At 40.7% G+C, this 72,089-nt stretch overlaps 1 long non-coding RNA gene and 1 pseudogene across 4 annotated transcripts; both read right to left on the reverse strand.

Annotated features, from left to right (window-relative positions):
• Positions 1-13,359: 13,359 nt before the first annotated feature.
• Positions 13,360-39,135, reverse strand: LOC134479497 (uncharacterized). Of its 4 annotated transcripts, none has more exons than XR_010052878.1 (3): positions 38,217-39,135; positions 15,996-16,226; positions 13,360-13,698 (listed from the first exon to the last, which is right to left on the reverse strand). It is a non-coding gene; the product is annotated as an uncharacterized LOC134479497 (long non-coding RNA). The 4 variants fall into 4 exon arrangements; XR_010052876.1 differs by having other exon boundaries at positions 38,480-39,133; XR_010052877.1 differs by lacking the exons at positions 13,360-13,698; positions 15,996-16,226 and adding an exon at positions 18,507-18,765 and having other exon boundaries at positions 38,480-39,135.
• Mapk3-ps1 (mitogen activated protein kinase 3, pseudogene 1) lies at positions 20,634-28,357 on the reverse strand (annotated as a pseudogene).
• Positions 39,136-72,089: the final 32,954 nt, after the last annotated feature.

Genomic DNA, 72,089 nt, shown 5'->3' on the forward strand with positions numbered 1-72,089 from the left:
AAATCCAAAGTCTCCCCATGAGAACTTGGAGAGCTTTTGACTCTTCCTTTTCATAGGCACAGACAGAACCACATCCTGACCTTTCTGTACAGTCCACCTCAAAAGTACCGGTGTGAACAGGGGGGTTTCTCTTTTCCTCCACACATTCCCCCAGCCCCAGTAACTTTCACTTGTCCTTCTCCAATCTGAAGGATAGCACTGAGAGTCAGGATTTATTCATATTTATGTCACTATTATTATTTATTAGTACTCATACTCTTACTCATAATAGAAGAGTGAACAGATGATTCTTCCAAATTGAAAGCCACAGAACATTGAGAGGATTCGTCATGGTCTGAAGCCACATGATCCGTTATGGTAGCCACTAGCCACATAATTTAAATAAAAGTTTAAGCTGCTTTTCAAGCCAAACTAATAATTTTTCAGGCACCCAGTAGTTATATGAGATAAGCATGCCTACCCTCACAGAAGTCTATGGAACCAAAGGTATCTAAACAAAACAGAAATGACCTGGGCACTCTACCCTGAACACCTCTGTTCATTTATCTGCTCTACCTGTATCTTACACTGAGCAGGCAAACATATACTGAGACCTCCTTTTTCTCTCTCCTTCTCTAGCAGGAACTACTGTCGTGAAAATGGTTCAGTTTTCAGACGTAGCATGTTTTCCCTAAGTCAGAATGCATGTACTCAGGAATAGTAGTAGCATTTAACATTTTTTTTTGTTCTGATGACAAACTCAATGCGTTTCTTTACTGATGGTTCGGTTTAGATGCAGAAGCCCACAGCCACTGTTAGGTAGGTCTCAGACAGTTCTGTATTGCATTGCACACTATGCAGACACATTTGGTTTTATATCTATTTCCTTAAAAGATTTCCATTCTCCAAAGATTCTGAGTCAGACTTTTTTTTTTTTGCATTTTTTTGCTTGAATTAAGATCCTTCTGTGAGATTCTTCAGAGCCAAAGCCTCCATCCAAATAATACTTCTAGAAGTCAAAGGATGTTAAAAGCGCAAAGGTTTCTGTGCCATGTGTTTACTTAGAAGACAGTGAACAATTGCACAGATTAAAGGTGAAGGTTTTAATCTTTCCCTGACAAGGACCAGTGCTCTTAGCATGCCATAGGGATATTTTTAGTATTTTTAAAGATGTATGGATGTATGTCTATCTAAGTATATGGCACATGTATGCAGATACCTTCAGAGGCCAGAAAAGGGTATGAGATACCTTGGAGCAGGAGTTACTGGCAGTTGTGAGACAACCAGTATGAGTGCTGGGAACTGCGGCCCTCTGAAATACCACCCAGTGTTTTTAACCACCGAGCATTCCCTGTATGGTCTGTTTTTAAGTAATGGCCTTGAACAGTGATCCTCCTTCCCCCACCTCATGTGAGCGGGAATTGCACGTGCGGACACAGATCTGTGGACCAGTTTTATCGAGACTTTCATATGAGAAAGAAATGAAATACAGTCTTTTCTCTCCTAAGCTTCTCAACAATTAGGTATACCTCTGAGTGTGTTAAATAAGCCTGATCTGAACTTGAGCTCCCCCAGAACTGCAAGTAAGACATCTATTTACAAGCTGCTTGGTCCATGGCACTCTGTTACAGCATCAAAAAGTGGACTAAGGCAATTTTCTTGTGGCTGTGACCTTCAACTTGAACTTCTCCTCCCCTGCCTCAGAGTGCCCTTCAACACTGGAAATACAGGAAACCTGAAGAACTAAGCAAGAGGGCATAAAGGGAAACTTGGAAGTGCATGTGGGACACTCAGTATTTCCTTGGGAACTGCCATGTACCTATGACTGATACCTTTCCAGGAGGTGACAGCCTGGTCTATTACATTACATTTTGTGGGCACAGAGTTGGGGAGAATATTCTAGAAAAGTACTTCACTTAGAAGCTTTGAGGTGGAAGAGAAGTTATGCTAAAAGAATAGGGGTGGTCTGTCCTCATGCCCCTGATTCTACGGAGTCCCCAGACAACCGTTCTGTCTAGTTCACAGGACAAAATACTTCAAAGGGAATTTGGCTTTTCCTGGGAATAAGGGTGAAAGGCACCCAGAAGGACCTGGAAGGACTGTAGGCTTGACAGCACCAGAGCACTCATCTTCATTTTAGGTCAGGACCCTGAGATGGATATGTGCTCCAGTTCATTCTGACAGGAGATGGGTTAGCAATTAGATTATGAGACCACCATTGAGCCAGGGAATGATAAACTAATCTGCTGTTAATTGCAAAATTGTTTTCAGATCTTGCCTCTTGGACAATGTATATACAGACAGTTTTCCCACAGAAAAATTTCACATTTACTCTCCTCAAATAAAACTTTAGCAGTTGTTGGTTTTTCTTATGTAAAGATCTTTCCAGAGACCATTAAACACCTCCTTCCTCCCTCTGTTCTTCTCCTGGCTGTGAATCATTGAGATTTTAATCTGAAAATGCAGCTCAGCAGGCAATCACTAAATCCCAGAAACTTCCACCTCTTTGCATATTTCTAAATCCTCTGATTAGCTAGAATCTAATACTAAACAAGTTGTCAAAGCAGACAATCCCATTGTGACATTATTTTCTTGGCGTTGAAGAAAAAAAAAAAAAACCATGACCTACTTTATTAGCAGTATCCTTAGTCAAGCTTATAATGATTTCTGGCCTCTGCCCTTTGGTGATTTCCAAGGGATCTAGAAGCCTATATCACCTTGGCTGATATGTGATATAACTATTTAGTACAGCTAGGAAATTAACTGTTCACCCTTTAGCCTGGGGCTTAATGGAATCCAGTCTTCATATCACTGGCACTACTTAATAACTCACACACAACCTCTTTCCCAGGCTTCAACAAACGCTGACCACTTGTTGCCTGTGCTGAGATTCCTCATTTCAGTCTTGCCAGCAATGCACATCCTTCCTGCTCACTCATGAATTCACTCAACAAATAGTCAATTAGCACCTACAACATACCAGCTGTCAGATGCTCAACTATCATGGAGAAGCTACTGCATTCATTCTTTTCAGAAAATTAGGTAGTATTAATGTTTTGTTTTGTTTTGTTTTGTTTACCTTATCTATACAGACTTGCTTCCTGCGGTTAGCCAATTCTTACCTTAAACTTCAGGCTGTTTTTTTTGGTCACCACGAGTCCCTACGTTTATAACACAGAATTGTATGAATGCAGGAGAAGAGTAGAAACCCAGACAATTTAATGTGCTTTGAGGATATTATTTGGTATATGAAACTAGAGTTCTAGACCCTGCTTAGCCCAAACAACTTGAACATACGAGGCAGCACTGAATTCAGTGTTAATAGCATGGTGTTCAGGAATCATTGTCTGCTTCTGTGATTTAGCTTCCTTGTTCCTCATGAATTGGAGGTGGAGGGGGGCGGGAGAAAATTAAGAAAGTTGGTAACTTTGCCTGGAGGCATCACAAGCATCGTTTGCTCTGTATTCCTGTAATACTCAACACATACATCTATATGTTACATATTATTTTCTATAACCTGCCTTTTCCATTACGGTTTCCAATTCCTACCCTGTAATTTCTAAGTACACATAATTACTACTTCAGGTGTTAAATTCTACATTTGCAAGTATCTACACCCCAGCCCTCCAAAACAAAAGACAGCTAGCTAAATACAATTACCACATTATGAAATGTGCAAATTTTAGCAATAATAATGGTCTAGGAATATTCAGACTGAGACAATTTTCCTCAGGTTCCTGAATTAAATGACCAAATGATAAAAAAAAAATCTACATTTCTTTCCTTTGATAATTTTGACTTTGTGTTGCGTATTTAATAAGTGACCAAATTCCACATGTTAGGAAACAGAAAGTAGAAATTAACAAGAAAATTGAGTGTTAGTATATGAATATTCACAGCCTGTCTCTGGAGAGAACATTTTATATCCTCCTGGTTCTCAGCTCAGTGTTCACTGAAACAATCCTTTCCCCAGCTGTCGGAACGTTTCTAGGCATTGAACATGTTATTTATTACAGGAGAAGCAGAAGAGGTCTGTTTTCTGGTCACTTTTCTACCAACACAGGTAGACTCCTACGTGACCTTATTGTTGATGACCTATGGCTTAATTAGGCTTAATACAATGCTTATTGTATGTGACCTAAATATAGTGCTTTTATTACCACACCCCCAGCAGTTCCTGGTAATGTTGCATTGGTTATGAGTCACTCAAAAATCATCCAGATTGAGTGAATCGCTTAAACATTAATTACATGGAAAAAACTAAGATTTTGCCTCACAAAACCATAGAGATGAGTCAGTTCAACCTTTGGAAGATGATTTGACGATGTTCTTGTCTGGTTCCCAGCCTCTATCCCTTCTCTACAGCTTGATTCTGTTGCAAGAGATCTGATCATACTATGAACCCCGAGATTGTGTGCTGGAAAACTCTCTCTCTAATTGTGGTGTTGGCGCAACCCTGGCACACACCTTTAATCCAAGAGCTTTCTGTTTATTGTAAACAAGATTAAATAAAGTCAACCGTAAGTCAGAGATAGAGCAAGCAACCAGTTGACAGGGAGTGGACATAGGAAAAAGCCATAGGGAGGAAGTCAAGAGGACAGAGAGAAAGACACACAGGAAGTAGAAAGGAGGGACTTTCAATTGGAAGGGTTTTTAAGACAGTGTGAAAAAGGAGAAGTGGCCTTTCATTTGAGACGTTGGCTGAGGAGGAAGATCAGCTAGGTGCTTTCTCTACCTCTCTGAGCTATCAGGCTTTCACCCTAGCATCTGGCTTCCAAGTCTTCTTTGATAAAATCAAGCAATTGAGATTTTGTTAAAAACAAGTTTTTACTCTTTATTAATAGGATCTTGTGCCTTCACCATTGTTAAATCTTCAATTCTTGTCAAAATTCAATTCAATATGCCCCTTGGCCTGGAAGTTCTATTTATTAGGGTAACACACTGATATATTTGTATGTGTAAGATATAATCTATGTAGAAGGGGAGTTATAAAAACATTATTCAATATAGAAAGGATTGAAAACAGCCTAAATGTCCAGGAGGGAAGGGCTGATTTAAACCCTGTGGTGTACTCATAGAACAGACAGTTGTTCAGCATTTAAGTTGAGGTAATTATACACAGAGCTACTAAAGCAGTTAAAAAACACTGTTAAATGAGAAAAAGGTAAGCATATTATGAAAAATTCCATCACACACATATGTGTGTATGTGTGTGCATGCACACACACATCTATAATGTATAAATAGCAATGTACACATATACACATGCTATGTACTATATGTAAATTTATCAATGTATTAAGAACATGCCTAGAAGTATGCATAGGAAATAGGTAACCACTTGCTCACAAGGAGAATATTAGTATCCTAATGTATTGCATTTAAAGAAGGAATCCCTTCGTTGCCTTCTGAAGTTGCTATGACCGTGCCTCTCGTGCATACAAGTATACATATTACTTACACATATTAGCCTTTCAGCATTTTATTTATTTATTTAATTTGAGTGCTCTATTGGCATGTACATCTGCATGCCAGAGAGGGCATCAAATCCCATTATAGATGGTTGTGAGCCACCATACGGTTGCTGGGACTTGAACTCAGGACCTCTGGGAGAGCAGCCAGTACTTTTAACTGCTGAGCCATCCCTTCAGCTGGCACATATTAGGATTTTTTAATAAAATAAAATGTGGTGTCCCTTATTCTCATTATATCCGTGAAGAAACTGAACTTCGTGGTGGCTATTAGAATGGATTACATAAAAAATCACACATAATCAAGTACTTCTAGTGTGTGTGAGCCGTGCAGTGTTTTCCTTTGTCTTCTCATTCTGACAACACGGCATCAGTCTGTGTGTTCTACAGTTTCTTCATGAACGATAAGTCAGAATATTGACAAATAGACTATATTTAGCTTAGAACCAAGTCTAGGGCATTTTCCTTTGTGCTTCTTAAAGTATGGTGTTGCCTAAAAGCAGCCATTCTGAGTATGCACAGATGATTTTTAAAGACTCTGACTCAGGGTATACTCTTTGCTTAGCCCAATGCTTGCCCATTTCTACTCACAAAGAGAGAAGCTGGAATATTTTGAACTTGACCTTTAGTTATTACAGCATTCAGAAATCTTTTAGACAGTACCTAGGTAGCCACTTGCAATGACTTGCTTGAAAAAAGAGAAACAATTCAATTATTTTAAAGGCAATGACTTTGATTTTTCACTTTTCTTATTGTCAACTACTGATACCTATTGACTTAAGAGCAAATAAATAGATAATGTTCAAAGACTGAACAGGAGGGTTTTTAATCTGTAATAAACAAAGAAGTTAGAATCCCTCAAAAAATAGTGAAACTTCATGTCAAGACGAATTTAGCACATTAAATCTGCTGTAGGTTTAAATCAATGCAGATGGCGCCAAACACAACACAACAAAACAAGATAATACGAGGGAAGATTCAGAAACATTGATCATAGCCAAAATACGCCCCAGCACTGTGAAGAGGTTTACTTCAGTAATATCTGTGGTCATTGACTAAATCGATAAAACTCATTCTTTCAAGAGCATCCAATTATCAGCTTACTGTTGAGCAGACATTCTAATAAATCAGCATACTTTACATAGAATTAGACAAGGGCAACATGCAAATTAATAATAGTGCAAAAAAATCTGGGGTGAACTCCCAGCAGGCCCAGAAAATCATCTTGTGATTAATTGTTTCATTTAAATTTGGTTCATAGAAGCAAACATTTCACAGCCATACCCATCTGATGGGTAGTTTATGGCTAGCCGTATTAATAGAGTTTGATTAAGCACTTAAGAGAAAAGATCAATACACCTTTGTCATATTTACACAACAAAAGGCAGCGTGTCAGTGAGTGGAAACCAGCAGGAATGGAGGTACTATATTATTCACAAAGTTAGCAGTAATATATTTTACAAGCACTTTAGTCATTTAGAAAATGGGCCTTATTAATAGAGCTCAGCAGCTTAGATGCAATGAACTGAAAAATGAGTAAAGCAAAAGAATTTCCAGAAACAAAATAAATCAAGTCAGTTAATATCGATAATTTTTTTTGCAAGAAGCATACACAAATTACAAGTAAAAAAGATTTGGTTTACACCTTAGCAAAGTATTATTAATTATGGCTCAGGGCATGTGAAGGAAACTTAGATAACTGCTCTAAAATTGTCCCGGCGTGTGTGAGCCCTCTTGCAAGATCCACTGAAAATTACCACCCCTTAGCAGAAATGTCCCACTAAATCAGCATCTCATTTTCATCTAGTGAGCCTGCTCAATGGGGTCACCAATCATTTACAATACCTGGAGAACTTGGACATGAGCTGGGTTCCTGATGATCCCAAGCAAATGCTTCAAGAAGAGAAACCAACTTCTCAACATGGAGGAATTTACAGAAATCATCACTGTTCCTTTAGGATTAGAGCCCCTGGATGGGTCTACACTGTCTTGGTCCCACAAAGTAGAATAAATAAGGCTGGCTCCTGAGTAGATTGAGTTTAAAATTTAGGAGCTGAAACTTAGAGAGGAACCAGAAATATGTTACAGTCTACCTTGTATGTAAGCAGGAAAACTGCTAATGGGAAATGGGTAGAGTGGAAACATTATCAACTCTGTAACCCAAGAAACCTGGGTTTGGGGCCAACGAGATGACTCAGTGGGTAAAGACACTTGCCAACATCCACGATGACTTGAATTCACTATCAGAACCATCTACAGGGTAAAAAGAAAGAACTGAAAACTGGAAAGTGTCTTCAGATCTCACTCCACTGTGTTATGCACGTGCCGCACACCTCCCTTCCCCTAACACACAAAACAAATCTGGGGTTGACTCTTCTAACTACATTCCTAATGTCTTAGTCTTTTTGGGTGTGGTAGTGGTTTGTGTGCATGTGGTGTCTGTGTGTCCTCGAGTGTTTATGTGCAAATGTGCATGTGTGTACACATACTTTGGGGATGTGTTATCATTGTTGTCACAGTAGAATGCTACTCTCTGAGTAGCTTACAAAGAGCAGAGAATTCTTTCTTATAACTCTAGAGTTGGAGGAGCCCCCGGTGAGTACCGGGTACAGGCCCTCACTTAGATTAATTCACTGGATTAGAATTCGAGAGACTGGATACTCAAATTTTTGTCTTCTTTAAAGGCCACTAATCTCATCACAGGGGGCTCCATCTACTCTCATGACCAAATACATCCCTACTTATCTTCAAAAGTTCTCAATATTAAGTACAACTAGGGCATATGCACTACCATGCTTGGTTTAATGTGGTGCTGGAATCAAACCTAGGCCTGACATATGCTAGACAAGCACTGTTGACTGAGCTATACTCTTGGTTCCTGTCCTTATAAAAAGGAGACTGAATGTAGTGAAAAAACTTGCTTAATATGTGATGGGTTTATAAACTTAAAACAATTAATCTTTTCTTATTACTGTTGAGCTTTTTAAATACCAAACTCCTATCTCACCCTAGACCAACCATATCAAGATTTGTGGAAAGGAAAACCAAATTTTAAGATTTTTAAGTTCTTTGAACAGATGCACTGAATGAAAAAGAGAGAGATGGAGAGAAAGGAAAGAGAGAGAGAGAAAGAGAGAGAGGTCATGACTGCTTCTTGTATGGTGGAAGAGAAGGTTCATTGTAAATAAAAGGGAGAAAACATGTAGAGGCAGAGGCATCTGGATCATTCTGAGAGTACAGAGTGAACATGGCCTTGAACTAGACCGTATGAGCAAAAGCACAGGGAGGAGTAGAAAGGGGAGAACTAGGCAGGCTAGTAGGCCAAGAGGCCAAAAGATAAAAAGAGTAAAAGGGACCTGTATTATATAGGAAAGAGCAGCTGGGGGAAGGGCAGCCCAGTACCTGAACTGGAGAATTTGAGTAGAGGGTGGGGTGTGTCAGACAGGAGGACTCTGTAACAGGTAGGGACTAAGGGATTCTGGGAGAACATGGTGGCCAGAGTTTTGATGTGTTAATAGGCATCTTGGTTAGTCTTCTATCCTGGTTCTGAGACCTAACTTGCACTATAGGAAGACAGAGAAGTGCTGACTTGTAGAGCTTCTCTGGAACACCCCAGTCATTTTGCATTACCGTGACTCAAGAGGTGATGTTCACAGAAGCAGCAAAGCCCGGATTTTGCCAGTAAGTTCAGAAGCAGGACTCATTATCCGGTGAACGACCGTCATCTCCACATTTGCTAACCACATTTGCCAGGTTTCTAATTCTTTCTTATGTTTGATTCCAATCTCTAGGATTATTTCAAATGCTGTTCTTTCCTTTTATTTGTAACATAGCAGAGGAGGAAATTAAAAGGTGCCAATTAAATGCTTTCAAAATTGTCTTTTTATATATATACATTTTAATACCAACAATGGCCATTGTGGCCTGAATCACAGCAATTAGAGCTCGTGTGTGTGTGTGTGTGTGTGTGTGTGTGTGTGTGTGTGTGTGTGCGATTTTTCACTCTTCCCCTTTATTCTGTTCCACTCTCCTCTCTCACATGACACAGGAGCCTTGCACGGTAACTTAGAGTTAGAATTGCTGCAAGGTAAAATGTGTTATGAACGAGAGTTAAAATTACAGGTCATCAAACTCCACTGGTTATTCTGTCAAGCATTAGGGAAGAATGCAAATTATTAAAACGCCCGGACAATCAATTAAAATTGATCCTGGTTTGCTCCTCATTGATTCTGTGGCTGAAACTTGGACAAGAGGGAGTGTCTCTTGGTGACAATAGCTATGAAGTAGTTCCACATGTCCATATTCTTAGGTGCTGTGGTATATTGAACACCCTTTGTAAGTGGCAGGTATTCAAGATAGAGATCATTTAAATGCAGGGGAAAAATATTATCTGGGGAAAAAATACAAGAAAAGGAGATGTTTCCTGTAAGCCAATATTCAACAATGACCTAGTCTATTAGAAATCTATCGCTATACATGTTTCAAGGGGAAGAAAACCACCTACAGATGGGTTTCTGGAAGAGAAAGGTGCAAACTGATAGGATCTGAGTGGTGTAATGTCTGACTGGCAGACGGGGTTCTGTAAAGAGCTGACTGCTGCTGCAGTTCAACTTCTCCTCCTGGTGATTTCCTTTGTGAATAGCTACTTCACCTCTTAGGGTCCAGACTCCAGAAGGACACCTCCTTATTACTCTGTTTTGTATACCGTGTCACTACATTGACACTCCCTGAATTCGTCTCTGTAGAATATCTAATCTGCTTCCTGCCTATAACCATCAACCTTCATCATGTTGCTAGATGGGATTTCAATTCCAATGGTGGGCCTAAATGGGATTACCGTAGAGATTGTCCCTGATCCAGCAAGCCACTGACTTCTCAGTGTGATCTCTAGGCCGGTATCATTAGCTTCACTCTAAGACCTTGATAGAAATACAATTTCTTATGACCAGATTTTGTACTACTGAATCAGAAACTCTACTTATGGGGCCCAATTGTCTTTGTCTTAGCAAATGTTTCTGATCCATGCTAAAATCTAAAACACAGCAGAGCAAACATTGCTCTGAGACTTCACCGTGACAGTCCTTGTGTCCAAGAATGAGTGTGCGTAGCCTTATAACTTTAGTTCCTGGCATGGGATGTACTAGTTGGCAGTTCTACAATGTCATTAGCCACAGGAAAGGTTGCCTGTCTTGTTCTGTAACTTTACTTTAGGCTAAGATCAATGGCAAGTTAGTATTATGTTGTTCTACCTTGAACTCCAAGGGACATTTTGTACTTGTAGATGAAGATTTCCCTTGGGTCCTGGGTATTATTTATCAGAGGACGGATGACAAATGTTTGATGTAAGAGTGTGAGTGGGCAGTTGTTACTTGCACAGGTGATGGTGTACTTATGAGCTCAAGTTTCCAAGTAATCATCTCTGAAACCGTTTCTTCAACCATATATTGAACTGGAAGCTGGAAGTGAGATGTAGAACAACTAGGAATAAAAACAGAAAGCACGACTTGAAGAAATGTGTGCAACAGGACTCTGACCAGGCATATGTGAAACAACGTCCTCTGCACTGTGTGCCCTCCTTAAGCTTTCAAAAATAAAACCATAGGATTTGGAGACAAGAGAGAGTCTAGGAAACAGAATAAGATGTCTCTATCTCATAGAAAGGAAATCATGGCCATCTAGACTAAGGTGCAGCAATGTTAATGCACAGTGATGACATACGAACTGAGCCAAGAGCAAGAACTCTGTCTTCTGTCCGGTTGTCCTTGCACTGCTTTACGCTGAGGCATCTGTGACCTGCCAGGACTCAAATCTCCTCATGCTGAGGGAGACTCAACTAACTGATGTCAACCGGTCCTGACAGACACACTGTAGGTCACAATAGGAAAAAAAAAAAAAGGTGAAAGTCTTGTCTCCTGCAATTCCCAGCAGACCTGAGAATCTTTCTAAGTACTAACAGCTAAATGTCGAGGCAACTGGTCCTTGCTGGTTTTTCTGTTTTGGAGTGAATCCTGAAATAATTATCCCTAATGTAAATAACAATTTAGACTTTGAAGCATTGTGAAGAGGGTGACTTTCGGGCACTAACAGAGGGCTTCCCTGCCTCTCGCAGCTTAGCTTCAGCAAGACAGAATACTGCCAAAGTATTTAAGGTGTTGAAGGGTTTTTAGTGGCCTGGCTTTAAAATTAAGCACAATCACAAGTGAAGAAAAGTCAGATGTAGAAATCCTTTACTTAATGTAATTTTAACCTTATTTGGAACTGTGAAGATTTTAGTATGCATTTAGGCAAGTCCTGGAAAGGAGTACATTGAAGTATCAGTGATCATCATTATAGTTATTTAGAAAGAGAATGACATTGCTCTCTTCCTCCCGCTTCAGGTCTGGTATGTGTTTTTTTAAAGTGAGTGTTTATTACATTTAAATCCACAATAAAAATCTTAGGAGGGAAGAAAATGCAAGCAATTATTCTTTCACTAGTGTTTCCTCAAATTCTGTTACAGGCAAACGGATTTCAATCTATATGTTTATTGGCCACCCACAAAAGCAGCTTCTTTTGAAAAAAAATAAATTAAATCATTATCAAGAAATCCTTTATAAGCCCTCTGAAGATTTTAGTTGAAGTTCAGTTTTTTTGAGTTGGTTCAAATTCCAAACACACATGGGCTATGACCTGAGGAAGAAAGCTTAGGCAAGTTTCTGATTAACCTTGGGAATTATATTAAGTTCTGAGGTCATAGAAATTTTTAGAAGTCACATCCTATGACTATCAAAACTATTGAAGATGGCCTTTTAATTTGGAAATAACACATTGAGGACTTCAGCAATTACTTTTTTCTTTTTTTATTGGATATTTTATGTATTTACATTTTAAATGTTATCTCCTTTCCCAGTTTCCCCTCTGGAACCTCCTTCTCCCACCCCCCTCCCCCTGCTTCTATGTGGATGCTCCCCTCCCACCCACCCACTCCCACCTCCCTGCCCTGGCATCCCCTATACTGGGGAATCGAGCCTTCACGGGACCAAGGGCTTCTCCTTCAATTGATGCCAAACAATGCCATCCTCTGCTACATATGCAGCTGGAGCCATGGGTCCCTCCATGCATATTCTTTGTTTGGTGTTTTTGTCTCTGGGAGTTCTGTGGGGTCTGGCTGGTTGATGTTGTTCTTCCTATGGGGTTGCAAACCCCTTCCAGCTCCTTCAGTCCTTTCTCTAACTCCTCCATTGGAGTCCCCATGCTCAGTCCAATGGTTAGCTGCATTCTTGTATCTCATCTTGTATCTCATACCCTCTGTATCTCATCCCTGACTCCTGTCATATTTGATCCTGCCCCTCACCCTACTTTTCCCTCCCCCTCCTCTCTTCCTCCCAAGTTTCTCCAACCCTTTAACTCCAGTGAGTATTTTGTTCCCCCTTCTAAGAAGGAGTGAAGCATCCACATTTTGGTCTTACTTCTTGAGTTTCATATGGTCTTTGGATTGCATCTTGGGTATTCTGAGCTTTTGGGTTAATATCTACTTATCAATGAGTGCATAGCATATGTGTTCTTTTGTGAATGGGTTACCTCACTCAGGATGATATTTTCTAGTTCCATCCATTTGCCTAAGAATTTCATGAAGTCATTGCTTTTAATAGCTGAGTAGTATTCCATTGTATAAATGTACATTTTCTGTATCCATTCCTCTGTTGAAGGATATCTGAGTTCTTACCAGCTTCTGGCTATTAAAATAAGGCTGCTATGAACATAGTAGAGCATATGTTTTTGTTTTTAAATTTTTTTGACAGGTTCACCTGGCATATTCACATGAGTTTGTAACTAAATTTTAAGTCCTCCTCTAATATTGTGGCCAGCCACTAAGTAACTATAATTAAATACGTTGAAAACTTAAAATATTTTCTGAAATGAGATAATGTATGAATAAATAATAAATTTTTATTCTATTCATTTATTTAGAGGTAGTTTCAATATATTTTAGACTGGCCTTGAAATCGTGATCTTCTTACCTGAGTTTCCCAATTGCTGAAATATATGTATGTGTTTTTAGACAGTTCCAGGCCATAACTAAAAAAAGACGAATTCTTTAGAGCTAAGATTCTGAAGAAACAAAGGGAATTTCAGAATAGAAATCTCTTTAACAATCTTGTTACAATAAATAAAAGTAATGTATCCTGGTGTCCAATTACTAACAACAACTATGAAGAATTATGATCCAAAAGGTTATCCTGGGGAAGTGGCCAGAGAAAAGGGTGACCTGGAAGGGAAAAATGCAGAGCAGTGAAATATGAGTTTAAATTATCAAGACTAAAGAGATAATTCAAAGAAGAAAAAAAGCAAATCTTCACTTTAAAATATTTCTGTAAGCAAAATGCAGGAAAGGCCATCATTCCAGAAAAATCTAGTCACTTGTAAATTCATTAGCTGTCTATCTATCTATATAATTATATAGACAGATAGATATAGATTTTATATATATATATAAAATCTCTCATCTCCCATCTCTCTCCCTACATTCTCAGCCTTCTTTTACTTTTTACTTTAAGGAAAGGTCTCACGAAGTTTCCTAAGCTAGTTTTCTGTTTACTATTGTCTTAGTTAGGGTTTTACTGATGTGAACAGACACTATTATCTTTTAAGGTACTCTTATAAGGAGACATTTTTTTTAAATTAATTTATTATATATAAGTACACTGTAGCTGTCTTCAGATACACCAGAAGAGGGCATCGGATCTCTTCACAGATGGTTGTGAGCCACCATGTGGTTGCTGGGAATTGAACTCATGACCTCTGGAAGAATAGTCGGGTGCTCTTAACCGCTGAGCCATCTCTCCAGCCCCCATAAGGAGACATTTAATTGGGGCTGGCTTACAGGTTTAGAGGGTCAGTCCATTATTATCAAGAGGGAGGATGGCTGTGTCCAGGCAAACATGGGGTTGGAGGAGTTCCACCTCTTGTTCCCAAGGCAGCTAGGAGAAGACTGGCTTTCAGGAAGTTAGGATGAACGTTTTAAAGCCCATGCCCACAGGGACACAACTATTCCAACAAGGCCACACCTACTCTAACAAGGCTACACCTTCTAATAGTGCCACTCCCTGGGCCAAGCATATGTAAACCATCACAGCTATGTCTTTAAAATCTTTGTCTGCCTGAGAAGCTGGGATTATCAGACTAAATTATGTGTGGAGTTGCTTCTGAGATTAAAAATAATGAACACATGATTATATATCAATGTTGAAAAGAGCTAGAGCCAAGACTGGCAGCTAGCTGTGGTCATTCGCAGTACTGGGTGCTGTGCAGCTGTGACAAGGGGCAATGGAACCTCTAAACACTACAGCAGAGTGAGTCCCGTGGATGGTACATCAATAGGGAAAATAAGCAAGACACAGAGAGAATGTATGTTATCTAGGAAGGGTAGAATGATGCTTGTGTTTACATTTATGTGTATTTGTTTTTTTTTTCAAAAATGGTTCTGCATGATTGTGTGTGTGTGTGTGTGTGTGTGTGTGTGTGTGTGTGAGAGAGAGAGAGAGAGAGAGAGAGAGAGAGAGAGAGAGAGAGAGAGAGAGAGAGAGAGATCTGTGTGGAGATAAGAGGACAACTTTGAGAGTTGCTTTGCCATACAGGTCTTGAGGGCTGAACTCAAATTATCAGACTTAGTAACAAGTGCCTTTAGCTGCAGATCCATTTTTCTCAGGTCCATATGTGTATTTGTGTTTGTCAAAGAACACAGAGAAGGGTAACCTGAGAAGCTAATAAAAGTGGTTAGCTGCAGAAGAAGAGAAAGCAAAAGAGAAGAAAATGAAGATGGAAATTAGTAAGTGATAAAACCTTCAGTTATTTGTGCCTTTGACTTGGAAACTATGCAAATGTTTTACATAATTTAAAATAATTTTTTACGAAAGGAATCCTTTTAAATTAGAATTCACTAAACTAAATTAATCTTGCAAAATACATTAAGGGACAGTAGTGCCATATCATTTCAGATTACTTTAAAATAAAATCATTGAATAGTTTTAGTAGAATTTAGTAGAATTAATTAAAAGACAAAAACAACCACAATGAAATATTAACCTCCTGCATCTTAAAAGCTGTTAGTGAAAGTACTTACACATATACATATGTGTTTTGGTTAGATTTTTGTTATCTCGACACAAGATAAGAGTCTTTAGTCTCAGAAAAGGAAATCAATTGAGAAAATGGCCCCATCAGATGGCTTGCATGTAGGTCTTTAGGGCATTTTCTTGGTTACTGATTGATTTGAGAAGGTCCAGCCTATTGTGGGTGTGGCCACTCCTGAACAGTTGGTCCTTGATGATATAGAAAAAAACTGAGCAAGCCAGAGGGAGCAAGCCAATAAACAATGTCCCTCAGTGGCTTATGTTTTGGTTCCTGCCTTTAGCTTCTGCCTTTACTTCTGTGATGGACGACACAGAGAGCATGGCCCATGGGCTCTTGAGGCACTGAGCCTTTAGGAAGTCCACACATGATATGGTCAGTTTATTCACACAAACACTCTTTATAATACAATGCTAACATAAAAGTTATACTCACCCTAGTTGGGCAGGCAGAACGTGCTATTGCAGGGTTTCACTGGGGAATTTTCTCCCATGGAGATGCTTTGGAGGCTTGTAGACTTGACACATGTCCACTGTGAAGTTCTTCAGCTGTGACAGACTGGGAGGATGGCACTGATGGAGGCTCAGGAGGTCCTTGGGAGTATAGGCCAGTGCTGACAGGCAGGCCTGTGTGAGTCCAGCAGTGGTACCAGAAGTTCGATGGTCACTGTAATCAGGGCCACACACAGAGGCTGGTCTCAAGTCCTCTTGCCAGTGGGTATCAACACAGAGGCTAGAGAAGCCACCTCACGGAGCACGACAGTGTTAGAGACCATTTCCAAAGTTCCATTTTCATAACATTTTTAGCGTTGTGCTATCAGGGCTCACAGCTTGGGGTTGGTTCACTAGCATATCAACACATCCATGGACTTAGTTCATTAGCACTGAATGCAACAGAGCTGAACTCAGGGCTGGAGCAGAAATTACTCAGAGCATACCTAGGATATGTGTGCCTACAGCAAAGTTAGCAAAGACTAGTAGAGTTATGTCAAAGGAATAAAGCAAGTCTTGAAGTGGCTGCCCCACTGGAAAATCAGATGTCAGTAAACAAAAGGATGGCTACCAAAAATGCACTGAAAGCTGCATCTTTTACCTTAAAAGGCACCAGGCTAAACCCTTAGATAAGGATCTTTTCAACCCTCATTGGACACTCCTTATAGTAGAAGACAACATAGAAGTTCCCAGTGCACAGAATAAGAGACTGTGGCATGCTCAGCACTAAGTGGCATATACATATCACACCCCTGACTCAGACGCTCGGGGAACTCCTTGGAGGAGAGGGCAGAAAGACCATTAGAGACAGAGGTGTTGGATAACTTCAATGAAACAATGTTATCTGGAGACAGTTGCACATATAAACTCATAGCAATTATGTCAGCAGGCACAGGATCTGCATAAACTCAAACCAAACAGAATCCTGAGACAGAGAAGGCACAAAATCTCACCACTAGTTGAGGAGCTATTTGATAGCTTCTGGGTGGTGGATAGGCAGTTTTCTTTAAGGGTGTGACCCTACATAGGTCAACTATACTGCAGGGCCTAACCCACTTGCAAGAATAGTTGGCTAGTAGAAATTGGTCTTGATGAGTTTGGGAAACATAAGAAGAATCATAGTTGGGTAGGAAAGAGGGTTATAACAGATAGGGTGGATGTGGAAAGAGTTGGGGGAGGGCAAGAAATTACATTGTACAAATTTTTCAAAGAATTAATAAAAATACAATTTTTAAAGTTACTAGGATTTTAATTGTTTAAAAAATTATTATTTATTTGTGTGCTTTTTATATGTGTCTCTGTATATGCCCCAGGAGGTCAGAGAGGGGCCCGCTCTCTGATGTCATGGTTGTGAACTGCCTGATATGCATGCTGGGAATCTACCTTGAGTCCTCTGCAAAAACAGTTCTGTGCTTTTAACCCCTGAGAAGCTTCTCCAGCCCTAGAAGTTCCTAGGATTTTAAAGTCATTCCATTGAGGGCCAGCATGATGAACCAAGTGGGTAGGGTGTTTGATGACAAGACTGACTAGATGAGCTCCGCTCCTGGATCACATGTTGTGCAGGCAGAAAACTGATTCTTGTAACTTTTCCTCTGACTGCTACACACCTGCATGTGCCACTCCCCATCTCTACACATACATACATGTGTGCACACACATCCTTAAACAAGATGGACCAATAAATGCAGAAAATACTTTATTGAAAACTAATGGACGAGAAGAATCAAATAGGTCACTGTGATTTCAATGTAAGCCAAGTAGAAATCTAGCAATTATGATAAAAGCTGTCCAACATATAACATTCAAATCCAGCTCAGAAATACACAAATAATAATTGGAATAAGAGGTCACCGTGCAGCCTTTAATGGCAGAGAAAGTAAATGAAGTGAGAAGACAGACTGATCTTGAAGGGTGGCAAGTAGGGACAAGCTAGAGTGCTGACACAGGTTTCAGGGACATGGCTTCACAGTGCTATACATGGGACAGAGGTTCCAACTTTTCTAATTTCTTAGGCAGAAGTTACTTAAATCCTGTATCTTGCATACAACATATGATAGCAGCTTGAGTACCATGGAAGATGAGGAACATGGTTAATCAAAGCACACATAAGTAGATTAATCCCCATCTTTGTTTATCTCAACGGTGAGTGTTGTCTTAGAATCATGATATTCAGAGGAGGGAGCAATCCATAAATAGACTTACTTGCATCGGATACAGCTCAACGCATGCCTTTAATTAACTGGCACATGAAGTTTGTGTGCACACATCAGCAGCACATAGCCCTGGATGAAGGTTGCTAACCTGTACTTGTTCAACAGTTTCGACAGTTTCAACAGTGAGTTCCAATGGAGTTTTGTTTTGTTTTAAGTTAGGCAGCCTCATAGACTTACTGTTTTTAATTTATATCCCCACCCTTATTCTAGCACACACATAAAAATAATGTAGATCCTGTAAGTTCATGGCATGTACATTTTTAATAAATTAAATCCTAGTCAAACCTAGAAGTAATAACGATCAATACAAGTTATTGCCTAGTATGTATTTTCATCATGGATCATTTGTTGATTCCTCATGTGTTTTGTATATAGTCTATCTATGTAACATGTTAGGAAGTAACAATTATCAATATCAAATCCATTGCTAGCCGAATTGAATGGAGGCATCAAGGACCCAAAGGCTTCCTGGGTAAAGCAGCAGGAACTGTAGAAGAATAACTAGGAAAAAGAAAATCAGATTAAATAATTAGTGTCAATTAGCCCCAGCAAAATCATTCCATAAACAATTGGTCTCCGGTGCCCTGCTTAATTATGTGAGGCTTCTATGATCCTCACCAAGCCTGCTTTGATTCATGTTGACTCTTGAGTTTCCCAGAGGTATAATTAATTATTGTCTTGTACATAAACCCCTGGCAATTAATGGCAGGAGAAAACAATAAAGTGCTGTCTTTAAAAAAAAAAAAAAAAAAAGAGAGAAGTATTCAAGAAGACCTTGACTGTGTGAATGACCTCTGCAGTGTTTTCCAGGGGAGACCCATCACATAGTTAGAACAAGCGGTTTGGGGTTGTGGCTAAAAACTGACAAATGAAACACAGGCGCTCCCTACTTTGTGCGCCACAAAAGAAAGCCCTGTATGCTGCATCGCTCTTTAAAACACTTGGTATTCACTCCGCACCATCCTAATTCGGTCTTGGACCTAATTAAAATACATTTTCAAACACCCAATTTAAATAATCAGTTTACTTTGAGAGTATTGTAGATAGTGCAACCTACAGCCTATTTTAAAAAAAAAAAAGATCAAAATTAAAATAGCATCCAATTATTCAGGTGTTCTTTGAAAGCTAGCACCTGGTCTTACCAGCTCCTAAGTGGCAACTCAATCTTCCCCAGAGAATGGCAGATGCTAGCAAGGTTATCACACCAGCAAACAAAGCTTGATATGTGGTCTATAACTGATGGTAGTTTCCCTCATAGGAATATTTAGGTCCTTTAAAATATTTCCCTGGAGTCAGGTGTGATGATTCGCCTCTGTAACTTTGACACTCAGAAACCGAGGCAGGAAAATTGCCACCAGTTTGAAACGAGCCATAGTTACAGTGAATACAGCAGGCCAGTCTGGGACACAGAGTGACGCACTGATTCAAAATGAAGCAAAGCAGAATTTCCCTGGCATTGGTTTTGGAAGGTCCTAAAAGCATTACTACACATATAAACAAACCCTTAGAATTTCCAATTTAGGCTGAGCATGGTGGCTGAAGACTTTAATTCTAGTACTCAGGAGGCAGAGGCAGGTGGATCTCTGTGAGTTTGAGGCCAGCCTGGTCTACAAAGTGAGTTCCAGGACAGTCAGGGTTGTTACACAGGGAAATCCTGTTTCAAAAACCAAAAGAAAAAAATGAAGGACTTCCAATTTAATAGGCTATTAGGTATATAAATCTAAACAATGGTCCATCCGAAATTGTGACCCGTTATACAGTCGCCGTACTGAGGCTGTAAGTAGTTTTAAGATTCAATCCAAATGTTGATTTACATGTGTACCCACAAAATTCAAAATGAAGCACCATCTATGGAGACAGCTTGTTGTTTTTCTGCATTGTTATTTGCATTTCTACATTGTTTCTACATTGTTATTTTAAGGTTGCAGGCAAGCGGATCTCATCTCCCCTCTCTGTCATGTCCTCTCTGGTAACAAGCACTAAGCTGAGCTTGTAGCCTCTCATTCACAGATTCCCATAAATCTTCGGTGATTGTGAGAGGAGGTTAGTCCTAAGTGAGAGAGATAGAGTGTGACGCTATTGAATCCCACGTACTAGATAACAAATAAATAAGACAGAAGATAAATCACAGCCCTTCAGTCTTTACCATGGAAATATTTTATTTTCTTAGTAAGTTGTCAAACTCTATTTAATAATAATAATATTAGCAAATATAACTTTGTAAAGCAAACTGCTGAAAACACAAAACAACAAAACACACAAGGTAAAACCAGAAGCTCCTCTCCTTCTACAAAGAGGCTTGATTGTGTCTAGAGAAATTAAGATGATTGGAAGACTAATCTCTAAAACACATAAATGCAAAGCCAGTGACACCATGATTCATGTCTAGTCTATTTTCCTAAATAACATGGAAATGTTTTCAATAAAAATTACTTTTAAATATTATTCCCGCACATAACAAAATTAGTAATAATACACCTAAATCATGGTTTTGCAGTTAGGTTTTCCCCAGTGTTGATCGACTTTAAAATGTATCCCACATAAGCAGAGAGTAATGAGGAAAACAAGCAAACCAAAAAGGCACAAAAGCATTATTTGAAATATGTTTCATGAGAGTTAAGTTTTAACTGTAAAACATACACTAATAAGAGTACTAAAAATTAACCTGGGCAGAGTTAGTTATAACCCATGACACACTGGGTTTTAAGGCATATATGTGATTATGGGAAATTCAACAAAGAAATCAGTAGTTTCTAATAAATTTTACCACATACATTATGGGGAAAGTTTAATAAAAAGTCATGACACGCTTCACCCAAAAGCATTAAATAATTTACATGAAATGCTTAATATATATGGGGGTGTCTGGAAGGTAACAAAAACTGCACAGCAAAAGAAATAGGGGTTCCTTCTGAACAGAACTCCCAGGCACTAGAGACACAACTTTAAAACTTGGGCCTGTGCACATTCACAGCAGACAGCAGGCACAATGACATGTTAAATCACCTACATGATGTATGGCTTAATGAACCCCCTTGTGTTGATCACGCTTGGCATTAATCAAGAGCCACGAACAGGTTCCCTTATTTTCTCAATGCTGCTCTGATAAACTACAATTTCATTTAACCTTGGACAGCGACTTTAATAGCTTCCATGGGACAACTGTCGATACCTTTCTGGGTGTACAGTGATTAAACCACAACTCAAGATGCATGCCATGAATTTTCTTCATTTGAAATTAGAATTTTTATTCTTAACATCCATTTTGCATAAAATATGCTGAAGACACTGGAGCCCGTAAGGATTTGCATTTATCCAAAGTCTAAATCTGCCACGCTGTATTGTGAAACAGTAATTGATATCATATTCGTAAGCATTTCTACTAGTGTGTGTTTGTTTTACCTCTTGCAAATAATATAAATAATCTATCTGCCTTGGAAAGAAACTATGGAAGAAAGAAATTAAGAGTCAAAGTTTACTCGAGGCAGCTCTGCTTTGATGTTCTACTGTGCTCAAGACACCCAAGAAGCAGATATTCCCTCTACACCCACTCATTTTAAAAGCACTGGCAAAGATCACAGAACATGAACAGAGCTCACTAAACACAGACTGCTCCGAAGACAGTGCCATCCTGATTCAATTCCCCCTCCTTAACCTCAGATTTACTTATTTACTGACCTTAACTGGCATGAGGTTGATCTCCTAAACTTTAAAGGTGACAGCTAGGTGAAACATACGGTTGGCTCAGTGTCATGGAAGTAAGTCCATCAGTTAAAACACTTCAACCTCTTAAATTAGAGGTGGAATCTAACCTCTTAAATTAGACAAAGGGTTTACACATGGCTTCATTTGGAAAGTCCATGGCATCTCTGACTTCTATTAAGGGAAGAATTCGAGTAATCCACTAGAGGATGCAATCTTCTCCAAAAGAAGAGTAATTAATATGCCAGAAGACACATTACATGAAGGGGCTGGAACTGCCAAATGAGGAGAATAAAAGGTATGAATCTGGTCACAGAACACCCTCTATTAAAAGCCAAACCAAATCAAAACAGAACAAAACTCATGACAGCCTGTGTATGACGGCTACATTGTAGGAGTTGGAAGTCGGGAGCACAATGCGTGTAGAAGGTTTCAGGCATTCATACTGAGAAGGTGCTTTGCTTTGTTTCGCTGTTTTGTATGTGGTACTTAAGGCTGAACACAGGGGTCTCATGCACATGCACTCAACCCTTGATCTATCTTCCCAAACCTTACACTGAGAGGCTATAATGAAATTTCCAGATAGGATATAATCTTGTGAACTGTTTTTGGTTGTTTGTTTGATTGTTTGTTTTTAATAACATCTCCCATTTTTAAGTTGATTTTATAATTTAGCTATTTGGAACCCTCCTGGAGGGAGTAGAAAGGTATATCTGGACCAGAGCATTAAGTGCAGCCCACCCGTGACTATTCCTGCAAGCCATTCATCAAGGTTTCCTAGAGATGGGTTGGTGTCTTAATCAGTGTTCTATTTCTGTGAAGAGACAATAAAGAGACACCATGACCATTAAACTCTATATAAAGAAAAGCATTTAATTAGGGCTGGCTTACAGTTTCAGAGGTTTAGTCCATTATTAACACAGTAGGAAGCATGGCAGCACATGATGTTGGAGAAGCTGAGAATTCTTTATCAGACAGCAGGAAAAAGAGAGTGCCATTGGCCCTGGCTTGGACTTTTGAAACCTTGAAGGACCACCCACACACACATACTTTCTCCAACAAGGCCACATATACTCCAGCAAACACCTCCTAATAGTGCCACTCCCTCTAGACCTAAGGGAGTTATTTTCATTCAAACCATCACAGAGGGGGGATTCTGCTTTGTTGTCTTTGAGTTTTTCCTGGGATTCATAGTCTCAGGAGTATGACTAACTTCAGTGAGTTCCTTGGGTTTCGGTTCGGAGTTGTATTTCTTCTTTGTGAGGGAGTTCCCACTTTGCACTGGAGGGGAGCATGTACCCTACTCAGTAATGGATTTCTTGAATATGCTCAGATCTAGATCATTTGCACCTATGATCCTGACAGAAGCCGGCTGCTTGGCAATACTTTAGAAAGAGGCAAAGAGCAGAGTTTAATTACCAACCACATCTAATGCTCAACTGCTGCCCTGAAGATACTGTTTTCTCTTCTTTATGCAAAAGGAAGGAAGCCTAGAGCGATTAATCGACGTTCTATAGCACATCCATGCCCCTTCTGCTTTGTGCCTCCAGGAGGATATGTAGCACTGGTGGGGTTTAATGAGGAAGACCTGTGATGCTTCTGCCTGGGAGATTCTAATAGGAATTCCTGAGTCCAGTGCTGTGAAAGAACATCTTCGTAGACAGGCCGCTCTCAGAAGTCAATCAGAATGCATGCAAGTCATCTACCAAGAACCAACCAGGTTCGTGAGTCAGCTTGGTCAAGCACTCCAACACTCCTGGCCTTACTTCATGTCCTTAAACATGTCTAGCTGTTTCCACCTCAAGGACATTGTCCACCAGTCTCTTCTGCCAGAATTGCTCTTTTCTTCTTTCTCGGCTTATTAAATCCTTCTTAGTTTTCAGATCCCAGAGTCAGTCAAGTCCCCCAAAAGAACATGTGCACTGGAAATGATCGCTACCCAGCCCCTAGAGTCACACTTCAGTTATAGCATAAAGCAAATAATTTGTATTTTAAAGTACCAAACAGGTGAAGTGTCTTCATGGAGGACAAAGTATGATTTGAACAGGGAGCTAAAGACCAGTATCCTCAGGCAGACCTGTAAGAGCAGGAACAGAAACTTGGGCAGGGAGTAACAAGTTCAAGGCCTGCCTGGGCAACATAGTGAGCCTTTAGTGCAACATTTAAAAGTAACAAGAAGCTTGAAGATATGGGACTGGTTGAGTGCTTGTCTAGTACCAGTGAGGCTCCAGGTCAGAACCTTGTCACTGGGAAAAAGTATCCATACAATAAGGACATTTGTTTACAAAGGTATACTAAACCAATCCAACAATCCATAAAGAGTTTGTACCCAATGGTAGTCAACGAAATGCACTGCATGAATTAGCCCTGCTTTTTGTTGAGATGCTACAATTAAAACTAATATTTATTTGAAGTATGAAGTTATATATTTCATTCTTTTTATTTTGCATGTATGGTATTTATAAAAGTATGTTTGTGTGTGTGCATGCATGTGAAGGCCAGAGCTTACCACTAAGAGTCTTCCACTTTCACTTTATCTGAAACAAGGTCTCTCTCTCTCTCTCTCTCTCTCTCTCTCTCTCTCTCTCTCTCTCTCTCTCTCTCCCTTTCATTAACCAGCATTTACTGATTGGCTGACCTAACTGGGCAGGTGGCTTTAAGTCTCTACACCCCCAATCCCTCTGTGAGTACATGTAATAAATTCAGCCATGCTGAATTACATGGGTTCTAGGGATCCAAACTCAGGTCTTCGTGGTTGCTTGTCAGCCACTTTATCAACTGAGCTGTCTCCCCAACCTCAACTGGCTTAATTATAAACACAAAAATCTAGTTTTAGATTTTGAACCCTCCCATCCTTTGTGGAAGATCGGTTTTAATCATGTAGATTAGGACTTTCTTTTAGATTTCAATATTCAAAAGACATTTAATGAAGTCGTAGGCTGTTTTACTTTGAGTTATAAGGTTGTATACATAAGGCAATGAAACCTGGCTTCTTTCCCAGGGGCTGAACAGTCAAAATTTAATTGTGCCAGGGTAGAAAACAATGCCCAAGTTTAGATTCCTTAAATATAACAAGAGGAGCATAAAGCACACAAAGTTACACACACACACACACACACACACACACACACACACACACACACAAAATGAAAACCTAGGAATTGGAAGTAAGATCAGAGAGAGCTGAAGAAGTGCTGCTTATTAAAGTCCGAAACCAGTAATAAAACAGATATTTAAGTAATTTAAACCAAATATTCAATCTTACCCTCAGAAGGGCTCATGCTCTGTAAAACAGCAAAGATAACTAACTGTACATATGGATCTATCTTAACCTTCCTAGGTCTTAATGCTCTGCACCATAGGGATACTGTAGTCAATATTTAGTTTCGTCTCTGTGATGTGGTGTATGAAAGACCCCAGCTTAGCAGCAGTAACGCCATTTTGCAAGGCTGTACTTAAGATGACTGGTTCAGGGAAAGGTTAGAACACTGAGTACACAGCGGCTGCCAAGCAGGATGTGTATGGTTGAAGGCCTGGCAACAGGACCACTGCGGTTGAGCACCTGACAATGAGAAAAGCCCCGGGAGAGGTCCCACACCCTGGTGGGGGGCCGAGTCAGCCGTTATGTTCCAGGAAGGTGGCTAGGAAACTTGCCCCCGGGCTGAACCCTTGCCACATTAGAATCCACCAATTATATCCCTGTAACCATGCATCTGCTTCTGTATGCTTGCTTCTGCTCCCCAGAATCCTATAAAAAGCCCATCCTTGGTTCCGTGGGGCGCGCCAGTCCCCCGAGTGACTGAAGCGCCCACAGGTGCCTGTGTATCCCGACAATAAACCAAATCCTCTTGCTGATTGCATCCTGTGGTCTCGGTCTGGTCACTGAGTTGGAGGGTCTCCATCCCGAGGGAAAGTTCTCCCTGAGAACTTTTCAGTGTATATCTTTTTTTTTCTTACAAATTAGATAGTAAGAACCTTAAGCCTGAACTTTTAATAAATTTTAGGGTCAAATCCTCTGTGTTTTAAATACAGGGCTCAATCATAACTAGTACCTCTCACCTTTGCTGTTGGGAGGAGTAAAGAAGGAAGGAAACCAGGCAAAACTTAGAAGTACTTAGTTAATCAGCTGCAGAGGCCGTCTACTGCCACATAATTAAAGTCAAGGAGGCAAAATTCAGGGAGCCGAATAGCAGGCCTGGGGAGCACAAGCAGACTCTCTATTCTGTGTCTCACTAGTTCTTACCCTGGCTTCTCCTGCTAGGAGCTTGGAAGGGCTACAGGGAAAGTAATTCATATCTTTATTCTGTCTTCAGAGGAAGATCTAAAATGCCTTTTATTTCTCCAAAGAAAGCGGGAATAAATTTTTTATACCAAGCAACTACAGTGATTAGCAAGGGAAATTCATTTTAAAAGATTAGAACTGTCACTGTTTTATAGCACAATAAATAAAAACTGAAATTCCTATTTATTCATAACCCAGAAGCCAGGTGTGGTGGTACACACCTTTAATCCCAACTCAGCAGAAGAAGGCAGGTCTCTCTGAGTTCAAGGGCAGCCTGGTCTACATAGCACATAGCAGGATTACATAGGGAGACCCTGTCTCAAAAAAAATTTTTAAAAACTCATAATCATCAGTAAGAATGGTTTTTTCCATATACACATTTCTATATTTATGTACTAGATGCAGGCACAGGGAGGTGGGGAGGGATACCGGCTCTCATCGGGCTCCACATCCACATCGAATAATCCACACACAGAAGCAGCAAGGGTGTTACATGTGACAGCTTTGAGAGGGAGAGGGTTAGGCCTGGGCCTGGCTCATCAGGGAAACTAGCTCTTGAGACTTAGGAACGTTCTGTCAGGGAAAATGAGGTGGGGTTCCAACCAGGCGAGTAGAGCAGAGCTTAGCCTCCGTGCCCTCTACCCCTCAGTAGCACAGGACCTAGGGCGGTCATAGCCCTTCCATTCCAGAACGCTCTACCAGAGCTGAAGCTAGCAAGGTTAGATAAAGACAGAGCAGCGGAGACCAGCTCTGGAGCCACCTCACCACTCAGGCCCCGGGGAGATGGAGCACGGAACTGGAGTGGGAGAAGCCTGCCTGAAGCAAGAGACCCTAGCAAAATGAAAGAAGGTGGCCAGGCCTACCCTTGGTCCAGCCTGGGCTGCCAGGGTCTGGGTTGAGTTAAGCTAGTTTTCTAACAATCTGGAGAGAAGGAGCAGGTAGGAGCAGGACCAGGTCCAAGGGGACAAGGATGTCTGTTGTTCGGGAGCCTCTAGTGCCCCTGGCTCTAAGCAGGCTGGCTCTCGGAAGATCATCTCCCTGGGGAGATCATCCAGCTCTGTATCAAAGGTGAATGGCTCCTCAGATACTGGTTCATCTGTCAGACCATAGTACTGTTCCAGGTAGGGGTGAGCCAGTGCTTCCTCTACTGTGATGCGCTTGTTCAGATTGAAGGTCAACCTCGGATCCAGCACGTCAAGAGCTTTGGAGTCAGATTTGGGAAAAAGCTTGGCCCAAGCCACCTTGGTTTTAGAGGGCAGAGACTGTATGTAGTTTCAGGACTTCATATTAATGATACAATTAAAATCTCCTGGGTTGGGGAATACCTAGGATATCTAGAATATGATTGAGTTGGTCCAGGTAGTGCTTGCCCGAGAAGATGGGCTGGTTGGAAAGCATCTCAGCCAGAACACAGCCTACAGACCAGATGTCGATGGATTTGGTGTAGCACTTGGAGTTGGTCATGATCTCTGGGGCTCGATACCAGCGTGTGGCCACGTAAGTGGTCTGAAAGCCAGTTTGATCATACTCAGGGTCAGCAATCTGGGCCAGGCCAAAATCACAGATCTTAACGTGGTGTTCATGAGCAGATCGGAGAGCTTCTGGTCCCGATGCAGCACATTGGCTGAGTGTATGTACTTGAGGACACCGGAGGATCTAGTAGAGGAGGCAGCCGATGTGGTCATTGGTCATCGGCTGACACTTAAAGCAGCTAGTACAGATACGACTCCATGAGGTCTTGAACAACGTAAACATTCCAGGGCTTCCAGGGTGGGTGCCCTGAGGATGTCTTGGATGCCTATGACATTCTCATGGTGGAATCGCAGCAAGATCTGGGTTTCCTTCAGCATGTGCTGACATTAGGTTTGATTTTTCGAAGTAGCTGATCTCGATGGCCACTCTGGTCTTGCTCATGTGGACATAAGCAGAGCTAACCATACCGCATGCGCCCTTGCTGATATACTGCTGCTGCGTGTAACATGGACCCACGCCAAAAGGTTGCCCCTTCACCACCTACACCTCCCCGCCCCCTCCCCCAGCCCCTGACCACAGGGCAGACCACAGCAGCTCCTCTGGGCTCCCAACCCCCTCAGCCGCCGCCTCATCCATTTCCCCAGTAAGAATGTTTTAATGGTGAGTTAGCAAAGCTTAAATATCAACCACACCTATGAGAATCTGAAAGATTTACTTGACAGCTAAATCTTGAAAGTACAGATTTTTTTGTTTGTTTGTTCTGATCGTTACTCTGACCTATATTTGCATCTTTAGATCTCTAAAAATCTCTAAACATTATTACCATATGTTGACATTTTAGCATTATCAGCTTTTTAGCATAAAAGTTTTGTAAAACAACTATTATACTTCTACTTACATGTTTAATTATCCTTTTTAATGAAAATAGTTTCTTTCACATAATATATCCTAATTATGGTTTCTCCTCCCTTTACTCCTCCTAGTTCCTCCCCATCTCCCCTCCCATCCTGATCCACCCCCTTTCTGTCTCTCATTAGAAAACAGATTTCTAAGGGATAATAATAAAATGAAATCAAGAGTAATGAGATAAAACAAAAGCTAACATCATAATCGAACAAAACAAACACAAGGAAAAGAACCCAAGACAAGGCACAGTAAACAGAGACACTCATTCGCACACGCAGGAATCCCATAAAACCCCTGAACTTGGAGACTTAGTATAGACACAAAAGACCTCCAGGAAAAAAAGAGAGGTGGTTCCCTACAGAGTTGAGGATATAGATTTGAAGGAGAGGTGGGAAAGTGAAGAGCCTATATTAGCTTTCCTGCTTCCCCAGCCAGAGTAGCCTGTGCATTTCCAGGGAATGCCTGCTGGACTTGGAAAATGAGATACAGTGATCTGTGCTGGGAGAGAAGCTTAGAGGGGAGGATCTGTGGGACCCGATGGAGATGGGGCAAGAGAGGAAGGAAGACTACAACAGGGTACCTGCTGAAGAGCTGGAAATGAGACTTGGGTATGGGATCGTGGGGAATAAAGGCAGAGATGGAGATCTGTAGTTAATCCGTCTACTTCCTTGGATGGAGTTCACTTCATTTTTAAAATAAGAAAGCTGATGATTTTTGTTTATTTCTAAACATCTGACTTTAATCTTCTCATTTAATATATCTATGAAGGAATGGGGCTATCACTCATTGGCAGACTACTTGTATAGCATGTTTAAGGCTCTAGGTTCACCCCTCAGCAAACACACACACACACACACACACACACACACACACACACACACACACACACACTCATGCATACATTCATGCACACATCTACAAAAACACACATACAGGTACACACACAAATGAGCACACACATGTACAGATACACACATATACATACACAAATTCACATATGTGCACACACAGGTACACAAACATGCATATAAACAAAGTATGCACACATGCATACATATGTACAGGCACACATATGCACACATATACACATATACAGGTATACATACATGTGTGTATACACATATCTTTAAAGTTTTGAGTTTCAAGCAATCTTTAGGTTCTTCATCTAAAAGACAGCATGGATTTTCCATTATTTTATTAAAGTCAATCATGAATGATCTGAAACTAAGCCACTTTCAGCAGAGATGGAAAAAAGACTGGATTTCCCCAGTTCTTTATTCAATATCTGTAGTTTATGATTACTACCGAAAACCTGCTATGTGTTGATTTGCACAAATCACCCACCTTTGAAGGTGCAATGATTTGGCCTGGTCACTGGGGATCTTGGAAGAACCAATTAGATAAATGGGCCCTTGTGGCCCGAAGAAGCTAATGGAGCCGCCTCTTCAATAATAAAACATGCCATTTCCTTCTGACAAGATAGCAGTTAATTTCTAATCTGAAAAATAGGAGCTGCCAGCATTGGCTGTGTATTTCCTTTCAAATACGTGGCTGATGACTCAGAATTACAGTTTTTTAGCCAACTTACCTATATTCAATTTTAAACTTTTCACTGAGTTGAGATGAAATGGGAAATGTGAAGGCGCAGGTGTGTTTTGCAGCATCTCCAATTCCCATCCCTTGATGTCTCTACCCTTCCGCCATGTTTTTAAACGACTATTTTAAAGAATAGAAGTGATCCCTGCTTCCGATCTTACTGCCAAGAACCCTGCCAACTAATGTAGGCTTTGGAGTCTTTGGGAGACCTAAATAAATAATTTGTTTTCTTTCAAAACTAAAGTTAGGGTTAGGCATTGTGGCACACACCGTTAACCTAATGCTAATGCCTCTGGAGGCAGAGGCAGGAAGATCTCTATGAATTCAAGACCAGCCCCTAGCCTAGCTAAAGTAAATTGTAAAATAAAATAAAATGATCTTATCAATTACATCAAATCTGAAGATTATACTTGAACAGCATTACACGTTTTACACAATTGGTTTTTTACATCCCTCGTGTCTGTATCACAGTCTTTGGGAGATGTCATCTCTGACTCTCCCATCTATGACATCATATATCCAATATCATCCCCTTCTGTCATCCACAGTCAAAGATACCTGTGCAAACACACACACACACACACACACACACACACACACACACACCACCACCACCACCACACAACACACAGAGGGGACCCAATCACTCTGACAATTTTTTTCTTTATGATACTAATAAAAATATATAGTCATCTTGTTTACCTGTTTTCTATCTATTACAAAACAAATGCAGGTTTCACAAGGGCAATAATCCTGTCTTATAAAGAGATGTTGCCAGAGCTCGCATAGTGCGAGGCTCACAGGAGGCGCAGGTATTTATTGAGTTAATGAGACAAATTGTCTTAGGGTTTCTGTTCCTGCACAAAACATCATGACCAAGAAGCAAGTTGGGGAGGAAAGGGTTTATTCAGCTTACACTTCCACACTGCTGTTCATCACCAAAGGAAGTCAGGACTGGAACTCAAGGAAGCAAGAGCTGATGCAGAAGCCACGGAGGGATGTTACTTACTGGCTTGCTTCCCCAGGCTTGCTCAGCTTGCTTTCTTACAGAACCCAAGACTACCAGCATCAGGGATGGTACCACCCACAATGGGCTCTCCCACCCTTGATCACTAGTTGAGAAAATGCCTTACAGCTGGGTCTCATGGAGGCATTTCCTCAACTGAAGGCTCCTTTCTCCGTGATGACTCCATCTTGTTGACACATAAAACCAGCCAGCACACTAACTCAAAACAAAACTTTATCTATTATAAACTGAACATGCTAGGCAAACAGTTTAAACCTTCCAGACTATGAGGAACCCATGTTAGCATTCCTGTGTAGATAGGTATGTGTGACTATGACATTGTAACGAGCATTTATTGAAGATTTTCTGCCTGTCAGACACTCAGTGTTATGAATGAGTGAATTAATGAATCAAGTCTGGAATTCCAGTGTTCCTCCATGGTTAGAGAAACCCAACAGAGAATTTGAAGGATTAGACTGAAATCAAATAATACTGCCTTAGTTTGGGCTTAAGGTTGCTTAAGATGACATAATTAGGTAACACCCTTATTTCTTTTCATGTGCACTATGATTTAAATATGATCAGAAGCTGACAAGACACGTGATTAGATATTTTGCATTGTAATGGTGTAAATGGGCCATTGTCATTTATCATTCATTTTAATGTTAAAATCTATAGTCATTTCAAGTTCTTCTTAAAATTTTTTTAAAAATTACACTTCTTTATTTGTGGGTGTGCATATCTGTGTGTGTGTATGCATGTATGCATGCATATATATGTGTTTACCTATATATGTATGTGAATGTGTAGGAGGATGTGTGTGTGCATGTGTGTGGGTATATGTGTGAATGCATGGATATAAATATGTCTACATGTGTGTTCATGTGTCTATGTGTGTTTGAGGTGTGTGCATGTGTGCAAGTGTGTACATGGTTATGGTGTGTATTGTGCAAGTATGTGTTTATATGTGTGTGCATGGATGTGTATACATGTGTGTAAGTTTATGTATGTGTATGTGAGTATGTATGAGTGTGTACATGTGTATATGTGTGTGTGCTTTTGTGTAGATGTATGTGTGTGTTGGCCAGAGAATATCTTGTGGGAGTCAGTTGTTCTGTCTTTCCACCTTGTGGTTTCTAAAGATCAAATTCAGGTCATTGGGCTTGGTGGCAAAAGCTGTTACCAGCTGAACTATACTACTGCTATGTCTTCAAATTCTCAACAAAATATCATTTACTTGCAGTGAAAATTCAAAACTGTCAGGATGCCTTGGAAGATTTAAAAACGTATGTAAACAATTACTGTAGAAGACACTGAAATCACGCCACTTTCAGTTTTAAGATGTCCTCAAGTGCAAGAGATGTGACTTCATGGAATCGTGCACAAGCAGAGGGTGCTGGTTAATTTACCAACTCGCCGCTTAACTGATCAACGGCAGAACACACAGGTCCTCTGGCGAGTTTGTATAGACTTTATTAAAAAATAACAACTGAAAAATATTCCCAATGCCTTCCACATCTGCACCATTCTTTAAAGAGCAAGCACCCAGTTCTCACACTCACATAATTCTTCACAGAGACACATCTCTTCCAACCTATTTTTGTTTCCAATGAGAGCACAGCTGTCTTTCATTAGACATGTTTAACTTGCCAGCTCTCTATATGCAGAGTTTTACATGCTTAACGGAAGATTTTAATACAGTTTTAGCTCTTGCTTGAGATAAATCAAACTCAAAGTGACAAATAAGGAAGTGTCTGCAAGAAGTGGGGGGTTGTCTGATTTAAAACTCCGAGAGCCTTCAATCTCAGATTGCACAAATACACATTTTATTCACCAAGACATGATGGATACTTTATTGCGGGGCTGTTCTTTTTTAAATTCACTAGATGCAACTGAGAACAATCTGAAGCTATAATATATTAATAAGATTAGCCAGGGATAGAGAAAGAAAAACTGGTAATCTAAGTAGTGTAATTTGTCAAATGCTTCAGAGATGCTACATAAACATTTCCTAATCTTAAATGCCTTTCCTGGCTCCCTTGTTTTCATTTTTCTCTATTATACTCGCTACCAGCTCTTTTTGTGTGTGTATGTACAGTCCAAACATTTTCCTGATTATTAGGAAGCATGATTGTATATAAATGCAAAGCAGCTTGACATTATGCAGGGGAAATGACTGGCATGCACATTTTACTACATGGACCTAACTTATGACCTTCCTGCTGCTTGATGAAAATTCAGACTTTTAAAACAGCTCGTTTGTCCAATGAGTATAGTCTCTCTGCCTCTCCAAATTAATTACCTATAATAACATTTTGCCCTTTTGTCTAAAGATGGATCCATTCCCACAGTAGCCTGTTTCACACTTTAAAAAATAATCTCTAATAATTACTTATGCTTGATCCAAATTTTGAAAATTCTGTGTTTGGCAGCTATGCTGGCCAGCCTCCCTTCTCTCTGACAGAAATACATGGAAAAAATAACTTAATTTATTCTGTAGGAAATAAATTACTGAAGAGAACAATGTCTTTAGAAACAATAGCAGGCACCCCCTTAAAAAGAGTGGTGAGGTTAATTTTACCAAGAGCATGCTAAAATACCAGGTGATAGGACACACTGAAAAGGATACACCTCCATGAAGATACAATGAAACAAATGTGTCCACTTTGTCTCTCTCTCACTATGGGAAAGTAATCACAGACTGAGAGACTTGTACAGAAAATTTTGCATGCCCTCTACAAAACTGTGATTACTATAGAGATTGGTGAATTGGTAAAACTTAAGATAGACAAGAGGGGCTAGGAAGATGACCCAGTGTGTAAAATACTATCGTGTGAGGACCTGTATTCACATCAATATCACCCACACAAATGCTGAGCATGGTAGTATGCCTCTGTACTGGGGAAGGTGGAGACAGATGGAGACAGCTCAATCCCAAGGACTTGTTGACCAGCCAGCCTAGCCCCTTGGTGAGGCCCAGGTTCAGCCAGAGATCTTGTCTCTGAAAATTAAATGGAGATCAATAGAAACAGATGCGCAGTGTCTGACCTACACACACACACACACACACACACACACACACACACACACACCCCCTCTCATCCCCACAGAAGAAACTAAAAAAACAACAGTTAAGTACAAGATGTAATTCGGTTTAATGCTGGAGAGGGAGAAAAGGAGCTTTGGTTTTCCTTGTCTGTGTTTATTTTTCTCTAAAGAGCATTATTGGGACAAAGGTAAAATTGAATATAAACTTATTTTAGGTGATTACTGTTGGATTGAGCTTGAATTTTCTGAAATTGAGAGTCTTGGGTCTTCTTAATCTGTTAGTACACAGGACAATGTAAAGATGTATGCAATAAGAATTTAGAGATGGGGGTTGGGGATTTAGCTCAGTGGTAGAGCGCTTGCCTAGGAAGCACAAGGCCCTGGGTTCGGTCCCCAGCTCCGAAAAAAAGAACAAAAAAAAAAAAGAATTTAGAGATGAAGAGTCAGGGTACCTGGAGACAGACTGAAGACAGCTAAACAGATGGATGGACAGACATAAAAATAGATTGATAGATGGATAAATGACAGATGGATCATATGCACAAAAAGCTAAAGCAAACACCAGAAAATGCTTTTCCATTTGGGGACCCTACGTGTAGTGTGTACAGGTGTTCTTTGTTCTATACATTTCTTAGTTTTATGCTTGACACTTTCAAAGCAGAAAGTAAAATGGAGGACCGTTTGGTGTCTGCCTGGGACAAGGAATTGCGGTGCATATTTTACATATCAAGACAGACCTGGCTTCCAAGTTCTCCCAGCATCCCTCAGTTCCTACCTGGCATACCCCGCCCCCAACCTTGAACTTTCCAGCCCAGGGGTTGGGTTGCCCTTGCCCCAGAGGCTCTTCCCTATACAATCCGGACACTTTGCTCTATCCTCCCTCCCTCCCTCCCTCCCTCCCTCCCTCCCTTCCTTCCTTCCTTCCTTCCTTCCTTCCTTCTTTCCTTCTTCCTCTTCCTCCTCCTCTTCCTCCTCCTCCTCTTTTCTTTTTGAGCAAGCTCTTTCTCTCCACCCCCAACCCCCATTGGTGACTTCCCTGGCCTCAGTCCTTGGGGCCAGGGAACTCATCCACCAGAGAGCTGCTTCCCAATAAGCCTGCCTTGAATACATTCTAATCTTGCTTGTATTGGCTCATTTCACCAGCAGAGAAGTAACCTATCAAAGACTATTGCAAACCATGTCTCAGAGACAATCATGAAGGAAAAAAGAAAATAGAAGCTAAGAAGAAATTATGCTTCTTAAATTTAGCAAATCTTTTAGCTTTTTTTCTTAACATTTTTTTCTTAACAGTGTCAATATTGATTTTTTTTCCTTTCTTTTTTGAGGCAGGATCTCCCTCCAGTCTTCTAAGCTGGTTTCAAACTCTCCATTTTCAGCTTGCCTTGTTGTCTTATTTACTACTTTTCTATTACTTTAATAAACACTATGATCCAAGCAAATTATAAAAGAAGGCATTTGATTGGCCTTATGGTTTCAGAAGATTCGAGTTCATGACTTCAGAGTGAAGCATGGCAGTGGGAACTTCTGAGATCTCTTGTCTCAGGCCAGACTGAGAATGGCAGGAGGCTTTGGAAGCCTCAGAGTCTGTCCCACACATCCACTGCAGGGATCCCACACCTCCCAACTCTTACCGAACAGCTCTGCCAAGTGGAAATCAAGCATTCAATCATGGGAGCCTATAGGGTCATTCTTATTCAAACCACCACACTAGTGTTGATAGCACAGACATGTACCACCACAGCTGGCTAACAATGAGCATTTTTTTAAAAACGAGCTTTGTTCCCTGTTTAGTCTGGTGTGTATGTCTATTGCTCCAAATTATTTGCCAAAGTTTCTTAGTTACTTTTGACATGGCTCCCCACTTTGGGGTGTACTTTAAGAGTCACAAATGTGAATGCCTGAGATGTTTTTCAAATATGCTTTCTCTTTTCAACTTTTAAATCACATTGAATTGCTTGCATTTATTTTCTATGTGCATGTGTGGGGGATCATGTATGCTACAGTGTTTGTGTGGAAGACGAAGGATGACTTTCACGAGTGGGTTCTCTGCTTCCACCATAGGGGTCCCTGGGATTGAACTCAGAACATCAGGATTTGGTACCTTTACCTGGTGAGTCATTTTATTGCCTCAGGGAAATGGTTTTGATTATTTTCATTAATGTTATTTTTTTATATTTCTAAAGGAGATACTGACATACTCTATAACAAGCTGTTAGCAAGGTATCTGTTACCTATATAACATCCCATAAAAAATAGATTAGTATCTATTTCTTCTGCTTGGTCCTCTGTATTTGTTTGTCTCAAAAGCCTTTCTTTCTACTTCCTTTATTTCTTGGTCTTTAAAAGTACCTGCAGAAATCTATATGGTCTTTATATGCAATAATTTTTATTTAACAGTCTATTATCCAGGGTTCTGTAGAGTAACAGAACTTATAGAATGAATCTTTCTCTAAATATAGAAAGGAGACATATTAAAATAAATGATAGGCCATGGTCAGACTAATCCAAAAATGACTGTCTATAGATGGAAGGTCTAAGAACCCCGTAGTTTTTCAGTCCACAAGGATGTCTCAGCTGGTCTGTAGTATACACTGGAATCCTGAGGAAGTAGGCTCTAACACTAGTGAAGAAATGGACTTGGATCAAGGAGAAAACAAGCAGGCAAAGAGCAAAAGCTTCCTTCTTCCATGCCCTTATATAGCAGAAGGTGCAACCTAGAATGGGGCCTTCCCAATTCAAAAGACCTAGACTAAAGGTGTGTTTTCCTACCCCAAATATCCAGACTAGAAATGGGCTTTCCTACTTCAAATGAAGCAAAAGTCCCTCAGAGATGTGCCCCATTTGGGGGTTTTAGTTCATCCCAGGCGTCATCAAGTTGACAACCAAGAATAGCCATCACAACTGGTTTCAAGACACAATTTGGATTTTCTTTTTGTATCAGGCAATACCAAAACCTACACTCAAGCTTACAAATGAAGCTAACTTGATGACTCTTTTTCCAAGTTGGCAGCCCTTCTGCTGGTGCTCCAAGACTTGGCAGGCTTCCTGTGTATCACATCTTAGTCTACTCTCCTTAAAGTAAGCTCAAGAGAAGATCGTTGAATTCATGGGCCCAACTTTGCTCGCAGCTCTCCCAACCCATGTGCTCCCAGAATATAAGCAAACAGGTGGTTCTCTCCCACACTCACATGTATCTCAACGTGTATCTCATGTTGCTGGTTCTAACCAATGAAACAATAGCCAATGCTATGCAAGCAGATGGGTAAAGAGCATTCGTATATTGGGGCGCAAGCCCTAGCTTCAGGCTATCAACTCTGGTAGTGAAAAGCATGTGACGCCTTTACTCACTTGCACTTTTAACACCCTAAGCCTAGCTTTTCAGCTATGTACAAAAAGCCAAAGTGGCATGATCAAACCTGACTCTAAGAACAGAGGGAGTTCCTTCCTGCAGAGCCTACTCAAATTCTCTAAACTCTGTCTGTCTGTCTGTCTGTCTATCTATCTATCATCTATCTATATCTATCTACCATCTATCATTTATCTATATCTATCAACTATCTATCTATCTCTATCTACCTATCATCTATTTATCTATCATCTATCTATATCTATCTATCATCTATCTATCTATTATCTATCTATCTCTATCTATCATCTATCATCTATCATCTATCTCTATCTATCATCTATCTCTAGCTATCATCTATCTATCTCTATCTATCTATCATCTATCTATTATCTATCTATCTCTATCTATCATCTATCTATCTATCTATCTATCTATCTATCTATCTATCTATCTATCTATCTACCTATCTACCTACCCACCCATCTAAGCTTCTTGTCTTAAGGCTTTTTTTTTTCAGAAATAGGCAATTAATACGAAACTAGTACTTAAAGGTGGCATATTTCTTAATTAAAAACAGAAAACAGTCTTACGGCTTCAGATTCAGGTGGCTGCTGAAGGTTACAAAAACCAGCGAGCACACTGCTGCTGAGACTGTGGTAACAAAACTGCGGCAGGCGAGAGAACGCCACATTCTGAGGGAGGCGGTTGTGGGACAGTTTAGGAAAACATCACTGGTAGAAACTAATAGACTTCTGGATTGGGTGAATGTGTTGGCCTCACTGAAAGCCAGACATGTTAATTGGCTTCTTTCAGCCGTCCATCATACGGTACTAGTAAGGACAGATGCACTTACGGAAGTAGTGAGGAGCCAGTACACGCTGAAAAGAAAGGACATTGTTCCTCATCTTCCATCTTCCCAGTCACTAAAAAAAATTGTCAACATAAGAAATGGCTTCAGGGTAAAGATCAAATCATAGTGTGGCTGTAAGTTCCTTTGTTAAGAACTCTGAAATCTCTAAGGTTGTAGTTAACGCTTTCAGACAAAAGTGGCTTTTAAGGCTTGGAAGGTTATGTTCATCAGCAGGCTGACACACCGTGGCAAAAAGGAGCCTTTCACAGTAACCATTGTAGATGAGCTTCTGTGGCACCAAAGGAACCTGCACTGGCTCCTAGAAGGCTCTCGGAAGGCCAAAGTCACGTGTACAAACAGAAGTGCCGCCATCTTAGATTAAAATGTTCCCATTGGCTCAGAACAGAAAAGAGAGTCCTGGGACCCAAACTTCCACAGAAATGGAAGCTGGGGCTAGAGAAGACATTTGGCTGAATACAGAGGACATTTCTTGGTTTTCTTCAAAGAAGATGGTACACATTTTGAATTAAGGGCTGTAAAGAATAGTAAGCTGACTAGCAAAACCACACAGAATATTAAAAAGCCAGTAGAAAAGGCTCCCAGGGAGCAGTCTTAACACCATCAAACAGAATCCCCTCCCCTTGGCATTCGAATGTCCAAATGGGTTTTAGAATCTCTGTGAGTGGGTGTGGGGGTGCTCATGTGTCATGGTTCATGTGTGAACACAGGAAAAACTTTCAGGAACCAACAAGTGGGATGGAACACAGAGCATTAGGCTTGGCAGCAAGCACTTTTACCCACAGAACATTCTTGCTAGTTGCAAATGACAGTCGTAACCTGCTGAGTTTGAGATGCACAGAATTCATAGCAAAAAAAGAAGAAAAAAAAAATCTAGGTCATGACCAGCAAAGTCCAGCTGGAAGATCAAATCCAGTCTACTGTGCTGTTTTGTACAACCTGCAATCTAAGATCTGAAGATGATTGGGGAAGCTGGGTGCAGTTGTGTATGCCTACAATTCTAGCTCTAGATGGATTGGGGTGGGCAAGGCCAACCTGGGTTACCTACTGAGTTTCAGGGTACTCTGGGCTACATAGCAAGCCCCTGTCACCACCAACTGGAAAAATAAAGAAAACAGGAAGAAAGGAGGAAAAAGGATGGAGGTGAAAAATTAAAAGATGAAAATATTTTACGAATGTAAAACAATACGAATTCAAATTTCAGTTTAGAAATAAACTTTACTTGGGCAGGGTGGCCTCAGCCTTCAGGGACCAAGTCAGATATGTGTGACAGAGTCTGTGTCACCTGCACAAAGTGAAGTAGGTGCTGTCTGGTTCTTTATAGAGAGTGTGGGGAGCTCTGCTCCAGTTGTGACTCACGATTATTTACATGTGGTCAAAGGGAGCCTAAGCCTAACATAAAAAAGGAACATGTGTGTGCCGAGCCTTGGCACTGGCTTGTGAGCTTCAGGCCATCAGCCATACCCAGCTAAGACAGCCCACACTGGAGGTAGGGGAAATCCATCCAAAGGTGAGAGTGTGCAACCCATGGCCAAGGACTGCCCGCAGCGAAAAAAGTGTGGTACCAAAAAAAATCTGCCTGAGTCTGAAGAAGGAATCTGGGTTTATGGTAGCTTTCCACCTCCCTTCTGCATGTTGAAACCATGGCAACACAGGTACAAACAGCACATAGCAACAGAACTACGGCTTCAGTGATTCAACAGTTCCCTACTGCACTAAGGGAATCTAGGTTTTCATCAAGCAAGCTACTCCCCAGGCACAGACACAGTGAAAAGGGGTGACAGAGGTCTAGAAACAAGTGACTAATCTCACTTTTATAGCCTTACTTTCGTTCTTTCCTTAACTCTTTTCTAGTTCAGCTTAAATCTGACTGGCAGTGAAGCAAGAGTCAGGATGTTGCCACCAGCTGAAGGCCCATGATACCAAATCCAGACTCTTCCCTGACTGTTCTACGTGTGGAGAGAAAATCCAGCAAGACAGGACAAGCAGCCATGAAATGAGACAAAGAGAAAGAAGAGGAGGAAGAAAAGGCAAAACCAAATCCCTGATAAACAACTTCAGCAAAGGGGCTTCATATAAAATTAACTCAAACCAATCAGTAGCCTTCTTCTACTCAAAGGATAAATAGGCTGATGAAGAAATTAGGGAAATGACACCCTTCACAATAGTCACAAATTATATAAAATGCCACGGTGTACTCTAACCAAGCAAGTGCAAGATCTATATGTCAAGAACTTCAAGTCTCTGAAGAAAGAAATTGAAGAAGATCTCCCATGCTCATGGATTGGCAGGATTAATATAGTAAAAATGACCATTTTACCAAAAGCAATCTACAGACTCAATTGATTCTTTATATTTACATTTTAATTTCATTTATTATTGTGTGTAAGTAGAGTGTATATATGTGCCTCAGCATGTGTATAGAAGTCAGGGGACAATCTTATGGTATGACTTCTCTCCTTCCACCTTTAGGTAGATTCTAGGGATCAAGCTAGAGTTGTCAGGCTTGTGTAGCAAACATTTTATCTCACGAATCCTGTTTGTTTTTATTGTAGTAATAAATTCATTCTTCATGTTCTTCATATGCCTCTGACACTCCTGCTTTTAGTCTGCCATTAAAAATTATCGAAGAGTTTTGATTTAAAATAAAGTGACTGGGGAACAGTTAAGCAGTAAAGTGTTCTAACCAGTTAAGCATCACACACACACACACACACACACACACACACACACACACACACACACACAAACACTGGTACAACCACTCTGGAAATCAGTCTGGCAGTTCCTCAGAAAATTGGACATAGTACTTCCTGAGGACCCAGCTACTCCACTCCTGGGCATATACCCAAAAGATGCTCCAACATACAACAAGGACACATGCTCCACTATGTTCATAGCAGCCTTATTTATAATAGCCAGAAGCTGGAAAGAACCCAGATACCCTTCAACAGAGGAATGGATACAGAAAATGTGGTATATTTGCACAATGGAGTACTACTCAACTATCAAAAACAATGACTTCATGAAATTCATAGGCAAATGGAATGAACTAAAAAATATCATCCTGAGTGAGGTAATCCAATCACAAAAGAACACATATGCTATGCACTCACTGATAAGTGGATATTAAACCAAAAGTTCAGAATGCTCATGATACAGTTTACAGACTACAAGCTGAAGAAGGAGACCAAAGTGTGGATGATTCAGTCCTTCTTGAAGAGGGAACAAAATACTCACAGAAGGAAATATGGAGATAAAATGTAGACCAGAGATTGAAGGGAAGGCCATCCAGAGACTGCCTCACCTAGAGATCCATCCCATCTGCAGACACCAAACCCAGATACTAATGCTGATGCCAAGAAGTGCATGCCTACACTTGAGCCTGTATAGCTGTCTCCTGAGAGGCTCAGCCAGAGCCTGACAAATACAGAGGCGGATGCTTGTAGCCAACCATTGGACTGAGAATGGGGTCCCCAATGGAGGAGTTATAGAAAGAACTGAAGGAGTTGAAGGAGTTTGCAACCCCATAGGAAGAACAACAATATCAACCAACCAGACACCCCAAAGCTCCCAAGGACTAAACCAGCAACCAAAGAGTATAAACGGAGAGACCCATGGCTCCAACTGCATATGTAGCAGAGGGTGCCCTTGTCTGCCATGAATATGAGGTCCTGTGAAAGCTTGGTGCCCCAGTATAGGAGAATGCCAGGGCCGGGAGGAGGGAGGAAGTGGGAGGTGGGCAGGGAGCACCCTTATAGAAGCAGGGGGAGGGGGAATGTGATAGGGGGTTTCCAGAGGGGAAACCAGGGAAGGGGATAGCATTTGAATTGTAAAAAAAGAAAACATCCAATAAAAGGGGAAAAAAGAAAAATAAACTATAGATTGCCACAGTTAAAAGAAGAATCAATCTACTGGGTTGAGGATGCCTAACACATGAAAGGATCTGGAAAAAAGTCAGTCCATTTTAGGGGATGGGGAGATGGTTCTGAGGATGAATGCTTTCTATGCAAGCATGAGGACTTGAATTTGGATCCCCAGCACCTATGTAAAATAAGGCATATCCCTGTATACCTGGAACCCCAACATTGAGGACAGCAGAAACCAGTGGATCCCTGGAGCTCGCTGACTAACCAGCTTAGCCACACAAAAGGAGATTGGGATCACTGAGAGATTCTTGTCTCAATAGGATAAAGCAGAAAGGCAGAAAATCTAGAGCAGGATTCCTGCCATCCCCTCTGGCTTCTGCCCACATGTTGTTCTCTCTCTCTCTCTCTCTCTCTGTCACACACACACACACACACACACACACACACACACACACACACACACCACACAAACACACACAATTTTTATTATCACCATGTACAGAAAATTCTAAATGATAGCCGTGATCAAACTATTTCTTTGCAGTCTTAGGAAACCAATCAGCCAATCTCATTCTGTCTCTGGGTACTCCACTCTTATTTTGCCCCAGACTCTACAAGGTGTATCTGTCCCAAGGAGGCTTTAAAGCTAGTCTCACAAAGACACGAGGAACAAAAAGAAACAGAGGTACTCGGGAAGCACTGAGCAGCAACTGGCTTTACTGGGGGCTATGCAGGGAAACCCATGTAGCTTCCCAATCACTCTATCCAGTCCAGACCTCTTCTGTCTTGCTCTGTAATCCTTGAGGTCTTTCCTCACTTCCTATCACCTGAACCTCTCTCTTTTTCACCTCAGACTCTAATTCTACCATTAGTGCTTCTGCTCCTTGTTGTGGATAAATGTCTCCTGTGTGTAGTCTTACCCATTGCTTTCTCCAAAAAACTAGAGTAATAAAAATGTTCCTGAGATTATCTGACACCCTTCAAGAACCTAAAAGGTCAGAGGTTGGTATAAACATATAAGTAACAATGAATTGACCTACCCAGTCAAGCAAGGACTGACGGTATGAACACCACATAGGCTATTTATCACAGCACTCACTTAAAATACATTATAGAAAATCAAAATCATAAAAGCTGAGAGGAAAAGCATTCTCCATGGCTTTCTTTTTATTTACACCATACCTCCTACAAGAAGAACATGTTTAGCATTTCTGACTTCTGAAATTCTTATAGAATTTAGCACCAATGAAGACTTCCTGATAAACAAAAAGAAAGAAGGCTAAGGCTTTGAGAGTCCAGAGCCACATAAAGTGCTTTCCGTGGAGTGAGTTCGCTGTAGTACTCCTCCTTAGAGGAGTTGCTTATAGTGAAATTCTCCAATAGTGAAGAGCAATCAAAGGCCTAAATTGCTTTGGCACAATTCAGTGAGATTTCACCTCACTTATTGAAGTATGCCTTTTCCCCACAAGCATGTGCAGCTCCTAATGATGCACTTAGTACTAGGCCTGGGCAAAGTGCCTGTAGCCAACACCTTTTGCCCAGAGCTCAAGAATGAGGAAGCCAAATGGATTTCCTTCTTGAGGACTGAAGTGACAGGACACTGCTGTGTGAGGTTTAGGCCCCTCCCAGTAAGGATTCCCACAGACAGCATCAAGATGAAAACAGTCAATTTGTTAGGTTTTCCATAGTCAGTGTCCGGCTTCAGAAAAGAATGCTACGTAGGCATGATGGAATATGCACGTAGTCTCAGCTAGACTCCTCACCTAGAAAACTCAGGACTCAAGGTTATCTTCAGCTTTGTGGTAAGTTACATATTGTAAGTTTGATGCTAACCTAGGCTACATCTCAAAACAAGTGTGTGAGCATGCTAAACAAATTGCTGGCAGAGTGTCATGTCTATGTTCACTCATTTGGGCAGACTCTCACCATATCTAGTGCCAATGGCCTGCCTGAAGATGAATTTAAGCCAGCCCTGTCTCTCTCACCAATTAAAGTCTGAAAAGCGTGTGCTCCTGTTTACAGCTTTTTTTTTTTTCTGTCTACAGACAATCAGAAAAAAGTCATTATTGTTCACTCAAGAAAGGCTTCTATATGATTCTTGGGCTCTAAACTGCAGGCTTGAGATGGTTTTATAACACTGTATCAGTAAAAAAAAAAACAAAAAAAAAACAAAAAAAACAAAAAAACAAACTAAGCATGAACTACAAATAATGATAACTGTATTCTCTTTTGATTTTCTTTATATGCATGTATTATTATATTTAGGTACTTTTCAAAATCCAAAAAGAAAAAATGGGGAGATTTAAAACTGGGCATGTGGCTCACTGGTAAAGCACTTACTTAGCATGCTCAAAACCCTAAGTTCAGGAAAATACATAAGGTAAAAGAAAACTACACTTTACAAATTAAGAGAATGTTGCATTTGAAGTACATTTGCTTTGGGTTTTTTTGTTTTGTTTTTGTTTTTCATTTTTTTGGGGGGGGTGTTTTTTGTTTTTTGTTTTTTGTTCTTTTGAGGTGCTGGATTCAAACTCACGGCCTCACAGATACTAAGTAAGTGCTCTACCACTGGATACCCACAGCCTTGTTTTTTTTAAATCAATTCTTATTAAAAATATAATATTCATTAAATGAATAAGACAATAACACATTTCAACACCTTCACATGTGTGTATGACACATATGACCCCACACATGAAAGCACACACACACACACACACACACACACACACACACACACACACACTAAAACTTAAAACTATGAAACTCAAATATAAAGGCTTAGTCTGGCTGTGTCTACCTGTAACCCTAGAACTTGCTGAGACTGGAATTCCTGATTTAACATTCCTGACCGAACTTGGTAGGCTGAGGCAGGAGGGTTATGAGTTCAAAGGTAACTTGGGCTACACACAGTGAATTCTGGACCAGCCGGGGCTACATGGAAAGACTGTGTCTTTAAGAATAATCAGTCAGGGGTTGGGGATTTAGCTCAGTGGTAGAGCGCTTGCCTAGGAAGCTCAAGGCCCTGGGTTCGGTCCCCAGCTCCGGAAAAAAGAACAAAAAAAAAAAAAAAAAAAAGAATAATCAGTCAATCAACATATTTTTTCTTAGAACATAATAGCCATACAGAACAAGAAATGCTGGCAGTAACACCAGAAAACCTTCCAGCCATCCAAAGACAATTCACTATCTACTGTTTCCATCCCTCTAAAAGGAGGCTTTCTGCCTTAGTAAAGTGCAATGCATTTTCCAGACCGCTAGAACTTTCTAGACTGTCACACAGTAATTAATCTGGGTTGAAGCAGAAAAGCTGGGAATGAGAGAAAGCCAGTGGGTGGTAGATGGTTGTCACTGACCTTTCTGCATGTGGGACAATCCTTGCCTGGGTATGCAGTCTTTTCCACTCTGGGGAGATGGAAGGTGTTGGAACACACAACAAGCAAAGTCTTAAATGTTGGGATGATAGAGGAGATCAGAGCTGCAGACACTGCTGGCTTAAGATCATCCACGGGGGCACAAGATTCCAGGGTTCAAGACTCAACATGGTCTCTAAGACTCTTTTCCTTGATCAGCTTTGGGACCAACAGAACCCGGAACTGAGCTGGTGACCTCCATTTAAGAACGTGAATCTGAGACCATTAATATATTGGATTTAGTTTAAAATGGTCTAGAAAATGAGTGGCCTGAACACGTAATAGTCTGAGGAAAGCAAAGATGGGATATTAACCCAAGGAGAGCTTCAGCCTGTGCACTAATTTTTTCATTCATTCATTGACCAAACATTTACTATTAAGTATCAAGCACTGTATTGGTTTCTGGAGTTACACTGCTACATAGGGTCTAGCACTGTTTCATGTACTAGGGAAGTACCTGCTGGTTTTGTGTGTCAACTTGACACAAGCTGGAGTTAAGAGAAAGGAGCCTCCCTTGAGGAAATGGAGAAAATGCCTCCATGATACCCAGCTGTAAGGCATTTTCTCAATTAGTGATCAAGTGGGGAGGGTCCAGCCCATTGTGTGTGGTGCCATCCCTGGGTTCTATAAGAGAGCAAGCTGAGCAGGCCAGGGGAAACAAACCAGTAAGTAACATCCCTCCATGGCCTCTGCATCAGCTCCTGCTTCCTGACCTGCTTGAGTTCCAGTCCTGACTTCTTTTGGTGATGAATAGCAATGTGGAAGTGTAGGCTAAATAAACCCTTTCCTCTCCAACTTGCTTCTTGGTCATGATGTTTGTGCAGGAATAGAAACCTTGACTGAGACAGGAGGTGTTAAGTAGAGTCCAGCAACTAGGTACACTATGTTCCAGTGTTAGTACAGAGCTTACATTTTGGTAGAGAGAATGGCACTGAAGAAAAAGGAAGAAAAAAAAATACTACACTTTCTAAAGGTAAATGTTATGCCCAGAATGAAAGATACTGGTTTGATCATACTGGAGGGTGAGAGATGGCAAGATTGATACCTTAGCCCCAGAAAAGCTCTCTGGGAAGGTGGCATTATAGTTGAGAGTTACAGATAGATGGAGGCAACTGGGGCAAGAATGTCTCTGGAGAAGGTGCTGAGGCTGAAGCAGAACCAGCTGGGAGGAATTCCCTACAAGATGGGAATGGCAGGAAGTCAGCAGCAGATGGGTTAGTCGGCAGTGGGTTTGAGGTGCTCCACTCACTGATAACACCTACTTTTCCTGTCAGTCATCTACACCAAGCTAAAGAGTTTGGAACATCTACCTGGACAGCACCACCATGCCCTACGACTGTCAAGCAAATCAGCATCATAGGCTGGAGTAAGCAGGACATTAGATATAATCCAAGGCAGTTTCCTACATGACTGGTCAATGAGGCTTACCAGCCCTGTGGGGTCATGGACATCTGAATCCCCCCCCCCCAAAGAGCCTCTCCTTTTACTTTTTATAATTGTAATTTATATTTGTCTATGTATTTTGTGTTTGCAGAACAGAGTCTTTATCAATGGCAGGCCTTCCCATCAGTGCTGGAGTTAGTCCTGAACACCAGGATTGGAAACCAGAGGACAGCTTGAGGGAATCCGCTCTGTCCTTCCACAAGGTGGATTCCAGAGATCTCAGTTCTCTGGCTTGGCGACAAACAATCTCAGTAGCCTCAGAGCCTGTCTGTTTTGGTGTCCTCAGGAGCTCTGTCTGCCTCAAGGTTCTCCTCCGTCTTAAGCAACCCCACCAGGATCAGGACTTGGGAATAATCATTCTGAATGAGATTCTTAAGAAATTTTACCAAGAGTGGGGTTTAGTGGTAATGTGCCTAGGGCGGCAACAACCCTCCCCAAGGATTGCGGTTTTTTTTTACATCAAGACTTGTCTTTTGGGCTAGTGGGATGGCTCGGTAGATGAAAGGCACTAGCTCCCAAGTTTGATGTCCTGAGCTTCTTAGATCCCACATGTAGAGGAAGAGAACCAACTCCTGCAGATTGTCCTTAGACATGCACATGAAAGAAAAGTGTGGGATAGGTGTATATATACACACGCTAAAGTAAATAATGTAATTTAAAAAAGATTCGACCCATGCTTATTTTCACCTTGATTGACAGCTATGAGGCTCAACTGCTATGGTGAGTAGTTTTGATGGCGTTGAGGTGCCAGGTTAATGACTTCTCAGAGCATCCATTTTTGGGTACTACAGTGAAGGACAGTGTACTTGTTCACCTCCTTGAATTCTTGGGCAGCAGAATAGACAACAGAAAAAGTCTTTCACTGTTTATCACAGCCTCAGGACTTTCCTAAGCACAGAGCACTTTCTCAAAGGCATGCTCTCCTATTGGCTGAAAATTCTGGTGGCGCTGCTCATGTCCTGTAGTCAAACACGTGTACTGTGTTAGAGTGGCAGGTTATAGTTGTTCCCTCTGTGAATCTCTTCAGTTTCGAGCTACTAGGAAATTGCTTGGTCCCTACCCTAACGCTCTCCTATTATCGAGGGACCGTGTTTAGTAATTACCTCTTCACTTACGCTTCACCTCTTCGAAAATGGTTTTGTAGTACATTAAAATGCTATGTGGTTTTTGTGTATCAGCCTCCATTACAGTATTTGAGACCATTGTTAAGCAAATTACAGGCAAGTTTCTTTTCTGGTTTGGGTTGAGCCTGGGGTCTTGTGCATGCTAGGCAAGCATTGTACCACTGAGCAATTATCTGAATTTTCTAAATCTTGCATTTTTAGACAAGTTATCACTAAGTTGCCCAAAATGTCATGAGCTTGCAATCTTCCTGCCTCAGTCTTCCAAGTAGCTGATATTTCAAACCTGTGTCATGAAGCTCAGCAAATGTCTCCCTTGTTTTAAAAAAAAGAATAAACGTCTTACCTCCTTGATGACAAACAGGCCTAATTTTTACCTATCTGTTATCTGATGTATGAACATTAGAGCTATTCTTTGGGGGTCTCTCTCTCTCTCTTTCTCTCTCTCTCTCTCTCTCTCTCTCTCTCTCTCTCTCTCTCTCTCTCAAAACTAGAATTCCATAGGGCCTAGTGTTATAATTTGCTAGTAGAGTGCTTAGCTAGCACATGTGAGCTCCGGATTTCATCCCCATAGTCACGAAAAATAAAAATGAAATTAAAACTAATGGCGACTTATTCATCAGATGGACTAATAAATCCAGTGAGAGAAAGCCAGTTTTCATGGAACACTCCAGTAACCCCAGGTGACCCACAGGCTACACAGAGGCCAGGCTGGACTGCAGAATAAGACCCTATTTCAAAAATAAAAGCAAAGAGAAATCGAATGTGATCAAAACAGACCAAACACTTCAAGATAAAATCTTTATTCAAATGACCCATTGGGGCTTGACCGTCCTTCAGTCTTTCCTGGAAGCTGTACAGTGAGCAACGGACAGGCACAGCTGAGCAGCCATTGGCTTATGGGACAAATTCCTGCCCCCCCCCCCACCCCCCGTGTCTCTTTCCTAGCTAAAGCTACCCTTGTCTGGAGAGGAGAGGTGGTGGTGCCTGCCCTCCCTCCAGGGATGCCACTCTGGGAGAAGGGAGCCCCGCCTGCGGCCAGCGTGGACCAAGGAAAATTTTCTTAGGCATTCAGAGCCCCTGACTGGCATCACCTCCCAGGACTCCGAATGCGTCCTTTCTTGTTTTAATCCTCTTAAGTTCTTTTTCTCATCCCCGGGTGGCTCGCCGGGTTCCTAGTGCCTAGAGGGGAGCCTCACCCGGCGGCCCAGAGAGGCTTTCAAGTTTATGGCCCATTCGAGGTGCAGGCGGGAGGTGCTGCGCAGGGCTGCGGAACTAATCAGTAATCTTAACACCACCACCGTCCGGCCTGCATTTGTGGACGACGAAATGTCACCGCGTATTTTAATTGTGAGGACACAAGGAAATCGGTCTTATGAGTCACTGATCAATTCTATGATTTCTAAAAGTCCACAGAAATCACCCCTCAGAAAAAGACCAACCCAAGTAATAAAGAACTGAAAAGAAATTTCTTTGCTCAGAGAATAAAATCGAGGGGGAGGGTATTCAATGTACTACAAAAATTGCTAGTGAAACAAAGCTGCAGTCTGCATGTTCAGTTAGTGCTCATAGGAACCTACACTGAGGGTCCACACTCAAGGTTAATCACAGAACCATAGAATGTGGATTAAACCACCGTGGAAGAAAAAAACACAAAGAAACGGAGCAGAGAAATTTTAATCAGGAACAAAGATTACCATAATCCTCTCGATGGGCTTCCTTTGCAAAGATGAGATATTTGTAGAGGACAAACGTCTGAAAAAAAAAAAAAAACCAATAGGAGTGGTGGTGCAAAATTAGCCTGAGAAACATCTGATAGGCTGGGGAAATAACTGTGAGAAAGCTTGTCTGCAACAGGTAAACCAGCCTTTCCTCTGAATCTGGTTGGCCTGGTCGAATTATTCTAAGGCTGGAAATCGAAGTCGTTGAGGATAAGTGTTCCTTCATGCTTCGTGGTTTCTTATATGTAAGGATTACCACGTCCAAAAAAATTAAATAACCCATTCTCCTAAGACTGTCTTATTTTCTCAGGCATTCTTATGGTATAATTATTACTGTAAAGCCTTCTCTTCCATTCATTTAATTTTCCTGGGGATTGGGAGGAAAGTCCACACAAATATTGCACAAACAAAAATCACAGGCAGTTATAGCGAAAATTTACTGTTTGGCAATAATCACACTGGTTTCAGTGACTGTAGAGCATACTGCAGGGGGAAAAATATGTGGGTAAGAACTTACATGTGTCATCACACCTACTAGACTGGATACAGCCACAGGTACCCTTCAAGAGAAGAGGGAGAGTGGAGGTTTATTTCTCCGAAGAATATTCCAGACATCTGTAAGAATGCTGGGTGCAAAAGCCAGTATCACACCAAACATAGGTAAATGGCAATGATAAAAATAAGTGGTAAGAAATGAATGTGATTTGTGAGCAAGCATTCTAGCAAATGTCAGTAACCTGAGCATTTGGCAGATGGCGGCAGGATGGTGAGTTCAAAGCCAGACTGAACAATACAGTCGGACCCTGTCTCAAAATCAAAATATTTTTAAAAAGTAATTAGTGAGAAATTGATATATTAAGATCAGAGAAGGGCTGGAGAGATGGCTCAGCGGTTAAGAGCACTGGCTGCTCTTCCAGAGGTCCTGAGTTCAATTCCCAGCAACCACATGGTGGCTCACACACATCTATAATGGGATCTGAAGCTCTCTTCTGGTGTGTCTGAAGACAGCAACAGTGTACTCACATACATAAAATAAGTAAATAACCATAAAAAATCAGAGAAAATATTTATGAATTATAAGTAGAAGCTAAAATTGTTGATTTTGATACTGAGAACATAATATTTTACTACATAACTCACCTTTGTGCCAAAATCCGTTGTATTTACCATGACATGTTTGTTTAGCAGATCACACTTGGAACTCTGCAGGACAGAGCAGAACGCAAGCTGCAAAGATAAGAATAAAGCGCCTGTCTATGGAGCCCTTGTTGAACCAATACACAGAACACCCTATATGAACAGACCACTAGCACTTCCACAATAATAATACTATAATAATAACAATCTTGCGTTTATTGAAAGCTTTTCACTCTCCAAAGTGCTTTCCCATTTATTATAGTCTCTCCGATGTTCCCCCAAGTAGTAAGCATTCATCTTCGGGCCCCGAGGAAAATGTATTCTTCATTCAAAGGCTGCTCAGCTATATGGCTTTGTATAAGAGAAGAGCCCCAGTGGGTGAGTCCTTTGCTCACAAATATGAGTTTTGCTTTTCATGTAGCATGATAAAACAGCATTCTCATGGAATATGAAATCAGGTTTACATCGCTATGAATCAACTGAAAAGAAAGCTTATTGAAATAACAAATTGCTTATCTTGGAGATAATTCTGCACATCAACAAAATGATGTTTTGATGAAAACAGCTCTCAGTCTACCAAATCTACTTCCCTTCATTCCTGGGCATGTGACTCCCATGAGAGACCATGTTTCCTAGCACCCATTGTGGGCTACAGTAGCCATGGACTATGAGGAGAAAGGACCAACTCCTTGCCCTGAACCCAGGGACACTGTGCATGTTTCCTTGTGTTCTAGCAAACTAGAGGAGAGGTAGTCTGTTCTGCCTTACCCATGCAGATGGCAACAGCACTCCGGCAGCTGCTTGCAGAAGCTGATGGAAAACATCTGATCACTTGAATGACTTAAGGGAGACAAGCAGCCCAGTGCTATTCTCCAGTGTGAGGAGATAAACTTTTATGTTCTTCAGGCATTCATACATACATACATACATACATACATACATACATACATACACACGTACATACATACATTCATACGTACATACATTCATACATATATACATATGTATGTACATGCATACATGCACACAAATTTATCATTATTAAAGAATATTTTCCTCTGGCATACAGTAGAAATTTTACTGCAGCTAGGTAAGCGTTGTGGCAGCCCTTACAATGTTAGCCATACCTGAGGTTGATACTATACTGTAAGGCTTGTTCATAGGAATTTTTAAAATGCATTTATGAGGAGAAAAATAACCACAAGATTGTTACAAACCAGTAGTGATGTGGTTCTTCAGTGCAGCAGAACCTTTGTCAACTCATGGTGAGCTTAACCCAGGGAGCTAGGATGCTGAGATCACTAAAGCTGCCCAAATCAGAGGATTCTAGGCTCACGTCCATGCCAAAGAAGAATAGATGAGATGAGACAAAGAGCAAACAAAGCAAATGAAGTAGATATATTAAAAAAAGAGAGAGAGAGAAATTCCCAAATGGAAATACAGAGAAAAACAAAAACAGCCCAGTTTAGCAGCCTTCTATGGATGAGACCTAGAGCGAGAATGGAAAGGACATGAAGATAATCTTTATCAAACTGGTCATTCTTGGAGTGGATTGCATGCCAAACCTGTGAGTGGTCCGCATACCCTTTGTATGGCTTTTCAGCCCAGCCAGAAGGGTGACTTGATGTTGCTCATCCAATAATGAGTGGCTATGAGTCATGGTGTTCATTGTCCACTGTCTCCCTCAATTAGTTTTCCTCATTCTGTAGGCTTTTCATCCAGTCAAGACCCTTCTCCGTTTGGGAACTATGTGACTTGATATGATTAACCTGTGTCATCAACCTAACTGCTTATGGAGAGCTTACCCTTGTCTTGGTCCTAATCTAATATTCATCCAGGTGGTGCATGCCTGTAATCTCAGTACTTGGGATGTAGAGGTAGAAGGATACCAAGCTGGAGGCCATCCTAAGCTCCACAGTGAAACCCTGTCTAAAAAAATAAACAGGAGAGATTAATATTTAAATTGATTCATTCTAAGTTTAACTAGTAAATGAGTATATTATTTTAAATTTAAAATGAGTAGTTACAGAATAAATCATTCGGGTTCTTTTCAGTCTATTGCAAAATCAGTGATAAGAAGTATGCAAAATCCCCAGTTGAGGTTAACAGTCTCTTTACTGACTGAGTGCATAGACTTCCTGTGGTTTTGAAGACATTAATACAGATTGGGATGAGTTGGCACATTCCATGGTTAATACCAAACCACAGAGTTCATTGACTTCTCAGGTCACTTTATAGATACAAACTTGGTTTGAAAGCCCAGGATAGATGGTCTAGTGAAACTGACCGAAATTTGCTAGTGAGGCAGGAGCTTCTGAACCTCTCCCACAAGACACAAGAAGTATTTGACCGGATTCACAAAACCACAGCCAGGAATCTGCTAGCAATTTCAAAAATTTCTTTAGAAAGGATTACATATTGTGATCACACTGGATTCAATTTTTTTTCTTGATTCTGAGATTGGCTCAGTCACTTTAATCTAGTGTTTTAGGATTTGATTGCAATGATTCTTGTCACTTCATTATAAATGAGGAAGGGTTTTAGTCATGCTGAAGGAGATATTTATATGGAAATAGAGGATGTTTTACATTGACAGTACCACTATCCCTGGGACTGAAGTACAGATGACTTTCTGACTGCTACACTATACTCTAAAAAGAATTTTTTTTAAAGAATCAAAAACTCTATGTATTTTGAATATTAATGTTCTTCCAATTTTAGATTAATGTTCAAAATGGAACAAAAGAAGAATGTGAAGTATTTTGTCTAACATAAATTACTCCACGTTCACCCAAACCATATTTGATCATGATTATTTGAAGAAAAATATCTTGACCAAAATATTTCACTAACATAATTGCCTACAATCCTAGCGTTTAATTAGTTTGGTTTTCTAAAATCTTACGCCTGATCTAATATTACAAATTAATCTAGAGACTGATTTTTCTAAGAACAGACCCAGAGGATAGAAGTTAAAAACTCTTGTGAATATCAAAGACTATTAGAATCAGGTCAGAATTTAACTGAGAGTTTTTTCCAAAGGCATAGATCCAGAATCCATCATCTCCGTGAATTCATTCAGTAACTCCTGTCTGTGTGAAAGAAGGTGGGGCATCTTAGAAAGAAAGCTAAGAGGCATGAAATGCTGGCACTGCCCTAGACCCGAGAAATGATTAATTTGGGTCTCTAAGTGATCCTACAACACTGTCTTTGACTCATTCATCTTTTATATCTCAGGTTCATTTCATATATATTTACATAGGAAGTGTAATGGTTTGTATGTGCTTGACTCGGGGAGTGGTACTATTAGGAGGTAAGACCTTGTTAGAATAGGTGTGTCACTGTAGATGTGGGCTTTGAGACCCTCATCCTAGCTGCTTGGAAGCCAATATTCTGCTACAACCTTCAGATAAAGATGTAGAACTCTCAGCTTCTCCTGCACCATGTCTGCCTGGAAGCTGCCATGTTCCTGCCTTGATGATACTGGACTGAGCCTCTGAACCTGTAAGCCAGCCCCAACTAAATGACTTGCCTTGGTCATGCTGTCTGTTTACAGCAGTAAAACCCTAAGACAGGAAGTAACTGTTTCAAATTCCCGTTGAATATTCTTCTTTTAAAAATTGCCCCAGAGAGGGGCTAGAGAGATGGCTCAGTAGTTAAGACCATACTCCACAACTGCCCAGGACCCTAAGTTGGGTTCTTGACATCCAAGCTTACGACGGCCTGTAACTAGCTTCAGTGGAGTTGATGACTCTGGCTTCTCTGAACACCTGCACTCACATGCACATTAATATATTGACAGTCACATAATTAAAACTTATAAAAAATAAATCTTTTTGAAGTAGCCTTTGAGGCCTGATGAGATGGTTTAGTAGGGAAAACAAAAAACAAAACAAAACAAAACAAAACAACAACAACCTCTTGCCATAAAGTGTGAAACCCTAAGCTCAATCCCTGAGACACATATTCGGTAAGAACCGACTCCTACAAGTAGTTCTCTGACATTCTGTAGCACTCCCCATCCCACCCCACATAAATAAATACCATAAACTATCTATAAGGGAGAACGGGTTTATTTTAGCTTATTCTGTGGGATATAGTCCAACATGAAGGAAAGAACCAGCAGCAAGAAGGGATGGGCATAGGAGCAGGAACATATATGTATATATGTATACACGCATACTTAGAATGCAGAGAAGTGATGAATATATGCTGTTGCTCAATTCGCTGTTTTCAACGTCTACAGTCCAGGATCTCAGACACGAATGACACTACTCACAGCAGACAGTCTTCTATCTCAATATTTTCAAGATATTTTCCCCACAAGCATACCCAGGGGCCCATTCCCCAGGCGATCCTAGATTGTCAATACTAGCCATCACGATAAGTAATAGGCACAAGACACTAGCAGGATTTGACATCCTGCCTTAGGTATTTATAGTAGATTATGCTATTTGCTCTTCACAACTATATGAAAGTAACGGAGGATACAACTGTATTGTCCCTTTACAGAAGAGTGAAGTTGGCACTAGAAGTGCCAAGGTCAAGATGACGATGAACCATAGTCACACTGCTGCACCCTTGGCCAGAATATCCCACCTTAAAGTCTTTACCACAGAGATGTGTGAGGAAGTACAGCCACTCGCCCATACACCTTCATAGCATTGCAGCATAAAGGAATTAATTCACATTTGCAACAGACAGGCCAGAGCAGCACATCCTAACTAATGAGGAATTAGTATGAGATCCTTAAGGAAATCTCATATCCCTCCTGTTTGCAAAGGTACCATAATTGACCTACAGCCAGTGTGGCACAGTCTCCTTCTTCTCCTGCCTTCAGATCTTGAAGGTGGTGCTCCTTCTCCAGCACCATGTCTGCCTGCACACTCCCATGTTTCCGGCCACTATGATAAGGAACTAAACTTTTGAAACTGTAAATCATCCCCAATTAAATGTTTTCCTTTATAAGAGTTTCTGTGGTATCTCTTCAGATCAATGGAAACCCTAAAACCAACGATAATACATAAGTTTCCTGATTTACAGTAAGTTGACAGTGGTTTCTTCAACTGTGTGGTGACATCATAGCAATAGGCATTCAGTGCAAATCACACTTTGTGTTTGGATCTGTTCGGTCTGTTCTCAGCCTACTATAAGCATTGCGACACTGTATTGTGGATCTGGGGACAGGAATTTACAGCCTCCAACCAGGAGAATGAACAACCACATTGCAGGACTTGTTTGGGAGCTCAAGTGTATTACATGTATTTTTGATTTTTGGTATTTTTAATTTATAAATTGTTTATTGGGCCCATAATCTTGCAGAGCCTGGAGCTACAGTGGTAGTATGCACACCTGTCATGGCTCTGAGGAGGATGAGGCAAGGGAATTGAGAATTTGAGGCCAGCCTGAACCATACAGTGGGGGGGGGGGGAAGAGAGAGAGAGAGAGAGAGAGAGAGAGAAAGAGAGAGAGAGAGAGAAATGGAGAGGGGGATAGGGGAGAGAGGAAGAGGGAGAGGGGAGGGGGAGGGGGAGGGAGGAAGAGGAAAGATATATAAAAATAAGAAAGGAAGGAAAGAGATAAAAGGAAAAAAGGACGGATTGAAGGAAGGGAGGAAAGAGAGGAAGGAAGGAAGGAGGGGAGGAAGGAAGGAAAGAGAGGAAGGAAGGAGCGAGCCATCTATCTGAAACATGCTTTATCGGCCACACTTACGATGCTCTTAAAATGATAACATTAAAATAAACTAAGACAAATAACATTGGGTTAGAACAGAGATACAGACCTTTCAAAAAGACCTGTACTACACCAACTACAAGAAGCTAAGCATCTTTTTCATCTGTCAAGAAGATAATTTATTATCTTTATTGAAGTTCCCATTAGGCTACCTATCATCTATCTCTCCATATATCTATGCCTAATTTAAGTCCAACAAACAAAAGTGTTGCCTAGTTAAATTTACTCTTTTGGGTTATCTGAAACTAGTCACCTGTTCTTGCATAGTAATAATTGAAATACTTATTAAAATTAGCTTAGTTGTCTGATCCATACATCAAGTATGTATAAAAATTGAGCTGGGTGCAGTAGTGCATACCTTTAATCCAGCACTTGGGAGGAAGAGGCAGGTGGATACTTGTGAGTTTGAGGCCACCTTAGTCTACATAGTGAATTCAAGGACATCAAGAGCTACATAGTGAGATCTTGTCTTGGAAAAATAAAATAAGGGGCGGTTAGTCTAAGAGGATCAGACAGCCATTGTTGGACTACCCAATCCACACTGTATAAGCCAACGTAATAAGTCCCCTTTGCAATATATATTCGCCCTACCTGTTCTGTTCTAGGGAGCCTGACTAACATCCTCTGTAAATGTATCTGTCTTCAAACACTCTGTCGCAAAGCCAACTCCTCCCATTCTCATCCTGTCACCAATACCATCGTCCAAACTGCATATATGCGAAATTGTAACATAGCACAGTGATATCCTATGAATCATGTGAATAATGACTGAGTTTTGTTTTTTTTTTAAGAGTAGAGAGGAAAGAAAATTAAAAACAGACTCTCGGTGTGCCATCCAGGTTTCCTCTAAACTTGGGCCCTTCCTACCCTGGTGCTTTGGGAGCATGGGGATTAAATATGTGGACAACCATACTCAATTTGAGCTTTTACAAACCAAAACCACCTTCTTAAAAGATGCATATTTCGGCCCAGGAGCGGCAGGACCCCTGCCTGAGACACCCCCGGAACCTGAAGGAAACAGACCGGATAAACAGTTCTCTGCACCCAAATCCCGTGGGAGAGAGAGCTAAACCTTCAGAGAGGCAGACAAGCCTGGGAAACCAGAAGAGACTGCTCTCTGCACACACATCTCGGACGCCAGAGGAAAAAGCCAAAGACCATCTGGAACCCTGGTGCACTGAAGCTCCCGGAAGGGGCGGCACAGGTCTTCCTGGTTGCTGCCGCTGCAGAGAGCCCCTGGGCAGCACCCCACGAGCGAACTTGAGCCTCGGGACCACAGATAAGACCAAATTTTCTGCTGCAAGAAAGCTGCCTGGTGAACTCAAGACACAGGCCCACAGGAACAGCTGAAGACCTGTAGAGAGGAAAAACTACACGCCCGAAAGGAGAACACTCTGTCCCCATAACTGACTGAGAGAGAGGAAAACAGGTCTACAGCACTCCTGACACACAGGCTTATAGGACAGTCTACCACTGTCAGAAATAGCAGAACAAAGTAACACTAGAGATAATCTGATGGCGAGAGGCAAGCGCAGGAACCCAAGCAACAGAAACCAAGACTACATGGCACCATCGGAGCCCAATTCTCCCATCAAAACAAACATGGAATATCCAAACACACCAGAAAAGCAAGATCTAGTTTCAAAATCATTTTTGATCATGATGCTGGAGAACTTCAAGAAAGACGTGAAGAACTCCCTTAGAGAACAAGTAGAAGCCTACAGAGAGGAATCGCAAAAATGCCTGTAAGAATTCCAGGAAAACATAAATAAACAAGTAGAAGCCCATAGAGAGGAGACACAAAAATCCCTGAAAGAATTCCAGGAAAACATAAATAAACAAGTAGAAGCCCATAGAGAGGAGACACAAAAATCCCTGAAAGAATTCCAGGAAAACACAATCAAACAGTTGAAGGAATTAAAAATGGAAATAGAATCAATCAAGAAAGAACACATGGAAACAACCCTGGATATAGAAAACCAAAAGAAAAGACAAGGAGCTGTAGATACAAGCTTCACCAACAGAATACAAGAGATGGAAGAGAGAATCTCAGGAGCAGAAGATTCCATAGAAATCATTGACTCAACTGTCAAAGATAATGTAAAGCGGAAAAAGCTACTGGTCCAAAACATGCAGGAAATCCAGGACTCAATGAGAAGATCAAACCTAAGGATAATAGGTATAGAAGAGAGTGAAGACTCCCAGCTCAAAGGACCAGTAAATATCTTCAACAAAATCATAGAAGAAAACTTCCCTAACCTAAAAAAAGAGATACCCATAGACATACAAGAAGCCTACAGAACTCCAAATAGATTGGACCAGAAAAGAAACACCTCCCGTCACATAATTGTCAAAACACCAAACGCACAAAATAAAGAAAGAATATTAAAAGCAGTAAGGGAAAAAGGTCAAGTAACATATAAAGGGAGACCTATCAGAATCACACCAGACTTCTCGCCAGAAACTATGAAGGCCAGAAGATCCTGGACTGATGTCATACAGACCCTAAGAGAACACAAATGCCAGCCCAGGTTACTGTATCCAGCAAAACTCTCAATTAACATTGATGGAGAAACCAAGATATTTCATGACAAAACCAAATTTACACAATATCTTTCTACAAATCCAGCACTACAAAGGATAATAAATGGTAAAGCCCAACATAAGGAGGCAAGCTATACCCTAGAAGAAGCAAGAAACTAAAATAGTCTTGGCAACAAAAACAAAGAGAATGAAAGCACACAAACACAACCTCACATCCAAATATGAATATAACGGGAAGCAATAATCACTATTCCTTAATATCTCTCAATATCAATGGCCTCAACTCCCCAATAAAAAGACATAGGTTAACAAACTGGATACGCAACGAGGACCCTGCATTCTGCTGCCTACAGGAAACACACCTCAGAGACAAAGACAGACACTACCTCAGAGTGAAAGGCTGGAAAACAACTTTCCAAGCAAATGGTCAGAAGAAGCAAGCTGGAGTAGCCATTCTAATATCAAATAAAATCAATTTCCAACTAAAAGTCATCAAAAAAGATAAGGAAGGACACTTCATATTCATCAAAGGAAAAATCCACCAAGATGAACTCTCAATCCTAAATATCTATGCCCCAAATACAAGGGCACCTACATATGTAAAAGAAACCTTACTAAAGCTCAAAACACACATTGCACCTCACACAATAATAGTGGGAGATTTCAACACCCCACTCTCATCAATGGACAGATCATGGAAACAGAAATTAAACAGTGATGTCGACAGACTAAGAGAAGTCATGAGCCAAATGGACTTAATGGATATTTATAGAACATTCTATCCTAAAGCAAAAGGATATACCTTCTTCTCAGCTCCTCATGGTACTTTCTCCAAAATTGACCATATAATTGGTCAAAAAACGGGCCTCAACAGGTACAGAAAGATAGAAATAATCCCATGCGTGCTATCGGACCACCATGGCCTAAAACTGGTCTTCAATAACAATAAGGGAAGAATGCCCACATGTACGTGGAAATTGAACAATGCTCTACTCAATGATAACCTGGTCAAGGAAGAAATAAAGAAAGAAATTAAAAACTTTTTAGAATTTAATGAAAATGAAGGTACAACATACCCAAACTTATGGGACACAATGAAAGCTGTGCTAAGAGGAAAACTCATAGCGCTGAGTGCCTGCAGAAAGAAACAGGAAAGAGCATATGTCAGCAGCTTGACAGCACACCTAAAAGCTCTAGAACAAAAAGAAGCAAATACACCCAGGAGGAGTAGAAGGCAGGAAATAATCAAACTCAGAGCTGAAATCAACCAAGTAGAAACAAAAAGGACCATAGAAAGAATCAACAGAACCAAAAGTTGGTTCTTTGAGAAAATCAACAAGATAGATAAACCCTTAGCCAGACTAACGAGAGGACACAGAGAGTGCGTCCAAATTAACAAAATCAGAAATGAAGAGGGAGACATAACTACAGATTCAGAGGAAATTCAAAAAATCATCAGATCTTACTATAAAAACCTATATTCAACAAAACTTGAAAATCTTCAGGAAATGGACAATTTCCTAGACAGATACCAGGTACCGAAGTTAAATCAGGAACAGATAAAACAGTTAAACAACCCCATAACTCCTAAGGAAATAGAAGCAGTCATTAAAGGTCTCCCAACCAAAAAGAGCCCAGGTCCAGACGGGTTTAGTGCAGAATTCTATCAAACCTTCATAGAAGACCTCATACCAATATTATCCAAACTATTCCACAAAATTGAAACAGATGGAGCCCTACCGAATTCCTTCTACGAAGCCACAATTACTCTTATACCTAAACCACACAAAGACACAACAAAGAAAGAGAACTTCAGACCAATCTCCCTTATGAATATCGACGCAAAAATACTCAATAAAATTCTGGCAAACCGAATTCAAGAGCACATCAAAACAATCATCCACCATGATCAAGTAGGCTTCATCCCAGGCATGCAGGGATGGTTTAATATACGGAAAACCATCAACGTGATCCATTATATAAACAAACTGAAAGAACAGAACCACATGATCATTTCATTAGATGCTGAGAAAGCATTTGACAAAATTCAACACCCCTTCATGATAAAAGTCCAGGAAAGAATAGGAATTCAAGGCCCATACCTAAACATAGTAAAAGCCATATACAGCAAACCAGTTGCTAACATTAAACTAAATGGAGAGAAACTTGAAGCAATCCCACTAAAATCAGGGACTAGACAAGGCTGCCCACTCTGTCCCTACTTATTCAATATAGTTCTTGAAGTTCTAGCCAGAGCAATCAGACAACAAAAGGAGATCAAGGGGATACAGATCGGAAAAGAAGAGGTCAAAATATCACTATTTGCAGATGACATGATAGTATATTTAAGTGATCCCAAAAGTTCCACCAGAGAACTACTAAAGCTGATAAACAACTTCAGCAAAGTGGCTGGGTATAAAATTAACTCAAATAAATCAGTTGCCTTCCTCTATACAAAAGAGAAACAAGCCGAGAAAGAAATTAGGGAAACGACACCCTTCATAATAGACCCAAATAATATAAAGTACCTCGGTGTGACTTTAACCAAGCAAGTAAAAGATCTGTACAATAAGAACTTCAAGACACTGAGGAAAGAAATTGAAGAAGACCTCAGAAGACGGAAAGATCTCCCATGCTCATGGATTGGCAGGATTAATATAGTAAAAATGGCCATTTTACCAAAAGCAATCTACAGATTCAATGCAATCCCCATCAAAATACCAATCCAATTCTTCAAAGAGTTAGACAGAACAATTTGCAAATTCATCTGGAATAACAAAAAACCCAGGATAGCTAAAGCTATCCTCAACAATAAAAGGACTTCAGGGGGAATCACTATCCCTGAACTCAAGCAGTATTACAGAGCAATAGTGATAAAAAACTGCATGGTATTGGTACAGAGACAGACAGATAGACCAATGGAATAGAATTGAAGACCCAGAAATGAACCCACACACCTATGGTCACTTGATTTTTGACAAAGGAGCCAAAACCATCCAATGGAAAAAAGATAGCATTTTCAGCAAATGGTGCTGGTTCAACTGGAGGGCAACATGTAGAAGAATGCAGATCGATCCATCCTTATCACCCTGTACAAAGCTTAAGTCCAAGTGGATCAAGGACCTCCACATCAAACCAGACACACTCAAACTAATAGAAGAAAAACTAGGGCAGCATCTCGAACACATGGGCACTGGAAAAAATTTCCTGAACAAAACACCAATGGCTTATGCTCTAAGATCAAGAATCGACAAATGGGATCTCGTAAAACTGCAAAGCTTCTGTAAGGCAAAGGACACTGTGGTTAGGACAAAACGGCAACCAACAGATTGGGAAAAGATCTTTACCAATCCTACAACAGATAGAGGCCTTATATCCAAAATATACAAAGAACTCAAGAAGTTAGACCGCAGGGAGACAAATAACCCTATTAAAAAATGGGGTTCAGAGCTAAACAAAGAATTCACAGCTGAGGAATGCCGAATGGCTGAGAAACACCTAAAGAAATGTTCAACATCTTTAGTCATAAGGGAAATGCAAATCAAAACAACCCTGAGATTTCACCTCACACCAGTGAGAATGGCTAAGATCAAAAGCTCAGGTGACAGCAGATGCTGGCGAGGATGTGGAGAAAGAGGAACACTCCTCCATTGTTGGTGGGATTGCAGACTGGTAAAACCATTCTGGAAATCAGTCTGGAGGTTCCTCAGAAAATTGGACATTGAACTGCCTGAGGATCCAGCTATACCTCTCTTGGGCATATACCCAAAAGATGCCTCAACATATAAAAGAGACACGTGCTCCACTATGTTCATCGCAGCCTTATTTATAATAGCCAGAAACTGGAAAGAACCCAGATGCCCTTCAACAGAGGAATGGATACAGAAAATGTGGTACATCTACACAATGGAATATTACTCAGCTATCAAAAACAACGACTTTATGAAATTCGTAGGCAAATGGTTGGAACTGGAAAATATCATCCTGAGTGAGCTAACCCAATCACAGAAAGACATACATGGTATGCACTCATTGATAAGTGGCTATTAGCCCAAATGCTTGAATTACCCTAGATCCCTAGAACAAATGAAACTCAAGACGGATGATCAAAATGTGAATGCTTCACTCCTTCTTTAAATGAGGAAAAAGAATACCCTTGGCAGGGAAGGGAGAGGCAAAGATTAAAACAGAGACTGAAGGAACACCCATTCAGAGCCTGCCCCACATGTGGCCCATACATATACAGCCACCCAATTAGACAAGATGGATGAAGCAAAGAAGTGCAGACCGACAGGAGCCGGATGTAAATCGCTCCTGAGAGACACAGCCAGAATACAGCAAATACAGAGGCGAATGCCAGCAGCAAACCACTGAACTGAGAATAGGTCCCCCGTTGAAGGAATCAGAGAAAGAACTGGAAGAGCTTGAAGGGGCTCGAGACCCCAAAAGTACAACAATGTCAAGCAACCAGAGCTTCCAGGGACTAAGCCACTACCTAAAGACTATACATGGACTGACCCTGGACTCTGACCCCATAGGTAGCAATGAATATCCTAGTAAGAGCACCAGTGGAAGGGGAAGCCCTGGGTCCTGCTAAGACTGAACCCCCAGTGAACTAGACTATGGGGGGAGGGCAGCAATGGGGGGAGGGTTGGGAGGGGAACACCCATAAGGAAGGGGAGGGGGGAGGGGGATGTTTGCCCGGAAACCGGGAAAGGGAATAACACTTGAAATGTATATAAGAAATACTCAAGTTAATAAAAAAAAAAAAGATGCATATTTCTCTTCCCATCCATTCCACACAGTTACATCAAAAATTTACTTAAATCAGTAACTGGAATTACTCCATTATGACTACATTTATATTGTTTGCCGTTGAGCGAGTGACATCTCTAATGTTTTCTTTCCCTTTGTCCCTTAACTTCTTATTTTCCTACATTAATTTTAATTATTTCCCTTACATTTAATTTCTCTGATTTAATCTTCTGTATACTTACAGGTATTCCCTCCCCTCAGAGTCATAATAGAGCTATAAAATGTCCATAAACTTTTCTAAAACTTCACAAACATCAGAACGTCGTGTTATTTTTGCATTTTTTTGTCAAAATTCTGTATTTTAATGCTTCCCCCTTGGGATGTGGTCTGGCCACTCTTCCTAAAGCTAACCCCATTTGTTCCTTTCTCCTTCAGTGTGCTTTGTCTGTTTCCTGGGTCTCATAATTGCTCATTTCTTGGTTTACTTCTGATCCTTCTCTTTTGCACTCTTTATGATCTGATAAGTTTCTAGGGAGGGGACAGAAAAAGTGTGTGTGTTCAGTCTGCTGTTTTTAATGGGAAGTCCCCAAGCCACATTTTCTTCTGATCCTGTTTACACTGAAGTGGCCTTTGATAACGGGATTAGACTCCTTGCCTTTATGAACTTCATAAAAGGAGAAACAACTATAAATGCAACTTATATTACCATCAGCAGCAGCTGACCCTTGAGTGACTGAATTGTGTATATAATTTGCCCATATGGCTGCTTGACGTACAGTTTTATGTCTGGCTTACTAAAGTACGTGGTATCATACACACACAAAATGGGAAATTTGTCTTTAGGCATTGACTAAATTATTTAATACAAAAAGCGATAACACGGATAATAAAAACAGTTTTGTTATATAAAATGCTATTTTGTTATATACAAATAAAAACACAAATATTGGTTCTCTCCTTCCAGGGTCACAGGGATTGAACTCAGATCATCAGGCTTGGTGGCTGCATTTAATCATATATGGCAGCTCTTAATCATATATGTTGAGCTTTCTTTCTTTATGGCCCAAATACAAGAAACCACAAAATCTTCTTTAAGACCTGCAGTGGTAGGATGTTTCTTCACTTGGTTCCAAAGGTAAGAGACAACAGACCGTTTGTTTAGAAGTCATAGTAACTATAATTGCAACTGCCAAGTTAAATGATGTTGTAATTGCTATTCCTGGTTGTCAAATTAACTATATCTGGAATGGACTACAATCCAGAATTGGAGGGCTCACCTGTGATCCAGATCTTGAGGCTGGAAGACACAAGTTTCTGACCTGGGTCTTGGAGATCATGAGGCATAGTGGCTCAAAAAGCTTAGGCCTAAGCAAGGTAGTACATGCCTTTAATCTGGGCCACACCTTCTGCTGGAGACCTACATAAGGAAGGACACTGGAAGAAGGAAGATTCACTCGTCTTCACCTGCCTGCATTTACTTGCCAGCACATCTGTTGGAATCTACTTCTACAGAAGATCAGCTGAAACAACTAGCCTTGTGGAACTGACAAACTACTAGATCCTTGGACTTTCCATTCATAGCTGACCATTGTTGGGGTACTTGGACTATAGACCGTAAGTCATCACAACAAATCCCCTTAATATATAGAGACATTCCATAAGTTCTGTGACTCTAGAGAACCCTGACCAATACAGATGTTAATCACAGTTGATCAACGGGATCAGAATGTGACTGTATTTATTGTCTTCCTCATCAATGTATCTGCTGTCTGCTTCCCGTGGTTTGGAATGACGATACCCACAATATCTTAAAGTTGTTTTTCCTTCATTTTCTTGGCTTGCATGAAGTAACTGCAAGATGAACATTGCATAATTTTTATTTAATTGCAGAAATGTATGACTTAGATCAAGATGTATAGTCTGCTTTTTGTCTGAGGGATTATCCAGCAAGCCTTCCTGTCAGCTTTGCCTAGTGTTATATCTTGGCTATGTTTCTTCTATCCATTATAGACAGTGTTCAGCTCTAACCATGTGATGCTGTACTGAGTTTGCTGAAAACTTTTACCATGGTGTGGGGCTTTCGTTTGGTTTAAGCAATGTAAGTCTACCACATAAAGACATTGGGCTTTTAATAATTTTATTATAGACTTTACATCCAGTGAGGAGAGATTAAGACACAAATGATCCTTGGTGGTTGACACTCTTACCTACATCCCTGCCTCTGGTTCTGCATGTCCTTGTGTGATCTCCACCCCTTGAATAGGAAAAGGGACATCATCTGTGAGTTACTGTCATCAAAGGCATTGGAATTGTCTCCTAGGGTTACATTTCATAAGTATATTGATGATAGCCGTGTTCTAAATACTGTCTTTACTGGCTGGATGAAAGCAGTGGAAACATGACATAGCACTGTTGCAATCTCTAGCTGTAAGGCCGGCAAATGTACAGGATCATTAATCATACACATGTAAGGAGATGAGTTTGACTAGCATTCTCAGTGATGGTCTTAGACACAGATTCTTCTCTGTCAAGCCTTAAGAAACAATTACAGGGGGCTGGAAGATGGTTCAGTGGTTAGGAGCATTGACTGTTCTTTCAGAGGTCCTGAGTTCAAACCCAGCAACCATTTGGTGACTCCCAACCATCTGTAGTTAAATCTGATGCCCTCCTCTGGTGTGTCTGAAAACAGATACAGTGTAGTTTTATATAATAAATAAATCTTAAAACACACACACACACACACACACACACACACACACACAAATTAAAGGCCAGTTAATGTTTCGATTTCAGCCTATTAAACCCCAACTATGTCACAGAAGCTGAGGTAGTAAGAGTAGGCTGTTTTACTGGGCAGTGATGGCTCAGTGTACCGGATTGGCCTGATGTTTGTATTCTGATGTCAGTTAATTCTGTTTCCTCTAGAGAAACAAGCAGCCCATCACATACTCAGGTGATGTCATATGAACCTTCTTTCCATGTTAACTGGTCAATAATGGCTGGAATCGTTGATTGGGCAGAGGAGGGGAAAGGTGAGACTGGAGTTTCCAGAGTAGGGGCAGATAGAAAAGGGGAAAAAATGAAAGGGGAAGAAGACAGGATAGAGGAAGTGGAGGAGAAGCCATAATAGACTAGAACCATGTGGCTGTGAGAAACTGCAAGTAACAAGGGCTCTTATAGTTGGAGAATAAGTTAGTATAGTACTAAATCTACCCAATCATCAACTATACAACTCTATTGACCAGTTAACAATTAACTAACATCAGAATACAAACAGCATCAGGTTAAGCCACTACAGCTCACACCTTTACATTTTAGCATTCAGGAGATGAAGCAGGAGAATCTCTAAGTTCAAGGCCAGCCTGGTCTACACAGCAAATTACAAATTCCAGGACTGTCTAGGCTACAGTCTGGATAAACCCTGTCTTGAAAAACAAACAAACAAACAAATAAAAAGTTGGCTCGTTCAGTTGTAAGTTTGTGGTGATTTATTAAATAGTCATAGAATGCAAATATATCTTTATCTCTGTTATGAACAAAAAATAAGAAATGGAAATGTGAAATAAAATATTTTATGGGACAAGTACAGGGCTGTAAAACCACTAAGGCCTTGATGAACAAAGTTCCAGAGAGAGAGAGAGAGAGAGAGAGAGAGAGAGAGAGAGAGAGATAAGATCTTTGTAAGTGGTGACCTCCATTCTTGGTGGGAGAACCTGACCCTGACTTCTGCATTGGTGAGCAATGGACTTTGAGAGCAGAGAAGACCTTAGTATAGAGAAGGGACATTAAAAATATTCATAAAGATATGCATACAACAATCTCAGTGTTTCTAGGACCCTGTTTGTGATGCCCTTTGACCTTGTTTGTGCAGTCTTGATAATTACAATGTGCTCTGCTACGTAAACTCACTCTACACATGACAAAACTGAAACACAAATTGCTACTTGGCAGGCCTAATGTCACACACACACTTGTATTAGCAGAGTCAAGATTTGAACTCTGAGCTACAAAGCCCACATCTAGCTATATCTTCAGAGATTTTTGTGACCGAGGGTTCACGGTAACTTTCACCACCACGTGGATCCCTGTTTTAGTTCATAGATCATCACTGCAGGACAAGCTCCCCAGAAACAGAGTCTCCAGAACGCTGGAGTGCTAACGAGTGTCTTCTGAAGCAACACCTGGAAGGGAGACAAGAACTAACACAGAGCTGTCACAAAACTTCATTTGACCTCCATCATCATCTCTGAAGCAAAGGTGATTTGGGGAGCTATGAGTTGAGGCACAGTCTGGGCCTTTATTCTTGGCATAAGCCATCACTGGTGCAGTGTACTCTTGTGGGTTGGTGTTGATATGCAGGTAAGTGCAGGCAGAAGATAAATCAAGGCCTATGATTGGGCAATGAAAAAGAAAGGCTGGGGCAGAGTTTTTGAAAGTCAGGAGAGAGAGAAAAAGAGAAGGAGAGGAGATGGAGAAGAAAGATGATCTACTCTCTTATGGTTGTAAATAGCCACAGGTAGCTACGAATATCTTATAAGGGATAGATTACTACAGGACAGTTCATCTTATCTAGACAGGCAGTTTCTATCAATATCAATTGGCTCTGAGTTTATTGTGAGGACTTTTTTATGGAGTAAGAATTTACTAATATACATATGATAGATAAATTACAAGCTTCTAGAGTTTCGATTTTGTTGGGTTACTGGGAATTATGACTATAACCACAGGGGGCAAATGCTGGGTATGTGTGCAGAATCTGCAACAGACAGCCACAAGATAGGCGGCCATTACATGGGGCTAGCCATGGAGGCAGAGTGACCTCTGGGGACAGAAGGTAGCCAGAGGTAGCATGGCATGGTGCCTAAAACTATTCGTAATTGTTTAATATGTATGTAGTATTCTACATACTACATAATCTGGTGACAGAGGTGCTAGTTATCCTTTTATTTTCCATTAGTTAATTAATTTATTTGCATTAAATCCTGATCACAGCCCCCACAATACCTCCCTCACCCCTTTAAGAAGAAGGAGGTCATCGCTTCTCGGCCTTTTGGCTAAGATCAAGTGTGAAGAAGAAGGAGGTCCCCCGCAAGAACCAACCCACCAGAGGTGTCAGCTATCTTAATTCCTGGAAAAGAACAACTCACTAGAAGGCTCTCCCATGTGAATCTTTTTCAGGGCTGCATTTCAGCTAATGTCTCCCTCTCCCTGCTCTTGCCGGCCCCCTCACAGGTTGCTTCTGAAGGTAATTTTTAGTACTAATACTTGAGAGAAATTTAAGATTCATGGTAAAGTACCTATTACACTGGGATCTGATACACTTTAGTCAGGAAGATGCACCACACTTAAGATCATCCCTACTTTGACCCCTGATATTAGATTTCTACAAAGGATCCTCAGGATGAGTGGACGGCTCAATGGAAGTTCAGGAACCCAGGTTCAGATCTTCAACACCCACATGAAAAAAAAAAAAACAAGCATGGCTATATATGCTCTTGTAACCCCAGTGTTGTGAGAAACAGAGACCACTGGATCATTGAGGCTTGCTGGCCACTCAGACCAATGGAAACCAGCTAGTTCCATGTTGAATGACTGTCTCAGGGTAATGAGGTGAAGTGGTGGAGTTGGACATTCAACAGCTTCCTCTGGTCTCTGTATATGTGCTCACAGGCACTCACACCCTCACAGACACAGATAAATAAACCAATAATCACAAAGGGTCCTCTGTAGTTAGAATATATTAACTCTATTAAAGGAGCTTAAGGGGAAAAAGGAAGCCATTTGTGGTAAGTGTAGTTACCACAGTGGCTGAGAGGAGACATAACAACATGGCAATTTGATAAAGACGTGGAACCTACTAACTACTGAACTACTAATAATTTTTCTTGCCAACCGGACTAAAAAGTCTACTGATAATGCTTTAAACCACCAAGACTTTACCCACAAAAGGGACTCCAAATGACTTATTATTAAGGAATTGCAAGAGCAGGAATCAATGGACCTAGATTATTTGGCAGTAGTCCAGCACGGTCTGTTTGATTTTTGTAGACATTACTTTTACTCATTGTTCTAACTTGCTTCTTTCCTGTTGATATTTGAGATGCTCACCTCTTATACTAAAGACCTGCAGGAAAGATCTAGAGAAGGACCTCTCTTGTAACCTCTCAAACATACTCCTCCTAGCTCATTCTTGGTCTATAGATCTCCAGTTTATCCAAGATTAGTCAAGGCTATGATGTGTGTGTGTGCAGCGGAGGTGGGGTGGGGTGAGGAGATATCAAAATTCCAAATGCTCAGGCACATGGCAGACTGCTTTAATCAATATCTGAGAGTCAAGACACTAGGATTGTTCAAACCCCGAGGAAAATGAAATTACAGCCAAGGTTAAGAACTACTAAGACTGAAGGGAAAAGCCAAAGGATGTGACTGTTAGGCAGCAAACTTACACACTTAAGTCCATAGCAGCTGTATGTCAATGACCAGATAGCACCCAAGAGACAGTTTAATTGGGGTCAAACACCAAGGACCAAAGCCTAACAAAGAAGTCAAACATGTTCTAAGGCAGACCTAGCTTGGTGGGAATTTAATGATTCTGATGTTCTTCACATTGATAAATTGAGCTTCTACACAATCAAGGACTACTAATTTCACCCAACAACTAACATGTAATTTTAAAGCCTTGGCTACCTTCTGGCTTTTCCTCCTTCTTCCACCTCTTCTCTCTCTTCCTTTCTCCTTCCTTTCTTTCAAGGCGGAGAGAAGCGACACTGAGGAGATTCACACGTGAAAGATGAGCATTTTACCATGTTCATTTCCAATCTCAAGTTCTATATTTCCTTTGTCTTATTTAGTATTTCACTTGGCATTAATTCCAGTTATGTCTGTTCAATCATCTGTGTGCAAGGGAGAATGTTATACTTTTAAACGCAAAGGACTCTGCTTATGTCTACAAATCTTATTTGACCAGTCAACAGATTAGTCCCTATTTGGAAGGAAACCTAAATGGGCTTTCTAGACTATCCTATCTTCTTCCTTCTCCTAACCGATTCTGGCTATGCAAATGAACCCATGAGGCTATCGAGCATAAGTTATGGCTACAATTTGACAGCATTGTTTTATGAGCAAATGTGATCCAGAGTAGAATAACTAAACAGGGACACACAGTAAAAACCAACATTTCATTGACCTTTTAAACTGGAAAGTTCTGTTCCACAGACAAAGGGGAGAGCAATACAATTACATGATAGTGCGCTTACAGCCTTGCTGAATGTGCAGAGGAAGCCTTGGCTGGCGAGCCGGTCTTCCCATCCCGTCCACCCAAGAAAAGATTGAAAAGAACAGGACAGCTGTAGTGTCTCGACTGAGATTCAATGGTGAATGGAGTGACAGATGTAGAGCTCGTGCCCCAGAGTGGGCAGGCACTTGTCCCCAACAAACAAAAGAGGGTGACAGTCTCAGAGCCCCCATTTATTTCAGTAACATTTTTTAAGAGCCAGCTGTCTTTTTTATATATAAGACACTGGTAAAAGGCAGCATTTACCTACCTGTTCTCAAATGCCATCTTATCTGATAAGCCAAGTAAAACAATTTTCCTCACTTCATGACTATTAACTTTATATTCTATTATACTTTGCTAAGTATGCACTGTATACTATTACTCTGCCCTTTAATTTAGTTCCCGTCTCAAGTAAGAGCTTCTGTAGATTATCTTAAGGTGATCCATCAACATCCCAAAAAGTCATCCGTGAAGTCCTGAGTTCAATCCCCTTGACTACAAAAAAAAAAAAAAAAAAAAAAAAAAAAGCATTAGAAATGAAATTCTGTATGAGTGTTCAAAGCCTTTGTCTGGTTTTGTTATT

Source organism: Rattus norvegicus, chromosome 6 (genome assembly GCF_036323735.1).
Source record: "Rattus norvegicus strain BN/NHsdMcwi chromosome 6, GRCr8, whole genome shotgun sequence".
Taxonomy (NCBI): domain Eukaryota; kingdom Metazoa; phylum Chordata; class Mammalia; order Rodentia; family Muridae; genus Rattus; species Rattus norvegicus.